The 72,089-nt window shown below is 35.5% G+C and overlaps 1 long non-coding RNA gene and 1 pseudogene across 1 annotated transcript; both read right to left on the reverse strand.

Annotated features, from left to right (window-relative positions):
* Positions 1 to 18,844: 18,844 nt before the first annotated feature.
* On the reverse strand, positions 18,845 to 19,632 carry LOC131170500 (uncharacterized). The gene is made up of 2 exons (XR_009141229.1): positions 19,470 to 19,632; positions 18,845 to 19,280 (listed from the first exon to the last, which is right to left on the reverse strand). It is a non-coding gene; the product is annotated as an uncharacterized LOC131170500 (long non-coding RNA).
* A 599-nt stretch (positions 19,633 to 20,231) lies between these two features.
* On the reverse strand, positions 20,232 to 48,481 carry LOC131177878 (protein ROOT INITIATION DEFECTIVE 3-like; annotated as a pseudogene).
* Positions 48,482 to 72,089: the final 23,608 nt, after the last annotated feature.

The raw sequence follows: 72,089 nt of genomic DNA on the forward strand, positions 1-72,089 counted from the left end.
AACTTAAAAAAAAAGGGTATCACAGAGCAATGAACAAACTGAAAATCAAGAGTTCCAGTGTCCAACACTTTTTCAGAGAAAACACTTGAGAAAACTGGTTTCTAAAGTCTTTCTAGCTTAAAAATAGCAGAGTAGCGAAACTGAATTAATTTTCAGAGCTTTTCCACTATAATTACCACCCTTTTCTTCCTCGTCCTCCTTGAACAGTTTTCATGCAGGTATTTATAGGGACCGGGTGCTCCCCATGAAGGGTCAGGATTTATTTTGAGGGAGATGGAAGGTTTGGATTTTGAAGGACATGATCTGACGCTTGGGAATTAAAGAGAATCAGAATGAACGGCTGAGATCCCTTTCAGAAATTTTTGTCCTTTTTCCCTTTTAATCTGACGGTTCCAAATTTCCTTGTACAGGGCGATCTGAGGGCTGGGAATAAAAGGCGCCGGTCTTGTCATCTTCTTCTTTGATCCAAGGGCTCCGGGCTCATCCTTACAAGTAAGATCAACGGTGGAGATTGGGATGTACAGCATTGTCATGACATACTCTGGCACCTGTCAGTAATGTGGGCGATTTTGAGGCGTGCAGTGAAGATTTCGTCTGCGACGCTTTAACTACCTCAGCTCTGATTATGACAATAGTTAGCGGAAGTTATCTTATTCCCTTTGTTTTCCGACCTCCCCTCCCTTCTCCGATCTTTCTAACACAATCCTTTTCTGATCTCTCATGCCGGGCTCCCCTCTTCCGACTTTTCCTATTCCGGTCTTCTCCTTTATCCGGTCCGATTCAGTCAAAGCATTTATTCCTTCGGTTTCCGAGGCATCTGCTTCGTATTCTGCTCGCAATAAATGCTCAGACTTTCCCTATATATATATATATATACCTTCAACGGGAAACCCCTCCGCATTTGATTTTCTCCTCTTTCCTTCTCACATTTCCTATTTTAACCGCTCCAGCAATAATCCCGGCCATGATAGTTGCTTTTGATCTTTTTCCGATTGTCCTCTTTATTCCTCGACTGAAAATTTATGATCCCGCTGACCGGAGAATCATGATAACCTCATTTGATGACAGTGAGAGAACCGGACTAATTTGCCGACCTGGATCGAGGACCTCAATCGTGTCGATCTCGAATCATTCGACCGATATAGTCGGTGAACTGATTTCGGGTGAAAAGACTGCTAATATTCCCCTTAACATTGGTGACTGGCCCTTGAAGTTCATTTGGCTCCTCACCACATTGGGCATCCCGACTACAACTCGGTTCTGGTCGATGACAGTGGAGATGACTCTCCATCCTCATGAGAGTCATAATCACCCCATCTGAGCTGTGCGTCTATCCGCTGTCTATGGCCGGACAAATCTTTTGATTCAACCACGAGACTAGGCTTTGACATAGGCCTTTATTAGATAGGATGTTCCACCGATCTCTAAAGATCGCCCCTATGATGTAATCAGACCTTTAATGTAATCCGATATCTAGAGATCGCCCCAAATGATGTAATCCGACCTTTAATGTAATCCGATCTCTAGAGATTGCCCAAATGGTGTAATCTGACCTTTTCGAAAATAAAATTTTATTTTGACAACTATCATTTTATTATTATTGCATTGACTATTTTCCAATCTCTGATGTGTTTATCCGATCCGGTTCCTAACTGAATGGCCCTTAATCGATCCACGATTCAAAATATCTATCTCGATTCACCGATATCTAACTAGCCGATCTCTCCTTATTATGGAATTTCTGGAATATTCGTGAGACGTGTCAGAAAAAGCTGGCGAATCCAGCTAACCGATGCGCTGCTTGGGACACCGTGAGCATTAAATGCTCAAACTAGTATAAATAGGGGATGAGTCCGCCAGTTGTTCCCTTATGTCATTTTCAGCCTTTCGCGAGCGATTCCAAAATCCTCTCGTTTTTTTCAAGTTCTTCCGACACTGATCACACTCCGGTAAGGGTTTTGATCTTTCTTTTAGTTTAAATTTCCTCTCTTCTTTGAAAATGAGTAGCGCCTAGGGTCAGAGAGCGGCAAGCCCCCTTTCCGTTCAGGTCTCATGGTCGTCAGATGAGGTAGAGGTAATCGGAACAAGCGAGCGATCTGAACCCCCTAGGACCTCCATTCCAGCCCGCGGTCCAGCAGCATCCTCAAGGCAAACACATTCTTTAGGGAGAGAAAATCTTCCCATGGACGAGCTGCCATCAATCCTTCAAGAAACCGACCTGCAGTCGTTCAGTCAAGAGTATAACATTCAGCCCGATTCGTATGAACTCATTAAGTGTCACGGCAATCTTCGAGCCGATCACTTCTTTGAAGAGAATGATATGATCATGGTATACGAAGAGAAACTAAAAGTCGGGCTGCGGTTCCCTCTTGACGACTTCTTCAAGGAATTTTTGAAATTTCACCAAGTGTGCATAGCCCAAGTTCACCCGAACTCATGGCAGATCTTAGTGGCCTTCAGAGGCCTTTGTCGAGCCAAAGGATTCAGTCCAACGGCGAAGGTATTCGCCGAGCTACATAGGCTAACTCGCCGAAAGGACGATGAGTACTGGTTATTTCAGGCGAAGCCACATTGCGGGCTCTTTACTGATTTGCCCTCCTCCCTGAAGAATTGGAAGAATCGCTTTTTTATTCTGAGGAGCAAAATTCCGAACGGCTTTGAGGGTTTCCCACGCAGCTGGCTGCATTAGGGCCCGTTAATTCCGAAGCGCATCACTCTGAATAGAGAGGAGGGCCTAATGGTGATGAAACTGAAAGATCAGGTGGCCAGACAGAAATTCTCTTGTTTAGATGCAGTGATAGCCGAACTGCATCATTGGACTATGCAGCTGGTCATCGGCCAAGAACTTGGGCTTCAGCTCTCTGACCTCAGCTTCGGTACTTTCTATATTTCTGATCTTTGGGCCTTAGCAATCTCACTGACCTTTTCTCTGTGCAGGTATGGCGAGCGGTGAGGCTTCTAAAGAGAGCCGAAAGCGGAAAAGAGAGGTCTCCCGGAAAGTGCGGGAAATGAAGCGGGCCGAGCTACTTTAGACGCCCAGGCATGATCCTGGGGAAAAGCAAGGAGGCTCGTCTCAGCCCTCGGGATAGCCGATCCCCGACATAGAAGTGGTCCGGTCTCCTCCTCGTCAAGAAGAGCCGCCACCACCACCCCCTCCAGTTACTTCAAGTGAGGAAGGGGGTCCTTCCCAACCACCTGTGAGGACACTTTCCCGCGGCGCCCAGATCCTGATCCACTCGCTGGAGAAGAACTGCACGGTTCGAGAGAACCCGGGTTTTGCTAAGGTCTTGGGGTCCTCCATCTGCCTTCGGGAGGATCGGGATAGGCTAACCCCGAATAGCCTCGACGATATCCTGACGCAAACTATGAGCCTGAGCGTGGAGAGTCTGGTGAACCAACATATTATCCGGGAGAAGGCTCACCGCTTGAGGCAGGATGTCGAGAAGGTGGGTCAGGAAGCTGCTTCCCTCCGATCTCAACTTTCGTCCACCCAAAACTACATATCTGAAATTGAGGGGCGGATGAAATTTTATGAGGATAAGCTGGATGAGCAGGCTCATGTTCTTGAAGAGGTTCGGGCGCTCCGAGCTGCTGAAGTCGCTTACCTCACTGAGGAGCTTAAAGCAAAAAAAGAAGAGGCAGTGACGAGGGAGGCCAGCGCTTATGTGAACGCTCATGGGGATCTCTTGGCCGAGCTCAGGAAGCGATATCCCGAGGAGGACTTCTCTTGGATGGTGGATCTAGCTCCCCAGGACGAAGGTGAGGACAGTGAGGAGGAGGCTGAAGGTGAGAGAGGAAGCGAACAAAATGTAGAATAGGCTGGGGGTGATCCTCCAGCCGAATGACTTGTATATATTTTAGTTTGAAATGAAATGAAATTCCCTTTTTGTTTAATGAATGGATGGGATCGGAAAGTATCTGAATTGCATAAGCACTTGATTGTCTGAACATGTCACAACAACTAAAAGTGATTATTAATCTAAGTGTAAGAGGTCGGAAAACACTATAAGCATGAGATCGGCTGAGAACAAACGCTAAACAGGACTTGATTAAAATTGGAAATTTGACTTGAACACTTAAGATCGGAATCATCATTAAACCGGATCGGAACCTTAACTTTATTATTCCCAAACTTTTAAAAGAGAGATCGGCAATAAGACTGGTGACATAAAGGTCTAGAGTTGGTTCAATTTCATTTGACAAGAGAGATCGGAAATGTAATTGACTGGTCAGGGGACTTGACAATTGGTTTGAGAGATCGGTGAGGCTTTAAATGATATGGGGACTTAATATTGATTCGATTCCTTTTGAGGAGAGATCGGAAATGTGATTGGCTGGCAAAGGGAGACTCAGTGCAGGGGATCGGCTTTAAAGTTTATTAATTTAGGGAATCGGCCAAAATATGGTGTCGACAGGGATTATAAAGGCAATGTAGGATGATTGGTGGCAACTTCCTATAGCTCATCACCGGTTTTGCATTCGGCACATCTTAAGCTATTATAATACCAAGTTCAAGAATCCAGTCATGAAAGACGCATTACGTAAGGCTGGTTAGTACAAAAACTATTATGTATATTTTTAAATTTAAATAGAGTAATAATATGAGGCAATAACTGATAAAAAAATTTTTCATTCTGAATGATTACAGTGCATCAAAACCAAAAGAAGAAATTTTATGAAGCAATGAAAAAAATTCGAGATATGCATCAAGAAATATATGATTGGGTAGTAAAGATAGATTTGCAAAAGTGGACTCGATCTCACGACGGAGATAAAAGGTATAGTTCAATGACGACAAACACTGTTGAGTCGGTGAACGAAATGCTTAAAGGATTCATGCATTACCAATAACTGCAATGGTAGAAAAAATATATTACCAATGCGTGGAGTATTTTGATGCACGACGCATGATGTTTCGGGAAGAAGAACAAATGGGCTTTAAGTTCACGCAATTGTGTAGCAAAATTTTGCAAGAAAATGTACAAAAATCAAATGGACATCATGTCCATGTCTTCAACACCAATTGTGTTGAATTTGAAGTGAGGATTGGTAGGCAAGGTCATAAGCAGGTGGTTAAGCTAAATGATTAAACTTACAGTTGTGGAAAATTCCAAGAGATGAGAATCCCGTGCTCTCATGTCATTGAAGCATGCCAATCCAAAGCAATAGATTATGAGCAATATGTGTCTGATTATTATAAGTGGGAATGAACATTGAAATGTTATGAGTTAATGTTCCATGCTCTTGGAGATGAAGCTTATTGGCCAGAATTAAATGGTGATCCTCTTGTTCCTGACTTAACAAGGAAAAGGAAAAAAGGGAGACCAATGTCCAGTAGAAGGAAGAATGAAATGGATTGGATGCTTAAGGGAAAATTATGGGAGAGATCAATAATCAACTGTTCAATTTGTCATAAACCAAGACATAATAGACAAAGTTGTCCTATGAAGAATGTAGATCGCTAATATTGTTGTTTATATATTTCATGAATTGATGTATTTTTCTAAGTCATTAATGAAATTAAATATTTTCAATTGAATAAATTCTTGTAATATACTAATATAAATTTATTTCAATTTTGTCGCTGATGTAACAAGCAATATGAGTAGGATAAACGTTGGTGGTGAAACATCGAAAAAGAAACGTTTCACGCGATCATGTGTTCATGAAGGTGGTGATGTTGTAGACAAATATACCGATCCCAATGGATGCATATGGTATGGTCATAAAAGACCTTTTGTCAACTTGCCTAGTTACACGTGTATTCAGAGAGGCTATGCAAACCATATATTTATTGGAAAGCATTCAAAGAATATTGTTGATTTTGGTAGAGTTACAATTTCTCCACAAAATGAATGGGAGAGATTATGGGAGATACGTTGTGAGATGGAAGCATATTTTAGATTTCACGATTTATCAATCCCGAAAGTGCATTTAGCTGAATTGAAACGGAATACTGATGAAGAAATATACAAATGAAAGCACAATTACAACTTGAGATAGATAAAATGAATAGTAGTCTTGAACATTTTTACAATCAGTTTAGTCCATATAAAAATGCAGGTGAAAAACAAAGTCAACATGCATCACAATTAATTGTTGATTATGATGAAATTTCTGATTTCAGTGATAGTGATGAAAATGATTTTGTAAAATTTCTTCCATATTGTCTTCCACTATGTTGTTAGTGAATTGATATTATTATAATAAATTCATAACAATGTTATTAGATATTTTCAATTATTACCTATTTTAATTATTACGTGTTGTCACTCACGTGTATTTGACTTGACGATGTGTTGTTAATTTTCTGCTTCATTCATTATTATATTTTTCTTAATTTTTAGTATGTTTAATAGTCCTATTATTTATAAAATTTATTTATTTATTTTGTAGATGGTCATTATGAAATTCACTCCAAGCGTTTTAAGAGGGCAATATGCAATAGAAAATATTAGGTTTAGGCTGCAGAATATTGATGAACTTAAATGGAAGCCTGGAAGATGCATAACAGAGCATGTTGTTGAAATTAATAATTTCTTACAAAAAATCATTAATACTGGCTATCATATACAAGAAACAGAAAAAGTTAATGTCCTAATTGAAACTATTCCCATTCAATATTTCCATTTGCTATCTCAAATTTGGGAACAAAAAGGTGTTGACACCTATAATGAACTAGTTTTAACCTTTTTCTTAGAGGAAGCCATTCCAAATATAGAGAGTATCTTAACATGGATGGAAACTCTACCTATTCCACAGGAGATATATTGTAACACCCTAGGCAAATCCCACATCGACAAAACACGGGAGAGATGCTGGGTTCATAAGATGGAGGTTCCTAACCCCTATTGACGAGTTTTAAAACCGTGAGGGCTTCAGCCCAGAGCGGACAATATCACTAGTGGGCCGGGCCATTACATTTATGGTATCAGAGCGGCTCCGCGTGCAACCTTGAACGATGGTGGGGCAAACCTCAGCGAGGACGCTGAGTCCCATAAGGGGGGTGGATTGTGACACCCTAGCAAATCCCATATCGACAAAACACGGGAGAGATGCTGGGTTCATAAGATGGAGGTTCCTAACCCCTATTGACGCGTTTTAAAACCGTGAGGGCTTCAGCCCAGAGCGGACAATATCACTAGTGGGCCGGGCCCGCTAGTGATATTGTCCACTCTGGGCTGAAGCCCTCACGGTTTTAAAACGCGTCAATAGGGGTTAGGAACCTACATCTTATGAACCCAGCATCTCTCCCGTGAATGTAATGGCCCGGCCCACTAGTGATATTGTCCGCTCTGGGCTGAAGCCCTCACGGTTTTAAAACACGTCAATAGGGGTTAGGAACCTCCATCTTATGAACCCAGGATCTCTCCCGTGTTTTGTCGATGTGGGATTTGCCTAGGGTGTCACAATCCACCCCCCTTATGGGACTCAGCGTCCTCGCTGAGGTTTGCCCCACCATCGTTCAAGGTTGCACGCGGAGCCGCTCTGATACCAAATTGTAACAGCCCGATCCTTCTCCAGTTAGTATTGTCCGCTTTGGCCCATGGGCCTCACGGATTTGTCCCTTGGGAGGTTTCATTCCCAAAAGCGCTACGACTGGTGAGGAAGGCTCCCACATATATGGCCCAAATCTTTTCTTCCGTTTAGATGTGGGACACGAAGTTTCCACCCCAGTGCGTAGCTGGTTGAACAAGCACGTCCCAACCCCATCCCTGGGTCGTGACAAGCCCACCAGCTTCCGCCTGGTGCGTCCTCGCACCACACACCGTACTAGAGGGAGTCCAGTTCTGATACCACAAATGTAATGGCCCGGCCCACTAGTGATATTGTCCGCTCTGGGCTGAAGCCCTCACGGTTTTAAAACGCGTCAATAGGGGTTAGGAACCTCCATCTTATGAACCCAGCATCTCTCCTGTGTTTTGTCGATGTGGGATTTGCCTAGGGTGTCACATATATTGTCATTGAGAAAACATGAAAAGATCAAGTATGTTTATAACTATAGTGTTACTTAAAATGGATTGTAAATTTATTTATATTGTCATATTTATATTATGTTTGAATATGTTATTGCAGTCCATGCGCGAGAAGAATTTGGAAATAATTATTTCCAATTATATGAATATATGAGACAACTGAAAAGTCATCGAAGTTTTAAAATTGCCAAGCACACAATTGAAGGTGAAATACACAGACATTGCATGAAAATTGCCTAGTCATAATATTCATAAGTATGGATTGTATGGATTATTGGATGGATATATGTTTTTTTTTTTTTTAAACTATGTACTAGGTTGTTGATGAAATTTTTTATTTCTAAGATTGAGACGATTATGTGAATTAATGTTTAGTTAAATTAATAACTACGTACTTGATGTTTAAGTTAAATTTTGAGACTTATGTTTATTATATCTATAAACACATTATTCTATAAACAGAGTTTATGTTTGCAAAATTAATGATATCACTAAAATTAATTTTAGATATTATAAGAAATGCATATTTTTTCTAGCAATGTCATATATGAAACGTATTTTATACATTGCAAAGAAATAAAAATAAAAAATGGTCACGTGCCACATCCTGGACGCCTCCTCTGTCCTGTATAACGCAACGCACTAGCCCACCTTCCATGTCTGCGATGTTCTCCTTAATCTTCATGTTCATCAACATCATGTGTCAACATTAGTTAAAGTTCTAATCCAGTTTGCTGTATGCTTTAAGATGGACCTGCCTCATTCTGCATTGAACCAGATTCATAATGCCCAAAGAGTCCCAACCCTGATGCAAAAGTCTCAAGCCCAGAATTATGAGGTGAAAAATACATCTTTGAAGCTTTTGCAGCATCGAATCCATATCATGATGTTGAAGATACATTTGTGTATGGTTTAGAGAAAGGGGCGAACATTGCATCAAATGGTGTCCTCTCATGAGTTGGAATGAACTCGAATGTTGTCCTTTCTTATTGCATCGTATGATGTGAGGACAAAGGCATACACTGTCCAGAATTGCCTGGCATGAATGAACCAGGGGTCCAATTCGTGTATTGACTTTGTAAATATTTAGCTAATGTTGGAATGGATGTTGACGGACCAGTTTCGGGAAATTGGGTAGGAGGTTGTGCCCTAGCATCAAAACTATCAAAGGGATGGTAAAAGATAGGGTGTGGCACCGCTTCAGTTATTGGCATTGTAGACGGATGAGATGGCTCCCTTTGTCTTGCTTGTCCACCCCTACGCCTTCTTTACTATTGCTGCGATTGCACAGTCGGTGGATCTTCTAACAGCTCCCCAAAAACATACGCTGGTGGGGCTGAATCTGGATATGGTGGTCATCGGTTAATAAAACGCTTCTCCTCCGCCAGGGTTCGTAGAATGTTTAGGACTAATCTTTTACTATATGTAATATTCTGTGCGGATGATTCTTCCAATGTAATAAACAATTCTTCCTGGCCATCCTTTCAATGTTGCCCAGTCACCATCACCTTATCGCAGTGAAGTTTGATGCAGGTCATCTAGTTGACAAGGGGGCCGAGGAATCGGCTGTTGCAACCCAAATTGCCATAATACCCTATCAGGTTAGTGCCACTAAACAATGTGAAAGTAGATTAGTGGCACCATCGCCAGCTACACACCCTCCCCTTGCATGCAATACTCAGGCAAACCATTTAGTACATCATGGGTGTATGGTTCCCATATAAATTATAAATATAAACCATAGAAAAAATTGTTGTTAGATGAAAATCATGAAAATAAGATTAACTCTTATAATTAATTTAATAGAAATTTGTTATTATGTATCTTACATCATTATCCGCCATTCTATTAATATTATCTCTTATTTGGATTAATACATGTGTGGTAACCTGTGTCACCTATCGCATATTACTCCACCTGCAAAGTAACCCATTAATTTATTTCTTAATTTATAAATGTTTGAATTTTGTATTACATATAAAAGAAATCAATACTAACATGCGTACCTACTACCAATGGAGCATTATCATGTGGTGCTGGATCTGGTAATGATGGAGTAACCGTCTTAATTCTCTCCCATGCCCAAATCTGTAAGATGAAAAGGGCACCTGATATCTCTTCAGTTTCAGGATCTGCTCCACAGCAAAGCTCCCTATATAGATATGCAAGGCATGCTGAACCCCAATTATATTGCCCAGCCTGTCTCATATCCGCAAGCAATGGTAGGAACATAAAATTAACATGAGTGTTTGATTTGTCATTGAAAAGTGAACCTCCAATTACACGCATTATATATGCTCGTGCGTATATAAGTAAAGTGGCATCATCAGCTCCTTCAGGAATAGCTTCAAATTGACCTATAAGCCATGATATATATAATTCACATCCCTTAAATACATTTGGAGGTAGCCTTATGCCTAGATATTCTTCATAAATAGATAGTCAATCCAATCTAGAATTGTCAGTTACTGCATGACCATTTATAGGCAATCCAGTAATTATGCCGATATTTTTTAGAGTGATAGTACACTCTCCTATCGACAACATGAATGTGTGTGTCTCAAGTCTCCACCTTTCAATTAGAGCTGATATGAGATGCCAATCTAATGCAAAAAATCCCACTCGAGATACTCCAATAAAACCACTTTACATCAAATGAGGAGCAATCAATTGTGGAGGGGCATCCTAGTGAAGAACATTTGCATGTCTTCTGCAAGTTATCACCTCTTCCTACATTGTACCTTACCAGATAGACTCTAACTGATGAAGTCTCTGGTGTGTGAGTATTGAAGGATTAAATGGACTTGGCCGCAGGTAATTTCGACTGTACATTTGTTCTCCTTCCATTCCTATCAAGGGTAATAATCAACTTATTAATCTTTCACTGTACTATATTATTACTCTTCTATTATAAAAATAAATGAACAAACAATCACTCTAATTATTAGTCTTTTAATCTATTAATATCTATTATAACATGTTATATAAAAAACTTAACAAATACAATATTGTATTTACATCTAATATATCAATTTCTGTTTAGATTTTCATATAATAGTAATAATACAAAAATTAATATCAAAATAAATATTATCTAAAAATTTTTCACAATAATCATAAAATGTCATATATGAAAAAAATATCACATGAATAATAACAAAAATTAGCTCAAAATAAAAATTAGCTCAAAATAAAAATTACCTCAAGATTCACAACAGTAATTTTATACAATAGATATTTTTATTATAAAAATATTATTTAATAATAATAATTAAAAAAAATTTACTTTTACACTTATAAAAAATTGTTTCTTTTAGAGTGTGTAGGAATTTTAATCAACAATATTTTTTATAGTATTATAAAAAATTATATTATAGTAATTTTTATTTTAAAATTGGTATTTAACATCAATAATAAAAAAAAATGTAATATGAATAATAAAGAAAATTAGCTCAAAATAAAAATTACTTCAAAATTCACTGCACCTTAATTTCTCTATAAGCAGAGAGAGAGAGAGGGAGAGAGAGATTGAGAGGGAGAAATTAGAGTGTCATAAAAAATTATAGTACAATAATTTGTAATATGACATCAATAATTAAAAAAATACGTCAAAATACACTGAAACTTACTTTCACTATAAACTGAGAGAAAGAAATACTGATAGAAAAATAGAGAGGGAGAGGGAGATTAGAGTGTTACAAAAAATTATATAACAATAATTTTTATTATAAAATTATTATTTAACAACAATAATAAAAAAAATTTACTTTTAGACTTACAAAAAATTATTTTCTTTTACAGTGTCCATGAATTTTAATAAATAGTAGTTTTTTACAGTATTATAAATAATTATATTATACTAATTTTTCTTATAAAGTTAGTATTTAACATGAAAAATAAAAAAAAAAACTTAAAATAAAAAATTACCTCAAAATTCACTGCACTTTTAAGTTCTCTACAGGTCGAGAGAGAGAGAGAGAGAGAGTCATAAAAATTATACTACAACAATTTATAATATAACATCAATAACTAAAATAATACCTCAAAATGCACTGCACTTTACTTTTTTTTATAAACCGAGAGAAAGAGATACTGACAAAGAGAGGGAGAGGGAGATAGAGTATTAAAAAAAAATTATGTTACAGTCATTTTTATTATAAAAATATTATTTAACAACAATAATAAAAAAAATTATACTGTTACACTTATAAAAAATTATTTTCTTTATTAGAGTGTGCAAAAATTTTAATAAATAGTATTTTTATTGGAGTATTATAACAAATCATACTACAGTAATTGTTATTATATCATTATTATTTAACATTAATAATAATAAAAAAATTATCTCAAAATAAAATTACCTCAAAATTCAATGGGCTTTAATTTATCTACAAATAGAGAGAGAGACACACACAGAGATAGAGATATTGTTAGCATATAAAAAATATATCAGATATTGTTAGATGGAGATATTATTATATAATATTTATATAGCATGAATAATAAAAAATTAACTCTAAATATATTTATTTACCTTTTGTTTCCTCTATAATCAAAGAGAAATAAGCAAATAAATGATCACTAAATTTCTTACACAAAGTTGATTTACAGCAAAATTTTAGAGGGAGAGCAGAGTAGGGTTGAAATTTTTTTTCTTTTATAGCTAATGGGTTGTTGGGGGACAATGGGAAGGAGAATTTAAATAGTGGACTCAGGCGCTACTATCATTCACGTCTACTTGCAGGACGAGACCCCTCCATCACGGGTTCTAATGCCACCCCAAACGAGATGTTCACGGGTAGCTGGGCGCTACCTTTGGTAGCGACTGGTTGCCGTGTTTGACAACGTGGCAACTAGACGCTACCATGAGTAGCACCCAGCTGTCCACACTTCTTTTTTTTTTTAGCGTTTTTACTTTTTTCGCAAAATGAGACTCATTTTTCTCAAAACGAGAGAATCTGGACTATTCACTGTACATAGACTCTACTAATGGTAGCACCCAACTGCGTCTGCCATTTTAATTTTAATTTTAATTTTTTTTTTACATTTCAGTCCAAAAGAAGGTTTTTTATTACAAGTTGGTCCTTAGTCACTACTCATGATTGAGTCTGGTTGTCTCTTTCCTCCACGTCATCAAAAATACCCTCTTTTGGTAAATAAATTTTCCCTCACCCTCTTTTGGTAATTTAGTTTTTAAATTACACCCTCTAGGTAATTTCCCCGAAAAATTAATTTAGTTTCTTTTAAATATTTAAATAATATTAATAAGAGATTAAAAATTATAAGGGTAATAATTATTTCTCGTTAACCTCATATTAAACACTCCTTAATGTTTTGACCCTAATAAAAATAATATCTCTTTTATTTATATTGTTTGATGATATAATATTAATACTAGTGTTTTGAGATTGATGGAGTAATTCATGTAGGTCATGTTCGATAACACCTTTTTATTATAGTGTTTAATATTTTGACTCTAGTCAAAATGTTATATCTCTTATCTATATTATTTGGTGTCATAGTATTTATACTGATGTTTAGAGGTTGAAGGAGTGGTTATCCCTCATAACTTTTGGAAGTTGGTAGAGCGTTTTGGCCAAGGTCAATAAAATGATATAACTATTTTTACATTTGACAGCTAATTTAATAGTTATTTTTATAAACATTTTTGTTTTAAATTATTATATAAATAGCTAGCCACTAACAACTAATATCTAACAGTTAACAACTAATAAAACAAGTGAAAACTACTAAAATAATTAATAATTACTAGAATAACTAATATTACTGAAAATAAAAAGCCTAAATATTAAGTGTAGTTAAATTTTATTAAAATAAATTTAAATAATATATAATTTGAAATAAATTTAATTTTAAAAATAATATCTGTATCTAGTTTATATGCATTCTAGTTTTATATATTAAGTATTTGTTATTTGAATATATTTATATAAATAATTAATCTGCTTATTTGTACCTCTAGTTTGACATTAAATTTTAGAAGATAAAATTTCTTTTTTTTAATAGTATTTTTCTAAATGTTTCCAGAAAAATAATTTAAAAGTGTTATTTAATTGTCGTAACACATTAAATTTTATTTTAAAATAAATATTAATAACATCTAATTGATATATTTAAGATATTTTTTTTTATAAATAATATGTCAAACAATAATGTTAAATTGACCAATTTTTCTTGATTGCATTTATAATTGCAAAAAGAATGGTTAGTGATTGCATTTTTTTAAGATAATTGTTCGCGCATTGCATGAAAGGTTTTTTTTTTTTTTTATATATATTATAATTAAAAAATAAATTTAAAACAACAACAATAACATGATAAAATAAAAATAAAATCAAACAACTTGAATTTAAAGCATACATATTTGAGAACCTAAAAATTTAAAATTCAAAAAAATAAAAAAGAAAAACAAGAAATATCAATGTTGTATGATTCGAATTTTTTTTTAAAATAATAATAAATTTGAATTTTTCTTGATAATTAAATTAATCTTAACAGCAAAATCCATCTCCACAAACATGAAGGCAATGACAAAGAATCAAAAAGAAGAAAGATGAGAGAGTCTGTGTGAGGGAATGGATCACTTTCTATATTAATTGCTTGCTTCTTAAATACCTTTATTATTTTTATAACAAATTTAATATCTTTAACCATATATCATTCTTTCATTATATAAAAACATTTAATCTAATGATTATTAAACTTGTTTACATGTAAGACCGAGCTTATATTAGAAACACTTTAAAACTTAAAAAATATTATAACAGTTTTGATTTATGTTATTTAATTTTTCTAATGAGTGCAAAATTGCACTTATTAAAATTCATTAAATATTTTTATTTATTATTAATTTTACAAAAATATTATCAATGTTATATAGAAATGTATAATACTACATCAAAAAGAGTGTAATATCACAAAAAAAAAAATAATTTCTCGTTGCAAAAGTAGTAATAAACAACCGTATTTAATAAACCTTAATTAATATAATATTGCACTCGTTAGAAAAGCTATATATTATTATGAGTTTGGTTTAAAGTTTTGAGTAATTTTGATATATATAGAAAATTTTGTGTGAAATCGTTCATCATACACTCAAGATATATATTTATGATGACAACTACATATAAAATAAGTGAGATCCATCTAAGGTTTCATAATAAACTTTATTTCTTTTTCTTCTAATGTAAGAATTCATCTCTATTAAAAAGGCATGTGCCAAGTAAGAAATAGAAAACCACTTATATGTAATTTTAATTTTAAAATATTCTCATATTATTTTCATAAAAAGTTAGCTTTCTTCAAAAAATATATATATGAAAAATAGGTGTTACATAATTATTAAAGAGATATATAATTATGAGTGTTCGATTCTCATAGATAAAGACAATACATTTAAATAACAAGTGTTTGGTATGAGTGATTTAATATTTTTATCACTTAAATGAGGTCAAATATTCTATTTTCGTGGATGGAGACAATACTCATTGAAAGTGTTTCATCCCTTAATGAACTGACTTATTGCGAACAAAATAAATTTTGATAATTTTTTTTATATAAATGTATGTAAATTTAAAATTTGACAATTATATTTTTTTAAAAAAATAAATATATATTTAAAATGACATTAACCTTTTTCACAATTAATTATTTTATGCATGGACTGGTTAATGATTAATTCATTCTTTACATTTATACATAGCATGTGTTATGCAGCGTTAGTGGAATGCCTATAATACGCACCATGTGAAATGCACCGGCAGTGACCTAATTATAAACATATATAATTATATGCAATGGATTTAGATGATTTATTTCTTATGCGTCAAATTCTAAGTTCCATTCCATGCTTGAAAGTTTCTCTAATAAAATTTTCTTATTTTTCCCAATTCAACCAGCTAGATTGATTCATCATGCACCATTATTATTTTTTAAAAATTAAATTAATCCATAAAAACCACTACAACAAAACATATGTATCAAAAATAAATTTAGCCATGGATTAAAATTCCACCATAAAAAATATTAATTAGCGATAAATTATCAAATTACAATCATTACTGAAAATTTTATTGCTAATGAATTTCAGTGATAAATTGTTAGTTACAAATTCTTAGAGTAATATATGCAATAGAGATGTAAAATTATTCTTAAATCTCTCGCCTGTAAATTTAAATTTTTAAGTTAATATTATATCAGAACCTCTCAAACTAAAATAACGAATCTTGACTATCCTATTATTAGTTAAATAAATATTTTAGTATAACATAAAAATGAGCCTATATTTGTTTAATATAAAATTATTTTTAAATTTTTTTTCTCTATTTATTTTTTAGAAAGAAGTCAAATAAGTTATACCAAATAAAAAGGAATATTTCTTTTTCTTCAAAACTTGTACTGTAATAGTAAAAAAATTCCTACTATATTAATTAACAGTTAGTATTATATTTAGCTTTCTTTAATCTTTTCTTTATAATGGAATTTTCAAATAAAAAAAGATAAAGATTGTATGTGTGGGCCTAGTTGTATGGAGCCTACATCTTAGCACGTAATGATATGATGTAGACGTTGATAAGGAGACATATAGGGCCTACAGAGAGGATTAATGGGTATGGGTATCGAAAACGACAACGTTTATTTTGGTGAGAGATAATAGTGTTTAATTCATTTTGGTTTCCGGTAATTTGACCATCTTGAACATTGATTTGATATATATACATACTTCCATTGATAATTCAGGCCAAGATTTGCAACACTGGCCAGTAGCTAGGGTTTGTCCGATCCATGCACGTAGAATAATGCATGAAAAAATCATGTCATTGCTATAACACTATTTTAATATAGGTTTTGATGATGATTAGAGTGAATTTTACACTTAATCAATCTACATATGCTACATTATATAAAATTATAATTATCTTACCTAAAGTCATAATAAGACTTATTTAAATTTATAATTTATTAATTTTTTATTAATTGAATATTTATACATCCTACTGTGTACAAGAATTTTTCAATTATTAATTGCATCTCTAACGTTCTAGATTTGGGGATTACAATATTCGATGAACATCACCATTATTTCTACACTATAGGTGCCATATAATTAAATATTAATTAAAATCAGATCATTTAGATAATTTAATTATATATTATTTGCCTCCTATGCATGCACGTGCTAACCTTACAGAGCTATATCATCTTCAATTTCCCAAGAAAGATAGCGTTTATCTTTGACTTACACAATATGTATATATATACTTTGGAATATTTATATTAGGATTTAATTATCAATTAAAGGTTGAATGTCTTTATTATTTTATAGCTTAAGGCAAGTGTATATTTGTTATTTGTTTGGTAAAAACAGGTTCACAAAGTGGGAAAATGGAATAGGGTTTGAGTTTGAGTTATCAATTGTCATCTTGAGCGTTTTAGAGAGGTTTGATAATGAGATTTTAATTAAATGATATATGTTAAATTTTTCTGAATATAATATTTAATAAAATTCATTGCTTATCAATTTTTTTAAGAGGACAGTGGTGGTCTTTGCTTTGCAGATGAGGATAGGGAAAGAGTATTTGTTTGGGGTGTAATTTCCTGCTGCTCTTTTTTCTGCAACACCAATACAAAACACAGAAACCCTCTCTCACGCCCTGATTTCAAAGCACTGTCTGTCCAGATTGATGACGAGAACTACCCTGGTGGAATTTCTCTCTCTCTCTCTCTCTCTGCCCATTAAAATAACAAAATAAAATGTGCTTTAATAAAAATCTACAAGACATGAATAAAAAGACATGTTATCTGCAAGAAGAGGTTCGATTGGATAAAAAGAATCCATGGGGGAGAGATCATGATGTTGGGTTGGTGTCTTTGCATTATCACAGTAGCACCACCTTATCTTCTATTCCCTTCTTCCAATTTTATATTTTATTTTATAGTGCTTGAGTATCATAATTTCATAATATAATAATAATAAACCAACATATTTTAAATATTCATTCTTGTTTTCTCCCACTTTCGTCACCTTCCCCTTCTATCGGGAACAGCAGGCTGCAGGGTAGCTCAGAGAAGAAAAGAAGCGTCCATAATAGTTTATTTCATTAAAAATATATTAAAAAATCGCCCCACTTCTTTTTTTTTTTTTTTTTTTTTCACATGATTTTCAACACTTCCAACTTTGGGTCGTTTTCCTGTTGCCAAATTGATCATATCAGACACTGAAGCAAGCCACCTTGTGATTCAGCTTTTGGTGAGTCTCATTCTCAATAGGATGAGCTAGGGCCTAAGGGCACGCCAGTCTTCAAAGGAAAGGGTATAGAAAGAGAGTTACGTCGATGGTGCAGGCTTTAATCTTGCTTTTGCTAGTGGTTTGTGGTTGCGCCATCAAATGAGATGTGATGTCAGTAGAGTTTTTATTTTGCCTTCAACAGTAAATATTGGGCTACGAACTTCTTCGTCTCTGTGTGTATCTCTACTGTAACCAAATGGTTCTCGGCCCACGGACATTTCGCTTTACGCAATCTTCACATATTGCTCATAACTTCTCTCAAAAGTACCATTGTGATCAGATGATTTCAGTGCTTTATTCTTCCTCTATATTCTCCACCGTAGAGAATTTTTTGCTTTTCTTCTATACCCATCAATTTTCACAGGATTGTTGTGAGATCTCAAGTTCGAATTTCTGTTGAAGCTAGTTATATAAAAAATGGCATTAACTGTGTTCTTCATTTGAGTCACGATTATTAAGGCAGGATTCCAAATGCAATTTAACAATAAAAACTGAAAATTAGTTCACACTTGATATAAGGATTCCTGGAACATGTTCAATTTCTAAAGAGTTTTTAGACTTTAGAGGCAACTTTAATTTGCTTCCACTGCATTTCCAACAGACTGTCATCGTGGATCGTTATCCCAGTGGTCTAAAGACAATCCAAAGGCAAGATTTTCTAAGAAAAGGTCATTACTGGTGAAACCAATTGATGCCCTAGACAGAGTGGAACAGAGTTCTAAATCCTAAATCTTGAAGTTAAAAAAGCTAGGCTCAATTCTCTGAACATCATATTAATGATAAATATATATCCAAAATCTTTGAAGCTGCTCGTGAAAGGAGAACCATAGAGCCCTATGTTATATTTTAATTGGTGTTTCCCTCATTATCTCCATCCAATATCTCAGTTACACACAATTCATGCAAGTTGTCATACATTTTCTTCCACTTCTGAAGCATTTGCATAGACTGTATGAAATCAAACTTTACTCTCCACCTCCATTTCAGGCTTGTTGCTGCAAATAAGGAAAAAAGAGATGTCAGGAAAGTAAAGGGTTTCAGGAGCATGGGAAACTACACTAAGCTTCAACACACAGGAAGTTGTGTCCGGTGCTAATGATAGAAATAGTTATGGAAAAAATGGATCCTGTTGTCTAACTTAATTATGCGACTTAAGCACATCCATGGGGCAATTAAAAACTAACCTGAAGTTCTTTGATTTGAACACCAATCATCTGAGAGCTGAGGCATGAAGCATCCAGAGGATTATTGCACGCAGCGTGGAGCCTAAAACTGCATTAATTCCCGTGTTTTTGTCCATTGAATTCACATATTTATCGAGTAGCGGTGGCAATAATGATCCGTGCCTTCTCTAGGAAGCTTGCACATTTGGGATTCAGGTAAAGTGGCCGCCTAACAATTTGGATGTTGTTTACAGGACCTGGAACGAATATAAAATCAAATAACAATAAGGGACTATGTTGTGCCATAATTAACACTTGGATCCCTATAGTTCAAAAAATAGATGAAAACATTCACAATTTTGTTTCTGTCGTGCACTTTCATTTCTCGATCTATTTTTTTTCAACTTTTACAAATAATGAGTAAAAATACTTTAATATTCTTCAGGATAAATTATTATTTTATTTTTAAATTTTATCATCATGAACACATTCATCCCTAAATTTTTATTATTAATAATATTTTTGTTCCTCATTGACATCTATTTTCTAAAATGCAAGGACCTAAGTGTTAATTACAGCAAAATACAAGAAAGAAAAATTAATTACCCTAAATATTGACTGAGTAAAAAGTAACACATGCATACAAAGGCATAGACATGTACCAGATGTGGGATGTTGATCCATTTCCTACTACAACATGTGGTGTTATGAAATTTTCTACCTCTCAGTTTCTAATAGCCTATTAGAAGTAATAGTTCAAAGATGTATCAGATATGGCTGCAATCATGGATTGTCATTTACGAAGGCCTAATGGTAAAAAAAAAAAAAAAAAAAAAGGTCAAATCTTTTGCAATTATATTCAACCGTTTTAATTTTAGCAATTTTGTCTCAATTTGAAAATTTTATTGTAAATTTGTCCAATGATGAAAATGAAAAGTTGAGGGTGCAGTTCTAGAATTCATTATATCGCTTGCTGCCAGATCCATGAGAGCTAGAATTCTTAATATGATAATGAAAATGTGGGCGCAGTTCTAATGAAGCAGTTCTAGAATTCATCATATCAGGGGAAGCTGTGCTTTCCATATTTTCTACAATTGTCATCCTCTTATTATTTTTCACTCGAGTAATGCCAAATTATTCTTGAATATTCGCTTTCTCTCACTGGATGCATGGGGCAGTGAATGCATTGTTATTGATACATTGGTGTAATGATGTAATATAATTGAACTTATCGCAATAATTTTTGTCAAAGCATGCAACATAAAAATCAACCCACAAGAACTACAAACAGATCAACTGAAAATTTTAGACAAGTCTAGCAATATCTAGGAAAACATCTTAACATCATCATAAAACGAAAAAGAAAACACTCTGCTTGTTCAAACTATGAGCAACAGTAACAACATGAAAGAGGCATGGGGCAATTGAAACTCTTATAAAGAAATATATCAATAATCAACCTGACGTACGCCTAACAGAACAACCAAATGCTGCAATGCTGAGAACCAAATGCTACACTGCAAAAATTTCATCAAACAACATTCCACTTGTATAGCTGAGAACCATGTTGAACAATTGCAGCTTGTAACAGCACAAATTATACACTAGGAAGTTCCCTACATTTATGACAAATGCAACCATAAAACAAATCACACACCTATGACTAGATAATGAACCAACAATATGCTAGCAATGACTTTTGCTTGAGGAATTGTCAGCATTAAGTGCAGCAATGATACATATTTTCATCTCCACTGCCGGTTAAAGACATGTTCACCAAGGGTCTAAAAACAATTGCATCAATTATTGAGGGGAAAAAAAACATTTCTCAATAAAATCCCTTTAGATAAGCTCCACCAGAGATACACCAGAATTACTTAATACAAATTTCAGGGCGCAAATAATATTTATAAGCAAATTATGAACAATACATTAATCTAGATGAATGTGTTGCGAGTAATTCTTACCCATACTCGGTGTATACATCCAGCCAATTATCAATTGTCATTTTAGTTAAAATCATAGTGGGTCATATAAAATACATTTATATGGTTTTCTATTAGTTAGGTGTTTGTAAGCCTTGGTGTATGTAAGAAATTTCTCTTATAAAGATGTCAATTCTACAAATTGTACCACATAAAGAGAGTTAGTGGAGAATTATTATTTTTTTTTTTTGTAAAAAAAAGGGAAGAAAAAAGAAAGAAAGAAAAAAGAAATAGACAATAAAGCAAATATATTCCCAAAGGAGATAGATAGAACTATTTGCAAATTAGTTGGGAATTTTAGCGGCCCTAAATCTCACTGCAACTTGATTTTGTTATTCAATATGATAAGTAATAGTTCTTCATCTAGGGGGAAAATGCACCTGCAGTAAGATACGTCATTCAACTGCTCAAATACTTCTATTGCTCCAGATCACTCAAAAAGCAGGGCATATCAACAGCAATATCAACTTAAGCAAAAACAAATTTGAAACTATTATATTTACAATTGACCAAGTTAATATCTATTGTAATTTTATCTATATTTTGCTTCAAACGCATCATTGGCTCAAGTTTATATGATCTCTGATTCCAGGATTGACATCCCATGCAATCGTATTCTAAAAATCTGGTCAATTGATCTAAAATTAGAAGAATTGGATTATAACGCCAATACTCGCAAAGATTTGTACTTTTTGCCATCATTAGGCCAAAAATAATACGTCTACACTAGGAAAACTACCAAGGAATATTTCATGATCACCAGTCTTAATTAGCACAGAATTGTCCAAGCTTTGGAATTAAGGATTCATGTTTTGTGACGTAACTAATATATTTCTAACATGTATTAAGAGCAGACCTACTTGCCAAATTCATACAATTTTCCGAACTCCATTCCTTGAACTCTCTAACATGATACTACATGTCATGACTCGATCCCATGGGTAAGACTGACACAAGAATCTGGGCCAGAATAAAGCTCCCGAGACCCGTAGTAAGCCTTACTGTTCCCAAATACAAAACCGATGCCCAATAACTTAGGCTTAACATGTAAATAAAATTAAATAAAATAAAATATTTTTATTCAGGTCAACTCAACCCGATAACCATAAAAAACTGAAGTCAGAGGAGCCCCGCTCAATCCTGATATCATCACTGACAAATTGTTTAAATATCATATAAATCTTCATTTATTAATCTTAAGAATTTAAATTAACACAATTTCTAACAAAGTCCATACTACTACTAACACATGCGGAGTTCTAGATTTCAAATTTAGAGAAATAATAAAACAATTAAATAACCGACGTTAAACCTGTAAGGAAGAAAGTAGGTTGCTCTGTAAAAGAACTCCTCCTGTAGCACTTAAATTAGGCATCTTGTTCGAGATCTTTACTCATTTTATGACCTCAGTAGTCAACACCTATGCATCCCTTATGATACTCCAAATTTCCAATTTACTTTGAGTCATAACTAACGTACTTAGACTGACCTCTACCCATCTTATATAACTAGTTAGGTAGAGTTCCCTCCAAGGGCCAAGCGTACCATTTATCAACATTGAAAAGTGAACTAAGTCTCTTCTCTTATATAATAAAAGTATTTATATTCCCTGACAACTCAGTCCATGCAACTTTATCATTTCTTGCTCCTCCTCTGGAATGGAAATATCCTGACTTCTTCCTAAAGCTTCTTATTGTATGATTTACTTCCTGACACATTGACACTTAGGTTGAGGATCTACTAATTCTTGAATCTATTACCTCACCATAACTTATTTTAAACATCCCTTGGTGTGTCCCTAACTGGCGTATTGCTTCTTATTCTCATCATTGTAACTAAATCTATTAAGGTTTTCTCCTGTCCTTTGGATCTTATCCACTTCCTTTTTCTGTTTCTGCTATTGTTGATATCCTTTTAACCTACTGTACTTATTCTTTAACCTTTGTCCTCTCTCATTCTTCTACTTTTTCCTTCAAGGATGTCCATCTCAACATCAACTTTATCCTTCTTTTTATTTCGTAGTCCTATCTTAATTACTAGTTCCAATACTCCTAGAATTCTAACCTTACAATTGACTTCTACCAGCACATTCTTTATATTATGTAAAACTTGTAATTGACCATAGAAAATTCTTCTTGTATCTCCTTTCCCAACTTGACCACTGAACATTATTGTTCTCTATTACCCTTTGTAGGAAATTACTCATCATGGTTAGATATGAGCTCTTGAAATTATAAGTTCCACATGAACTAACATGGCTGTGGGAATTGTGTGTTATGCCTTAATTACAGACAAGATATTCCACGCATTCATTCTCCCTAATATAACCGCATATACTGCCCATAGCTTTCCAAACTTCAGCCTCAAATTTACTCATCAGCAATAATTTCATCTATTGAAACTCATCCACAAATAGTACTTCCTCTAGCTCATAGTTTAAAATGGTTGCAATCCTTGGCAGCTAACTCAATTTAACTCCTGTCACTACTCTAATCGTCCGTTCATACTTAATATTAGGTATGCACTTGCCGTCATTCTCATATCAGGAGATTGTATATGAATTGGTGCCTACCAAACTCTCAAATAACTAGGTCTTCCTGACTCAGTCTCTATCCTTATATAATCCTCTAAAACCAAAAGCACGAGCTAAACTTGAAGAGAAAAAAAAATATCCTCCTATAATCAACTACGCCCAATTGTCTATATAATAACGTTTAACCTATGTTTCTTGGTTTTTCTCTTCAAATTTCATCATCTCCTAGCACAATTGTGCTCTACCTATAAGGTATCATCTGCATGAACCCTTTACTATACTATTGTCCTTCCTGACATAAGATTTTATAATTTATTAACTTTACTTATACTCGATCTATGAGTCATACCTATCATTGTTTATATTGTGCCCTTAACTTTTATTGAATCCTGAAAGATTTCTCTCACTAATAGATTCTTCCAGCACTAATTCCACCCTTACCTATGGTTATTAGTTTGATCCTTGAACTTTCTAGTGATTTATAACCACCTATACTTGTCACTTTTCGTTCTACCCCTATTATTATTCTGTCATTATTGCTTCACTACAAAGTGATTCTATTGATCACACTAAAGACGTTTGCTTGACATTCATAATGAACCTCTAACTACCTTATCACTATCTCAAAAGTCTAACCTAATGCTTATGTGATATTATCTATCAATTTTTCCTCTCACCATACCTATTTGATCCATTAGATTGACTTTTATTCAACTTACTACTTACTAACTTCTTTTCTTTATCTGATTAGATAGTTCATAATCCTATTGCACACCTTCTAGCTTTTGCTCATTATTATTGTATTCCTTGCCTAATCTTCTTGATACTGTTAACAAGTTAAAGGAATCTTGCCCCATTGCTATCCATTTCTCTTTAGGAATAGGGAATAGATAGAGTATGATCCAATCATGCAACTCCAAGTTCTATATTCTAGCCCCTAGCACTACCTCAACTATATCATGCTATGGGTATCACATTACTAGATTCCATACCTTCATCACTATTGGTCCCATTTTGAGTTCTCCATCCTTGTCATTCAACTTACGAAGAATAACAATTAGCCTACCCTATATCTTAAATCTATTCCTTTTATTTTGCGCCTTTCAGGTTGTCCTTTCATTTATTTCTTTTATCTGACCCAAAATAGAACTTGACTATTCTATCCCTGGTTCCATTCCTCTTCCTAACATGACAGTTGTATTTGCTAACTATATCTTTCAGAGTCTCTACCGGGTAATCACATATCTGTGCTACTCAGATTTGGTCCTTTGACCACTTTAGCTAGTACTTTCACTGGTATTTAGATTATGTTGCATCTGCAATTAATTATTCAAATTTTCATTCTGCACTTTCTCTATCCACTGGCCTTCTGTCACAACCCAACCTATAGGCCGGACCGGCACTAGGACCTGGGCCAGCCTAAAGCCCCCGAGGCCTGTAATAAGCCTAACTATTCCTCAACCCAACTCTAAGGCTCATTTGGGCCCAATTTTAAGAATTCAACCGGACAGAGTCCGGCCATAAAATGAACCATTTAACGGAGAGTTTTTGACTCTCTCGACCTATAAACACAATATATAATCATCTGGGGAGCTCAGCTCACCCTCCATATAATTCTGATGCCATAAAAATAAATGGGAGCTCGGCTTCATCATCCAATCCAACATACATGCTTTTAAATACGTTTACAGGTCCAACATGACAATTATATTATAGACCTAAATCAAATAAATATTTCTAACACATGCGGAGTCTAAGAATTTTAACCCAATAGAACAAACACATTTAAAACTATCAATAGACCTGCGAAGAAGGAGAGCAGGTTAGGCACAACAAAAATCCTCCTGTAGCCTAAAAAATAGATGAACAGGAGTAAGCGTTCGACTTAGAGAGTAAAATATTAATTTTAACCATAATCTCTATAACTATCTAAAGCTAATACACCCTGTAGAATGAAATGCAATATCATCATAAATTTCATACAAATCACATCAAAAAGGCAATTTGGAGCACTCACACACTCGAGAGTGTTAAACAATACACATATAGGAGCTGATCCCCTATACAGCCCTCTTAATCCAACCTCTGCCAGTGAAGATCTCAAGCCGGACTTTCGCTTAATAAACCAAATACGGGGTCCCAGCAAAGAACTCAAGTCGTGTTTACCCCGAAGAATCGGGTCCCAGCGAAGATCTCAAGCCGTGTTTATCCATCCTGTCCATATCCAACACTACACCACACGCACGCCAACACACGCACACTGCTCTAAATTACCACAAACAATATTCATGGCACTTTAACAGTTGTGAATGCAACATAAAACGTGCCTAGAGTTTAACTAAATAGATATATACATATAAGTGATGCATGGGCATGCTTGAACATATAATAATATCGAAATTACAATTAAAATTAATATTTTACTCACAAAATAATAAATTTAAAAATTTAGGGTGTTACATTCTTCCCCCCTTACAGAAAATTCATTCTTAAATTTTACACAAGGCATAATAAAGTACAGAATTACACATTGAATAGATAAGGGTGCTTGCTACGCATGTCCCGCTCTGACTCCCAGGTGCACTCTTTCACTGACTGGCTCTTCCATAAAACCTTAACCATAGAGATCTGTTTTGATCTTAGCTGCCTTACTTGGTAGTCCACTATGGCTACAGGTTGCTCCTCAAACGTTAGGTTTTCTTTCAGCTCTACTACATCCAGCTGTAGCACATGAGAAGGATTAGGTATGTATTTCCTGAGCATGGAGATGTGAAATACAGGATGAACATGAGAAAGGTAACTCCAGCCGGTAGGTAACTGCTCCAACTCTATCAGTAACCTCAAAAGGTCCAATATACCGAAGTGCCAACTTGCCTTTCTTTCCAAATCTCATGACTCCCTTCATTGGAGAAACCTTCAGGAATACGTAATCGACTACTGTAAACTCCACATCCCTCCGTCTGGGATCTGCATAACTCTACTGCCTACTGAAAGCTGTTTTCAATTGTTCTCTGATTAAAGGAACTATCTCTGAAGTGTACTACACTAGGTCTATATCATGCACCCTTGCTTCTCCCATTTCCGTCCAACACAGAGGAGACCTATACTTTCTGCCATATAGTGCCTCATAGGGTGCCATCCCTATGCTGGAATGATAACTGTTGTTGTAGGCAAACTCCACCAAGGGTAGCTGATCATCCCATTGACCTCCAAAATCCAGAACACACATGTGAAGCATGTCTTCCAGTGTTTGGATTATCCTTTCAGACTGCCCGTCTGTCTGAGGGTGGAAAGCAGTACTAAAGTTCAACTGTATGCCAAGTGCCTCCTGCAACTTTCTCTAAAATTGAGAAGTGAACTAGGGCCCTCTGTCAGATATTATGAAAGCAGGAACCCCATGCAATCTGACTATTTCTCAAATATAGAGTGAAGCGTACTGTGCAACAGAATATGTGGTCTTCAAAGGCAAGAAATGAGCTGATTTAGTCAGACAATCTACAATAACCCATATTGAATCATATCCCCGCGTGGTATGAGGCAACCTCGTCACAAAATTCATAGTAATTATTTTTCACTTCCATTCTGGGATAGGGAGCTCTTATAGCTTCCCTGACGGCCTCTGGTGTTCAAACTTTACCTTCTGATAAGTCAAGCACTTGGACACAAAGTCTGCTATGTCTCTCTTCATACCATTCTACCAATAGCTATCTTTCACATCATGGTGCATTTTGGTGGAGCCTGGGTGGACATTGTACAGTGTACAATTTGCTTCTCACATGATTTCATTTCTAAGATTGTCCACGTCGGGTACACATATCCTGGAACCTTGCATAAGGGCGCCATCATTGGCAAATCCAAACTCACCACCTTCACCCTACTGTACTCTTTCTATGATCTTCATCAATTGCTGGTCTCTGTGCTGGGAAACTCTAACTCTGTCTCGCAGGTTTGGTCTTACTTAAAAATGAGCCAACAATACCCCCTCATCTGAAAGATCTAAGATCAGACCTTGATCCATCAACTCATGTACTTTCTGAATTAACGGTCTCTTCTCCACTGATATGTGTGCCAAGCTGCCAGAAGATTTTCTACTCAAAGCATCTGTTACTACATTAGCCTTCCCAGGGTGGTATTGGATGGTACAGTCATAGTCCTTCAGAAGCTCCATCCATCTCCTCTGTCTCAAATTTAAATCTCTCTGTCAGAAGATGTACTTCAAACTCTTGTGGTCGGTGTATATCTCGCACACTTCACCATACAGGTAATGTCTCCAAATCTTTAGTGCAAAGACTACAGCCGCCATTTCCAAATCATGGGTGGGGTAGTTCTGTTCATGTCTCTTTAACTGTCTTGAAGCATAAGCCACTACTTTTCCATTCTACATCAAAACACACCCTAAGCCAACTCTAGAGGCATCACAGTATGCAGTATATCCTTCACCACTCATTAGTAGTGTCAACACTGGGGCGCTGGTTAGACATTCTTTAAGCTTCTGGAAACTCTCCTCACAATCATCTGTCCAAATGAATGGAACATTTTTCCGAATTAACTTAGTTAGGGGAGCTGCTATCCTGGAAAAATCCTGCACAAAATGCCTATAATAGCTAGCTAGGCCCAAAAAACTTCACATCTCCGTGACTGTTGTAAGCCTAAGCCAATCAGTTACAGCCTCAATTTTCTTGGGATCCACTTGAATGCCTTCACTAGAAACCACGTGTCTCAAGAATGAGATGCTTTCTAGCCAAAATTCACATTTTGAAATTTTGGCAAATAGCTGGTGCTCCCTCAAAATCTGCAACACCATCCTCAAGTGCCAGACGTGTTCTTCCTCGGTCCGAGAGTATACCAAAATGTCATCTATGAATACGATGACAAAATGGTCTAGGAATGGCCTAAACACCCTGTTCATCAAGTCCATAAAGACTGCTGGTGCATTAGTGAGTCCAAAAGACATCACCAAGAACTCATAATGACCATATCTTGTCCCTGAATGCTGTTTTGGACACATCCTCATTCCTGATTCTCAAGTGATGGTAGCCTGATCGTAGGTCTATCTTAGAAAAGAATCTAGCCCCTTGGAGCTAATCAAATAGATTATTGATCCGAGGAAGTGGATACTTGTTCTTCACAGTCACCTTATTCAGCTGTCTATAGTTAATGCACAACCTCAATGACCCATCTTTCTTTCTCACAAATAGAACAGAAGTGCCCCAGGGTGAAGTGCTCGGATGTATGAAACCCTTGTCCAAAAGCTCCTGTAGTTGCTCCTTTAGCTCTTTCAATTCTGCTGGTGTCATCCTGTAAGGCGGCATTGATATGGGGTTTGTACTCGGCACAACATCAATGCATAACTCTATTTCTCTTCCTGGTGCCAACCCTGGAAGCTCCTCAGGGAAGACATCCATGAATTCTCTGACAATAGGAACATTTTCCATGTTGACACCTTCTACAGATGTATCTCTCACCAATGCTAAATACCCTTGACATCCACGCCTCAATATTTTTCTAGCACCAATTGCTGACACCAAATTATATGGAGCTACGCTCTTGTCACCATCAAAGCTAAACTCTTCCACACTAGGTATGTGGAAATACACCTTTTTGTTCATGCAGTCTAAAGTGGCATAATGAGTTGCCAACCAATCCATTCCCAAAATTACATCGAAATCCATTACTGGTAGAGGAACCAAGTTTGCTGGGAGGATTCTTCCATCCACTACTACTAGACTACCCGGAAAAACCATATCTACATTATGTTGTCACTAAGCGGGGTAGCTACGGACAAAGGGTATTCTAAAGTTGTAGGGTTCCTACCCAATCTCATGGCAAACACTAGGGAGACAAATGAGTGCGTAGCACCCAGATCTATCAAAACACGAGCTTCATAGGAACAGACTAGAAGAATACCTACCACAACTACATTGGAAGGCTGAGCATCCTGGTGGTTCAGGGTGAAAACCCGAGCTTGACCCCTACCCTACGTTGCAAAACCCTGATACTGACTTCTACCTCTTGATCTGCCTCTAAATCCACGTCCTCCTTGTCCTTGGCCCTGTTGGCCACTGAACTGACTGCCTACCATGCTGAAAGCACTAGGATAAAACTGACGAGGAACATTTGCAACAGAACCCTGTGACTCCATCTAGGCTCGTTGAACATGGGGCATTCCCTAGCAAAGTGACCCGGCTGGCCACACCTGAAACATACTCTTGAACCCGTCATACATGGTCCTGAATGTCCTCTTTCACACTGTGCGCAGGGTGCCAAGGAGGATCCTGAATGTAACACCCCTATGTTTGATAGGGCGTTTTACTTTTTTGTTGACCAGTGTCTGTCTGGACAGCTAGGATGCCTAGAACTATATTTAAATGTTAGTGAGGAGACATAAAATAATGAAATACAAGAAAGGAAAATACAAAAAAAATAAAGAAAAAATAATAGCAAGGAAATATAACCAAGTTAAACAAGCCGAAAATCGTAGCGATGGGTGACCGCACCGGAAAGTTGCGGTGTAGACCATTGACTAGCCCTAGACCGCGGGGAACCCTGAAAAATATTTTTAAGACTTAAATAAACATCTATTGAAGTACAAATGAAATTAGACATGTCAAAGAAAAATTAAGTAATTAGTACAAAGAAAAATGAGAAATCGAGAAACTGACAAAAATCGGTATTACCAAAAAATCGGGAATACAACCCAAATAGGGGCATTATGGTCATTTGACACTTAGAGTTGACTTTTGACCTCAATGTCCATTAAAAATAAGTGGTATTATACTTTGAAAATATCATAAAAAATAAGAAATGAGTCCATAATATAAATAGTGGAAGAATTGTGGCATAAGTGCAAATTAGGAACTTTAATTAATTAATTCATTAAACTATCTTAGTGCTCCACTAACTAAGTATTAGGGGACCTATATAAAGCCATTAGGACAGAAAATAAACTCATCTTCAACCTCCTCTCAAACCAGCTGTACCACTCTACCATTGAAACTCCATAGCCAAAGCTTGAACAAACCTCCATGCACCTTAGTTCAAGCCATGTTTCTTCAAACTCTCTTCACTAAAGTTGGTCTACACACCATGGGCAACATATAGATAGCAAAAAAGAGAGGGAATTCCATGGATTTGTGAAGCTCAAGTTGAGGTTAGTGCTTAATCTTTCCAATTTCCTTCACTAATCCTTGTGTTGAGCTTTGGGTAAGTTGAATTGCTAAGAAAAATTGAGGAAATGATTGAGTATTGGTAAACCTTAGTTTTGGTAGCCATGAAAATGCATAGTTAGTGACTTATTCTATATTTAATGGATGGAAATTAAGGTTGATTAACTCAAATTGAAGTTGTAGTAGGTTAATGTTCAAGTATGTGCATGTTAGTGCTTGAATTAAGGGTTTGAAATGGGACCTTGATGCTTTGGCAAACTGCCATGTTTGGCAGCCCATAATATCATGAATTTATGTGTGTGAATATGAAGTTTATTAATGAAATGTGATAGTGTTAAATTGTGGGCAGCATGTGTAATTGATATTGAGGTATGAGTATATGGAAGTGTATGTGTAATATTGATATTGAGATATGTTGAATTTTGGTGGAAGTGAATGTTGAACTTGAATGGTGTATTTTGTGCATTGAGCACTTGAGTGTTCTACCCAAAATGTTTGCTAGAATTGTGTACAATATATATAGAAGTGCCATTGATTGAATATTGAAGTATTGGAAGGAGAAGGATTGTCAAAATTGGAAGTGTGATGTTTAAATGCAGGTTGTGTATGTTGGTAGCACCTAAATTTGGTCATAAGTGCAAAACTGTGAACCCAATTGGTATGAGGCCAATGAGGGGTGAAACTAGACACCAAATAGGCCAACTTTCATGTAGAAATATTGCCAAAATTCTGCCTAGAAATTGACCTTAAAAATGAACACATCCGGAATGGCAACCTTGCAAACCCAGATTTTTGACCATATGAACAGTAGTCATAAGGATGACCATAACTCACTCAAAACAGGTCCAATTGACCTGAAATTTTTACCATGGATAGCTTAGACATAGAGCTACAATTATTATGAAGGCACCAAAGCCCAGAAATGGCCAAAACCAAGTCAAATAGCTTACACAAGTTTGGGTACCAAAACTGCCAGAACTAAATGTGACCTAAAATTGACCAAATTTTGCACTAAATATGCAATCTGTCCAACTTTAGTAACTTGACTATATCTTGGTCTATACAACTCAGAATGACCTGAAATTTTGCCCCGAGTGCAATAAGACATAGAGCTACAATTTTTCTTCTTTGACCAGAAGCTAAAAACCAAGAGAAATAAGACTTTAAGCTAGACCAATTTAGCACACAAAAATTGAGAACTTGATATTTACATACAATGATGCTTGAAATAATTTGGCAATGAATGCCAACTTGTAAAAATGGTAAATTACACTATATTGGTAGCATATTGAAATGTAAAATATGACATATTGGTGACATTAAAATTTATTCACCTAGTGTGTATTAATGGTCAACATTATAGGTTGACTAATGAAATGAATTGAAGGAATAGTACCAAGAAAAATTTAGATATTGAATTTTATTGTTAGAAACAATTTAACTGAGTACTGAAACACTTTAAATTATGTGTTTCAGTTGAAAAGGATATTGAGAAGCATAAGGAACATTGAGTCAAGGCCTAAGGGCGACTCAAATCAGGTCTGTGCATAATATTTTTATATTCACTGCTTTTACCAGAAAATTTATTTGGAGAAATGAGTTATGAATAATTTTTTATTGTTTTGGCTTTGGGAATTTTATTTGGAAATTATTGTGTTGCCTACTTTGCAAATGGCAATTTTGAGTTAAAATGTGATTTGTGGTTTGTATGAAATATTTAAATATTGTGATTTGGAATTGTTTTGATTCACACTTAGCATGACAATATTACTATGTTCTTCCTCCATTTATGGGGTGAGTATGACTATATTCTTCCCTCTTTGACTTGCCAGTCTGAGGTGAGTATGGATGAGTTCTCATTAGCTAGCTAGCCACCTCTCTCATTGATTTCGATTAGTGGGGTGAGTATGCCTTATCGTGGTATACAACACGGCATATTCGAAAAAGTTTGTATAATGACCTAAGTTGTGTTATTGATTGGCAACACTATGTTATTCAATTGTTTGATCAAATTTGTGTTATGTGAGCTTTGAAAAATTATGAATTGTTTGAATTGTAAATTGTCAATAAAAGTTTTATATACCACATTTTAAATTGTTATTGTACACCACTGAGTAAATTTTACTCAGTGATAGCTTTTTCATTGCTGTCGCAGGTAGACAGACAGACAGACAGAGTAACAGAGTAGGCTGCTTGTGCTACATTTTGGGATTCTGCCAGGTATATTGAGTATACCATATTTTTAAAATTTTGTTGTAATGTATGTGCACTGCATGTATATATTGTACTTGGTCTTGAGCAGTTGTAAAATAAAGTTGTAAATTATTTTGGCCTATCAAAATGTTGTATTACAATTCTCTTATTTTAGCTTTTAAAATACTCATTTGTTTTGCCCTTTATCTTTGAAATTGCTGAAAATGATATTGAACTGAGTTTGAATTCTGTTAAGGAAATTGAATTGTGTTGAGCCATATTGGAGTTTGGAATTGAACAAATATATTGGAAGTGCTTTTTATAGGTTTTTGAAGAACTGTTTTGCTCCAAATACAGACGGCACTTTGCCGAAATTTATACAAAAATTATTGATACTTCAGACCTAATATGTGATTTAACTTCGATTAAAAAGTTTTAACACCTGTCAAAAGTGCTTACCACTATAAAAAGAAATAAGAAAAGTTTTAAAATCTCTTATAGTATATTTAATGGATTACTGGTAGGCGAAGTATGGTAATTCACTAGGTGTACTACGGGATCATGTTACATCTTACGGAAGGGTAAGGTGTGACATCGAACTGCACTGTAATTGTCAGATCCCGAATCGTGACCATCATTGGATCTGCACTCGGTGCAATCCTCGAGATTTGTGTCTAAAACTACTCTTCTTATTTCTACTTCTTCCTCTGTAATGACTTTGGCCTCCGCTATCTATAGTACCCATGTGGGGAACACCTAAAGAACCCTCTGCTCTATTTTTCTTTGCCCTTCCACTGTCATCTCTAGTATAGCTAATCTTAATCTGTCGGGATTGATCAACTACCACATCAAATGGCTGATCAGACATCATGGCCAGGTTTGCATACCTCCTGTCCAGCCCCTTTAGGAACCTTTTCACCTTCATACTTTCTGTAGCCACTGCTATAGGGGCATATCTGCTCAGTTCCAGAAATTCTGTAGCATATTCATCTACAGACCTGCCATTCTACCTTAAGGCCTTAAAGGCCCATTGCTTTTGATCTCTGAAACTTTTTGGCACAAACCTGTTGATAAACAGTTTCATAAACTGGGTCCATGACAAACCTTCCATCCGAGGTAATATGTAGTCATTCATTCATTGTCTAGGCATATGCCACATGACATGCTACACACACTCTATAAGTCTCCTATCAGTCAACTGCAACTCCATCCCTGCTTATTTGCAGGAATCCAAAAACCGATAGGCATCGTCTAACACATTATAAGTATTCGGCACCAACTTTTTGAAATTAATTATTTGTTTTTAAGGTTCCCCTCTTGGTGTGGTGGACTATTGCTATTGGGGAGGGTGGACCATATACTGTGCCATCAGATCGATGGTTCTCTGTAATTCAGCTAGAGTAGCTGCCATTGGGTCCATGGGACCCGGGGCCACAAAAGACTGTTCTTGAATTGGTGGTGGCTGCTCCTCTACTTGAGCAGCTCTAGGCCTCCTACCCTACCTCCTCGGGGTAGGTGCCTCATCCTGTGCCGACACCTGGTCAGGCACATCTGGTTCTGGTGCAGTGGCAGCTCTTCTGCTTCTACGCATTTTCCTAAAATTCAGCAGCATTAGCCCACAAAAATTCAAAACGGCATGTTACATAGCTCTACAGACTTATATTTACACATAATTATGTAGAGCAGAAACTAGAAGCAAATATAACAATGCAAGACGAATGTGGACCCTATTTTCTGCATGTGACTCCTAGTAGAATCTTCCCAACACTTTAGACAAATATTCCCTATGAATCTGGAGCCTAAGCTCTGATACCACATTTGTCATAACTAAACCTATGGGCCAGACTGGCACTAGGACCTGGGCCCGCCTAAAGCCCCCGAGGCCCGTAGTAAGCCTAACTATTACTCAACCCAATTTTAAGGCCCATTTGGGCCCAATTTTAAGAATTCAACTGGATAGAGTCTGGCTATAAAATAGACCATTTAAAGGGGAGTTTTTGACTCGCCCGACCTAGAAACACAATATATAATCATCTAGGGAGCTCAGCTCACCCTCCATATAATTCTGATGCCATAAAAATAAATGGAAGCTCGGCTCCCTCATCCAGTCCAACATACATGCTTTTAAATAAGTTTACAGGTCCAACATGACAATTATATTACAAACCTAAATCAAATAAATATTTCTAACACATGCGGAGTCTAAGAATTTTAACCCAATAGAACAAACACATTTAAAACTATCAATAGACATGCAAAGAAGAAGAGTAGGTTAGGCACAACAAAAATCCTCCTGTAGCTTGAAAAATAAATGAACAGAAGTGAGCACTCGACTCAGAGAGTAAATTATCAATTTAAACCATAATCTCTATAACTATCTAAAACTAATGCACCCTGTAGAGTGAAATACAACATCGTCATAAATTTCATACAAATAACATCAAAAAGGCAATTTAGAGCACTCACACCTAAGAGTGTCAAACAATACATATATGGGAGCTGATCCCCTATATAGCCCTCTTAATCCAACCTCTGCTAGCGAAGATCTCAAGCCGGACTTTCGCTTAATAAACCAAATATGGGGTCCCAGCGAAGAACTCAAGTCGTGTCTACCCCGAAGGATCGGGTCCCAGCGAAGATCTCAAGCCGTGTCTACCCATCCTATCCATATCCAACACTATACCACACGCACGCCAACGCACGCACACTGCTCCAAATTACCACAAAAAACATCCATGTCACTTTAACAATTGTGAATGCAACATAAAACATGCCTAGAGTTTAACTATATAGATATATACATATAAGTGATGCATGGACATGCTTGAACATATAATAATATTGAAATTACAATTAAAATTAATATTTTACTCACAAAATAATAAATTTAAAAATTTAGGGTGTTACATTCTGTGATTTATCTTCGCTAATTTATTACTCTTAACACTACTATAATTAGATTATACTATTGTTTTGAATAATATGAAGTTAAGAATGAACTTAGGAAATTGCAGTCATACATTTATTGTGTGATCTCTATTCTTATCCCTTAGCGTCCATAATACCCTTACTACCTCGAGAACTAATTCTGTAGCAATTTTATTTTATTTTATTTTATTTTATTTTTATTATTATTATTATTTATTATTATTATTATTATTATTATTATTATTATTATTATTATTATTATTATTATTATTATTATTATTATTATTTTTATTTTTATCTATCTATCCTGACTCCACTAATATCATGAACATACTTTGACTGGCTATTCACTAATGACTGCCCGCAACGATATCCTCACTCCCATTTAGGGCAGTTATACTGCCAAAAAAAAATTCACCTTTAGGTCCTCGTGCCTTGTACTACACAGGCACACTACTTGGACCCATACTGATAGAAACGTAGTATTTCTTGGAGTACGTATTTCCATGACAGACCTCAACACGTCTACTAAATCTATTTCACATCACCATGTACTTTATAAAACTGAAGTGCTAAACTGAAGCACTCTTATACTACAGTAGGAATAAAGCTGAATTTAGAAGCAAGGAATTACAGAAGAAGACGAAACAGAATCCTATACTCCGTATGTGACAACTCTAGGTATAAACTTTCTCATGAACCTAAAGCCTAAGCTCTGATACCACATTTATCACGACCCAACCTATGGGCCGGACCGGCACTAGGACCTGAGCCAGCCTAAAGCCCCTGAGGCCTGTAGTGAGCCTAGCAAATTCTTAACCAAATATTAAGGCCCATTTTAAGCTCAATTTCAAGAATCCAACTGGACAGAGTCCGACCATAACATGGACTATATAACAAGGAGTTTTTGACTCACTCGACCTGTAATAACAATATATAACAATTTGGGAAGCTCAGCTCACCTTCCACATACTCATCATATCATAAAATTAAATGGGAGCTCAGCTTCCTCATCCAATCCAATCACACGCACACATACATGCATTTAATATTCTTACAATTTCAACATAATATTATATTACAGTCACAAATTGATTAAAATACTCCTAACACATGCGGAGTCTAAAATTTAGCTAAATTATACGAAATACATTAGATATTACTAATTGACCTGCGAAGAAGAGGAGCAGGTTAGTCACAACAAATAATCCTTCTGTAGCCTAGAAAAATAAGTTAAACAGGAGTGAGCATTCGACTCAGAGAGTAAAATACTAATTTTAACTGTAATTCCTATAGCTACCTAAAGCTAATGCACCCTAAAGAGTGGAATGCAACACCATCAAAATTTTCATACACATCATATAATAACAGCAAAGAGGCAATTTGGAGCACTCACATACCCAATAATGTTTAAATAGCACATATATGGGAGTTAATCCCCTATACAGCTCTCTTAATCCAATCTCTGCCAGTGAGTGTCTCTCAAGCCGAACTTTCACTTGATAAACCAAATACAGGGGCCAGCGAGATCATCTAGAGCCGTGCCTACCCTGACTTATCCAAAAAGGATCGAGTCCCAGCGGGTGTCTCTCAAGCTGCATCTACCCGTCCTAACCATATCTAATACCATACACTACATGCACGTCAACTCACGCACACTGCTCTAAATTACCATAAACAACATTCATGGCACTTCATCAATTGAGAATGAAATATAAAATATGCCTAGTGTTTAACTACATAGATACGTATTTATAAGTGATGCATGGGCATGCCTGAATATATAATAATATTGAAATTATAATTAAAATTAATACTTTACTCATAGACTTGAACTGAGATCACTTCGGCGGCTGAGTGGAGGAGGAAGGCTGTCTCGGCTCAACTGACAATTTCATTGCAATTATTTAATACCATTGACTCAATACAAGTGTCACGACCTAACCTATGGGCTGTACTGGTACTAGGACCTAGGCCAGCATAAAGCCCCCGAGGCCCGTAGTAAGCCTTACTGTTCTCAAATCTATAACCAGGCCCATAATTTAGGCCCAACATGCATATAAAAATAATTTAAATTAAATTATTATAATTTTATTTCGGGCTAACTTAACCCAATAATTATCAGAAACTCAAATTAGGGGAGCCCAACTCAACCCGGTTACATCATTTATAAATTGTTTAAGTATCATACAAATCTTTATTTATTAACCTCAAGAATTTAAATTAACACAATTCTTAATAGGGTCCATACTACTGCTAACATATGCGGAGTTCTAGATTTCAAATTTAGAAAAAAATAATTAAAAAAAATTAAATAACCGACGTTAAACCTACAAGGAAGAAAGCAGGTTGCTCTGTAAAAGAACTCCTCCTGTAGCCTAGAAAAATAGGTGAACAGGAGTGAGCGTTCGACTCAGAGAGTAAAATACAAATTTTAAATACAATTTCTATAGCTATCTAAAGCTAATGCACCATGTGGAATGAAATGTTAAATCATCATAATTTTCATACAATTCACATCATAACAGCAAAAAGGTAATTTGGAGCACTCACACACTTAGTAATGTTCAGATAGTTCATATATGGGAGCTGATCCCCTATACAACCCTCTTAATCCAACCTCTGCCAGCGAGTGTCTCTCAAGCTGGACTTTTGATTAATAAACCAAATGCAGGGTCCCAGCGAGTGTCTCTCAAGCCATGTCTACCCCAACTTATCCATAAAGGACCAGGTCCCAGTGAGTGTCTCTTAAGCTGTGTCTACCCGTCCTGTCCATATCCAATACCATACCACATGCACGCCAATGCACGCACACTACTCCAAATTACCACAAATAACATCCATGGCACTTCATCAATTATGAATGCAATATAAAATGTGCCTAGTGTTTAACTATATAGATACATATTTATAAGTGATGCATGGGCATGCTTGAACATATAATAATATCGAAATTATAATTAAAATTAATATTTTACTCATAGTACATCGAGGACTATTATCGATCACCTAAATAATTATATTATAAATTTATTAGTACTAAGTCAAAATAAAACTCTAAAGAGACAACAAACAACCTAATTCATGCCGGGAATCCGGCAGAGTTTCCCCTATACCTGGGACTTACCCAACCTGTCAAAAATGATTCAAATAGCACTTCTAAACTCAACCCATATCTCATTATCATTATATGGCTCCTCCTGGGCCCTCCAAACTAAGCAATACTCAAAATCTTAAAAATTACGTTTTAGTCCCTATAATTGACATTTTATAAAATTCTACTCAAACAAGCTCTAAAAATTCTAAAATTTCGCTCCACGATCCTTAATAAAGTTCTAAAGCTATCGCAAAAGTAATTGTAATTTTCTAATTACCCATGAATATTTTATTCAAGAATATTACTCAATTCCATAAGTTTCCAACAGTTAGCATATTCTTAATTCAACCAAATTCAATATTCACATATTTAAACCTCTATCCTCAAGCTTCAACCAACCATATAAAATTTAAATATGATAATTTCAAATAATCTTATATGCCCATATGCTAAAAATCTAACTAAAATCTATCTATATTTTTCAAAAATATTCTATAATCACTCAAAAATTCAACAAACACTATAGAATATCTCCAAATAATTTTACTTTCATCATATATATTTTTCTTAGAATTTTTCTTCAATTTTTCCTGTTTAAGAAATACTGCATTTATGCTCCACAGACAGAGAAATAATGAAAATAATCTTACCCGAAACTTATATGTGTCTCAAAAATTTTAAAAATTTATTAGGAAGCCTCTGGAAGTTGAATCATCTCCAAAGCTTACCGCAGCCACCGCCAGAACCACCATTGACGGTGGCCAATTGCCGGCGATATCTGCCAGATCTGATCATACCATCATATTCGTCTTCTCTCCCTCAGTCCATAAGTGGTCTCGGATCATCAATCCAACGGTCGGATCGTCCTAGATCTGACCCAAAAGCTTGAAAAATCCGAAACTTCTCTCCTCTATATCTCACTCATCTGACCTCCATTTGCTGCAAAATTGGTATCAAAAGAAAGCTCTCGGAACAAGCTTTCCAATGCCACCTGAATCGCCTAGATCGGACATCGGATGAAGCTGAAATCGTGTCGGAAAGTTGCTGTCCACTGTGCACGCATTGATGGGGGAAAACTCCTCCATTTGCACTCACGCCGCCACCGGCGGCCTTGCTGCCTCCTGTGGTGGGGACGCCTCGGCCGGCCATAGTGGCAGGAGGCTCGCCGGTCAGAAGGAAAAGGGAGGGGGAGGGAGAGTGACGGGAGAGAGTTTAAAGAGGGGGGGTTGCTGGGTGTTTTTTTTTTTGAATTTCTGGGAATGAACCTGGACAGACATGCTGTCCAGGTTCATTCTTGAAAAAATTTTAAATGTTTAATTTTATTATTAATTAATTAATTAATTTTTTTATTTTTGGGTTGTTACAACAAGTTTAAAAAGGACCAAAGACATCCTAAGTCGTGCCAAAAATCCGACAACGTCTCTCCTATACGTAGGACCTACTCAATCTGAAAAAGGGTTCAAAATACACTTCTATATCCACAAGTCACACAACCACAATTCAATCACATCACATGATCCCTCCTAGACCCATCCAAACAGTCAACTAACAATATTTGAAAAATTACCATTTAGTCCCTATAACTACCCTATTGCAAAAACTACCCAATTGAGGTCTAAAAATTCTAAAATTTTACTTCGTTATCCTTAGCAATATTATTAAGCTAATACAAAAGGAATTATAATTTTCTAACTTATTACGAATATTTTATAGATTTTTAATCATAATCAAGCACTAAATAATTAAGAAAAAGTAAGGTTCAGGTTTACCTATGCCAATTCCGACATTGGGGACGTGTCCGAAACATCTGAAAATGGTGGGATAGCTTATAATTTTGATCCCATTCTGAAACTTTTTCGGTAGCCTGCCTGTCTGGCCCGAAATTACAAACTCGAGCAACTGTTGAATTTTCGAGAATTGAAGGTACTTACGCGAAGTCCACAACATGTGGATTAGTACATAATTTTCACGGAATTTATTAAGCTTATTTAGTGGTCGTAAAAATATTGCGAAATTCAGTGGGATCCACCAAAAAACGGTGTTAGAAAAATTCAAAATGGGTATTGCCTCGAAGCTCTCATCGAGGAGAGCACTCTGATACTCTCAGATTTTTTGTGGAGTTCACGGTTTACAAGAAATCTAGCCCAAAAGTCGAAATGGGCTAAAAATTCTGAAACTTGATTCGCACAAACCAAGAAATGATACCACGCAAAATTGGTATCTACACGGTGCCCATGAAGAAAGGAGCGTTTTGATGCCAAGAATATCAAATACGATGATCGGAGAAGAAAGTTATGGCAAAGAAAAGAAAAGGAAAAGAAGAGAGAGAGAGAGAGAGAGAGAGAGAGAGAGAGAGAGAGAGAGAGAGAGAGAGTGAGGGGATGCATAAGGTTAAAGCTGTCCTTTTTTATTGTTATTATTATTTTCATTATTATTATTATTATTAAATTAAACTTTCAAAATATTTAATATTATACTTGATATTCATTTTATTTTTTTTTATTTTAATTATCCTCATTTATTTTAAAATAAATTCAAAAGAACACCATAATATTAATAACATAATATTTTCTTTTTATTTTATTTATAATTTAAAAATTTAGGTTGTTGCACTATGTTTCCGGTAGTGTGAAGTAAATGAATTACCACCCAAGTTATGAAGTCAAAACTATATACTACACGAATTATACATCTAAAAATCATTAAACAAAGGAAACCAAACCTTACAAGTTCAATCCTCATAAACTGAAATTATAATTGCACTGCCTCCCCCATAACCTGTGACTATGTCAGTTACACGATAGTGTGCTCCCGAAAGCTGTGCTCATAACGATGGCTTGCCTGCTCTGTTTTATAACCATCAAATATCCTGATTCATGGTAGATGGGCAATTATACTCAATAATCATGACAATTAACCAACATGGCTATGGGAAAGGGAACAAATACAAGAGAAAGAAAGTTAAATACCAGAAAAGTGACCAGACTCCAACAGATCCATCTTCCCATATCTACCCTATTTTACCAAGCACGTTAATACCCTACAATGAGCACACCATTTCTTAAGCAATCTACCAGTTGCAACGTAAGTCCCATAAATAAAACACGCAATATCATTACAAACTAAACAGTACCACCAACTACTGTAGGCCGAAACTTAAAACCCATATTCAGACAGAGAGAAAGAGAGAGAGATAACTCCACGTCTCCACCAACAATATAGACACCTTCGTTGTTAGCAACAAGCGGCTTTATAGGCTCTTCCAGTAAGCTCATGACCACTTCTTGAGGCTGTCAATTAAAGGAAATCAATTTTTTATATGTGGACTATAGTACCTTAGACCTGGAGCAGTAGAGGATGGAGCCGGGCGATGCTTGGGGATTGCGGAACTGGGAAGAACCGATGAACCGGTGGCCTATGTTGGTAAGGCCCTGCGGGGTAGAGGCGCAGGATTTTATAGCGGGGCGTTCGGCGGCTGTTTGGAGGTCTCAGCAACAGATGCCACCGTCGACAAAGGAAGATGCAATTACTACTTTCCTCTTCCATGGTGGAGAAGGTGGTGGTGCTTTGAGCCGTGAGGTGTAGAGTATGTGCGGTTCGGATGAATTCTGCCATTCAGGAAAAAAAAAATATATATATATATATATATATATATATTAATTTAAAATATTAAAATTATAAATAAAAACTATATAAAATTTATCTTTATTTAAAATTGTACTATATTAATTATAATAATTTATTTCCAAATAAATTTAATTAGAATTTTACTGATTTTCAACTAAACAAGCGTTTTCTTATTTGTAAATATGGGAATCAAACTAATATGATTTTTTTTATTTAAGTGATACAGGAATTATTATTTTAAAAATATTATATATTTTTACTTAAATTTATTTTTAATATTTATTATAAAATATATTAAACTACTAAATTACATTTTATAGTATATCAGTTAAATTTGCCTTAAATCTTAATCTTCTATTGTTATCAATTTAATAATGGGTCAGGTTTGAAAACATTAATGATAACAGAGAAGTGTTGCCATATTAGTTCTATTAAGGCCCATTTTGGCCCAATACGTTTGAGTGGCTAATGAATCTTCACTGAAATTTGAATCCATTGATGTCCCACTCGTATTTTTTATGGTAATATATTCAATTTAGTTTTTAAAGAAAATTCAATTTAAAAGTTTAAATTTAAATTTAATTTAATTTAAAAATTAAAATTTATGAATTAAATTTTTTAATTTTTTGATTTAAATAAAAAATAAAAAATTTAGTTTAATTTTGAGACTAAATTTTTTATTTTAAATCTAAAAATTAATAAGCTTAATTTTTAATTTTTTAGATTAAATTAAACTTAAATTATAATTTTTAAATTAAATTAAATAAAAAATTAAAATAAATTAAATTAAACTTCACCGATAAATATGAGAGTATAATGAACTTTAATCCATTTTTTCTCCTCTATTTAATTAAGTTGATTCTTTACTCGAATAATAATAATAATAATAATAATAATAATAATGGAAATTGCTGAAGCAAAAGGCAAATACGTTATAAAGTTTTTATGTTCTTCATAAAATATACAATAAGATTTAAATGGACAAAAAATATATGTGATTTAATGAGATCAATAAATATATTTATGTAGAATTATCTATATAAAATCACCGATATATTATAAAATTTTTCTAAACATAGAAGTTAAAGATTTAATCTTAAATAAAAGATGAATTGTGGAATTCAATGAATATAAGTTTATGTTATGTGATACATAAAATTTTATACATTAATATTAATTAATATATTGAATTTTTTTTAATGTTAATATATTAAATTAATATTAATATATTATTTTATATATTAAAAATATATCTTTTAATGTTTAATTAATCTGTCTAATTGATATCATAATTAATTTTTCCTAATTTTCATTGAATAGTCATTTTTTTTAAATTAATTATTTATATTGCCCAAAACCAAAGGTTTTAATTATAGTTTTCTTAGATTATTTTGTATATTTTACCCTATAGATGCATGATGGATATATGGTATATTTGACATTATGGTTCTAGGATAAGATCTGTTTTTTCAGAAATAAATCATTTTAAATATCATTAAAAAAATAATTTAAAAAATTATTTTATTATTTTAGAATGTCAAATTAAAATTTTAAATTATTTTTTAATACTTTAATTAATATATATATATTTAAATAATTTTAATAATAATGAGAAATAAATTCACAATGAAAGAAAAATAACTAGCATCATCATATAGTTGAAATATTAACCTACTTTTAAAAGCTATCAAATGACGCATGTTGGAATCCCTCTTGCATTAATGAAGATTGGAATCGAAATCTCACCATCCTAAAAAAGATTTAGTATTATTAAGTTAAAATTTTGATAATTTTTTTTTAATGAGATTATTCATCCACTTTAAATTCATGGAATTGATTGGTTTATCAATTAACTGGTTGATTCATGCATATCGAATTGATTATGGTTTAAAAGGACATATATCATCTTATAAAATGGAGTGGAGAGATTATAACACATGCCTATATAGATGATGCTGTTGTGAGACTCTAATGACAGGTTAGAATGCCAAATCAGCCTGTAAATAGAGAAAACCCTAAGATCATTGGCTTTTTGGCTAGTCACTCTAATGCTCAAGCTAGATATTTGATAATGAGAATGGAAAATTGAATAGTAGAAAGTTTTAGTAGAAAATTTGATAGAGTAAACGTATTTGATTAATACTAGATTCTCATATTTATAAACTAAAGATCAAAGTCGTTGTAACTATCTGCAAGAATATCAGATATTCAGTTGATATTCTGAAATTTTCACCTATGAATCCACCTTTATCATTGACTGGTATTGTTGATGCTCGATTTGTCAGCTGAGCATCTGTACAAATCTTTCGTTTGTATTTGTTTAGCCTCGTCAGTCTAAGCATTCTTTTGCTCGGTCTGGGCTATCTGAGTCTTACCTTGCTTAATCCGGATAATGTGAATCAAACCTTGCTTAATCCGGATAGTGCGAATCAAACTTTTTTCGTGTGATTGATTCAGACTACGTGATAGTCGGTGTAGCTTTTGGTCATAACTTCTCTTGGAGCGCTAACACTTGAATTACCATATCAAATCCTTTGATTGAATGCTAACCATTTAACATGGTTTTAAGCGAATAATATCAATATACTAGAAAACAAAAGTCACTGCTTCTTAATTATGCCATTTGGATGGATTACATAAAAATTGAAAATAATTATGATTTTTTTTTAAGATGGTACTTTAATTTGTTCACACATTAATTTCATCTCTCGGCAACTCAAAATATTCATTTGCAAATATTAAATTATTTTTATTTAAAATTTATTTATCATAAATTTAAAATACAAAATTTATACATTTATATCTTAATATATAATAAATCAAATATATACAAAATTTCCTGCCAATATTACCACTAACTTTACACTAGTAATTTATACCATGAAATATATGTGTTGCCATTCGTAAAGGCAAAATCAGCCTCGAGAATATGTGTAAAAAGAATGCATCTTCCACTTCGACTATTATTTATTTATTTATTTTTACATTTTGCTTAATTAAGAGCTGTATGTGCATGGGCTGCCTGCAGTCAAACAAATTTTAAAGAGGGTCCAGTATATTAGTTATCAAAATCTGGAAAATATAACTTCTTTATAGGGCTGGCTAGCTAGGTGGGGTGGCCTCCGCGTCGTGATCAGAAACACACTCTCTCTCTCTCTCTCTCTCTCTATATATATATATATGTACATATATATATTGCAGCCTTACACTTCCTATATAGCATTGTTTATTATATATTATCACTAAGTAAATTAATGTGCTTGTAAATTGTCAATAAACTGCTCTACATAAAGAAGTATCAAGAAATGTCGACAATTAAAGTTGCATTCAAAAGACTAAACGAAGCACACAGGTCTTTTTATGAATACCCATTTCTCTCTTTTCCTTTTCCTTTTCCTTATTCTTTCTCCTTTTAATTTTTCTTAGATAAGAAAATGAAAAAGTATATATATATAAATACGAAAACAACTTCCTTTAAATCATCTTTATCTTTTAATTTTTCTTAGATAAGAAAATGAAAAAGTATATATATATAAATACGAAAACAACTTCCTTTAAATCATCTTTATCGAATGATCATATTCTTTTTTTTAATTTAATTTTATTTTTATTGACTTGGCTACGATTAAAACTTGATTTAATCCGTATCCACTTTAGAAATGCCCTATCACCAACTTTTTACTATCTCCCCTCCGCCTTTATATAAGGTAAAGTATACATTGTCCTCTCAAAGTTCACAAAGCCTCAAGTCATTTCTTCTATTTTCAATTTAAAATAAGAACGTAAATTTGATTATGTCAAAATATTAGTACATTACAGCCAATTCACCGTTAATCAGCTGAAGATCCAAGTAATCAACGGCCTAATCCAAAAATTTAATGCCAGCATTGCCCATTGATTTGGCAAGTAATATGATGGACTTTTTCCCTCCAATTAAGTGCGATTACGCATCATATTTTATAAGGATTATGTGATCTAATCTTCTAGATACAAAATCTACTAGGGTGAAAATATATAATAAAACCTTTAAGAACATAAATGCAGTATATATATTGGTTTTCATAATACAAATAAGTCAAACATGTTAGTCATATTACTAGTGATTTCTTTTTTCCATATCATTATTTTCACTGTCCTATCGGGAACATCAATTTAACTACAATTGGACTTCTCTTTGCATAGCATTTCATACAAAACATAGATGGATGTCGAAGACATTGAATAGCTTACTCAAACATCCCATAACATGTCATGCATAAACTCATTTACATGTCTTTTGTTGTGAAAATTACACCCACACAAATTAAAAAAATATAAAAATTAAGTCTACTCCACAAATAAATTTATTATAAAGAAAAAATAATTATACAATAACTAATTATCTTTCTCACTCTTATAAGTCACTCAAATAAAACTCACGGAATTCTGCTTACCTCTTCACTTTGTAATTTCTCTATAATATAATACCCAACTAACTAACTATACATATAGATAACTAAAACCTAGTCCTTTTGGGACTCTAATTATTAAATTTTATAATTTAAATTTTATTAAATTTCTTATTTTATCTAATCTCCTAATTCTAATTTAACTTGGACTCTAACAATTTTCACCTCTAAGTCAAATGAAATTAGTCTTTAACACTTCTATAAAAGTTAATTTTCTCTTGGGTACTTCATTGCACTCTTGATTGTTGATATTGTCTCTTATCTCAACATATATTCTTCCAATCAATATGCTTCCTTCCAATTTGTAGAGATTATTTGCACTAATCTTCTTATCCTTTATGATCACGAGAGCACCTCGATTAATTTTCATAACTCCATCATGAATTGAAGACCCATGACCCAAAGAATCTAGCTTACCCAAGGAAATTTTAGGAACGTACCTCACTTCATCGAACAATTTCACACGATCACCATGTAGCTTGATTTTTACTCTTCCAACACCTTCGACCTCCATTTTGTTCCCATTGGCTAGCTTCACTTTTTTCTCCTTTTCTTTTTTCAATCGTATCAAATCACTCTTTTTTGAGCAAATATGGAATAGGCAAGCAGAATCCATTAACCACTCATCTTGTAGTTGATCTTTTGCTTTTTCTTATCATTATCCACATTCAAACATTCACTATAAATACCATTATCAATTATAATTGCAACAGTTTCTTCTTTTTTATTGCAGCAGTTTTTTCTTTTTCTTTTTCTTTTTTCTTTTTCACGACTCTTCTTGAATTGTTAAACTCTGTAAGATCTTACTTTTATTTTCATACAATGATATTGAATGTGGTCCTTCTTATGACAGTAGTAGCATTTTTTATCTTCAAGGTATACTCGTGATCTTGAGCTTGATCTATTATTTCTTCTACAATTATTTTTACTTGAATTACTTCTATCATGATTAGAACTAGTAACAAAAGCTCCACCTTCATTGCTACTACTTGTCTTCTTAAATTTTTCATCATCCAAGATAATTGCAGTAACTTTCTCCACCTTCAAAGTTTCCATCCCAATTGTTAAAGTTGTCACCAAACTTTTATAAGATTATAGAAGAGAGGTTAGAAGTAAGAGGGCTTTATCTTCATCATTTGCCTTCACACCAGCATTAGCCAATTGGGTAATTAATTTATTAAAAATATTAAGGTGATCCCTCACATTAGTATCTTCATCCATTTTGAGTTGGTACAACTCCTTCAAGTACAAACAATTTGTGAATGACTTTGAAATATACAAGCTCTCAATTTCTTCCACAAAACAACTAACGAAGTCTCCTCGAAAACATTGTGTTTCACATCAGGGGCTAACGTCAATCTAATCGTACTCACCGCCCTTTATTAAAACTCCTTCCAATCATTATTATCTTTCGTGGTTGCCATTGCTTCTCGTTCAAATATTTGATTAATCTTTATTGCACAAAGGCATCCTTCACTATGACACCCCTCATCCGTCTACAGTGTAGCTGAGCAAGACATGTCACACAGAGTGTAAAAGTACCTTATCTTGTCTTATTCCATTTTCCAAATCAATTTATTATTTCTTATTATATTTATTAAAAGTCACTAAGTGAAATTGTTGCCATTTATTGAAATTTTATTTAATTTGGAGTTTTTGCAAATTTTATAGAAAATCCGACAAAGTGCCGGCTGTAATTTGGAAAAATAGTTCTTCAGAACCTGTTAAAAACACTTCCAATAATTTTTCTCAACTCACACAACTCCAAATATCAACCCAAATCTCATTCTCAAAAATTTCAACACAATCCCATAATATTAATCATATCATAGTTCCTCAAATCCACAATCTTATTCCTTCAGTTTCATATAATACACATGTTTAATTTATGAAGAAGTACTCAAATTTTTATTAATAAACACAATTTATAGATAATTACATCAAAACATAATTACATGAGTTTATAATGTACATGGCAAAATAAAAGTCTAATTACAAAAATTTACAAAATACAAAATATAAGATACAAAATGTAGCCTAGTGTCATACCAATGCACTGCAGATGTGAGGTAACACTGGACTCTAGCAGATCTGTTGCAAGGTATTTTGCGGTCACCTGGACGAAGCTCTTCACCGAAGTGGGAAAAGTGAGGAGTTGCCACTCTAATTTTGAGAGAAATTAAAGAAAATCATTTTGTGAAAATAAATTAAAAGGAAACCACTTCAAAAGAGAACAGAGATTCTAGGTTCGGGGTCCATATATGGGCGGGGAAGGTGTTAGGCACCCCACCTCATCCCTCAACGAAGGTAAACAGATTTAATGTTATGCTCTTCATAAATTAGAAAGATAATTAGAGGGTTGGGATAGTGATGATGTTAATCCTTTGTTTGTAATAAAGGAGTATTTGACATTTCACTTATTTTGGGTTGCCCAAGAACACGAGTTCGTGAGATGGCCCTTTAGTGAATAGGTGTCGAGTAAAGTTATCTTGTGTATTAGAGTTGTGTTATTTTAATTTGGATTTTGTTAAGAGAGCTCGGATAAAAAGTTTCTACCGATATCTAGACATGTGTTTTTTTAGAGTTTTAAGCGAGAGATTTCGGATAAGAACTCTCCTCCGAACTCCGCGTACATTATTAAGATTTTAGCGAAAATCGGGTAAGAACTCTCTATCGATCTCTTAAAATATTTGGTTTAAAGTTTAAAGGGTCTCGGATAAGAACTCTCCTCCGATCTCCGTGTTTTATTTAAATTTTGAATGAGAATTAGGAAAGAACTCTCCCCCAATCTTTTAAAGTATTCGGTTTAAAGTTTTAAACAAAGGATCTCGGATAAGAACTCTCCTCCGATCTCCATGTTTTATTTAAATGAGAATCAGGTAAGAAATCTCCCCTGATCTCTTAAAATATTCGGTTTAAAGTTTTAAACAAAGGATCTCGGATAAGAACTCTCCTCCAATCTCCATGTTTTATTTAAATGAGAATCAGGTAAGAACTCTCTACCGATCTCTTAAAGTATTCAATTTAAAGTTTTAAATAAAGGATCTCGGATAAGAACCCTCCTCCGATCTCCATGTTTTATTTAAATGAGATTCAGGTAAGAACTCTCCCCCGATCTCTTAAGGTGTTTGTTATGATCACATACCGTAAGGACTTTAAACTAAGGATTCTGGCACCTGAGGGTGCCAGAAACCTGCATAATGCTTTTCTTAACTCACTGATGCCTTATAACTAGAGGTGGATACAAGACCGAACTTTTCACTGATCTCCTATGCGATCGCCTTGTCAGAACTCTTTGGCTGGCGATATCCGATCTCTTTTGGTTACTAGTCTGGGATCCGATCTTATCTCGATTCCCGCTCTATTATGCTATCTCCTGGGATCGTTTAGTAGCCCGACCTCATAACTTTTTCCTCTGATATACTATTCAATCTTTTGTTGTTTTTATTTGTTCGAAAACTTTCACGTTAAGATACTTCTACCAATATTTTTTTAAGTTACCTACAATTTGCCCACAACTAGAACACCTATTTACAAAGGAAATGAAAACTAAGAAGAGATGAATAAAGTTTACGAATAAATAGAAGAAGCTCAAAAAATAACTATCGGCCTAAATAATCTATGTTGGGATTTTTAGTGCAGCTGAACTTAATGGAGAGTTCGAGCATAAAAGCAGAGAAAATAAAACACGAGCATTCAGTAAACTGACAGTCTAGACACTTACCTGTGGGAGGTTGAGGCTATTGAACTAACTCTGGGACCATGAATATTGTAGAGTTGAAAGCTGATGGTCCAGGGACTAATGCTTACTTTGAAATAACGAGAACCAGGTCAGCGTGCAGTTGAGCCGAAGAGACGGTAACCGGGTCAGAATGAGATCAAGCTTGGAGAATAATATGCTGGTACTACGGTGATGAAGATGAAACTGAACAAAAAAATGGTATCATGGAGTAATGAACAGACTGAAAATAAAGAATTTCAAGGTCCAAAACTCCTTCAATGGAGATACTTAAGAAAACTAGTTTCTGAAGTTTCTCGATTTTATGCAAACTTAGAACAGCAAAGTAGCAAGACTGAATTAAATTTTAGAGCCTTTCCACTATAATCACCACCACCCTTTTTTGCCCGTCCCTTCTACAGTATTGCATGCAGGTATTTATATGGAACGGGTGCTTCTAATGAAGGGTCAGGATCTCTCCTAGGGAGACGAAAGGTCTGGATTCAAAGGACATAATCCGATGTCTGAGAATTAAAGAGAATTAAAATGGATAGCTGGGATCCTATTCAGAATATGCGTCCTTTCTCTTCTTAATCCAACGACTCAGGATCTTGCCTTACAAGATGGATCCGAGGGCTGGCAATAAAAAGCGTCAAACCTGTCGTCTGCTTTTGATCCTAGGGCTCCGGGTTCGTCCTTACAAGTATGATCAACGGTGGAGATTAAGATGTACAGGACTGCCATAACTGTTTTGGTGTCTGTCAGTAATGTGGGCGATTCTGCAAATGAGGCGTGCGGTGAAGATATGATCATGCCTGCAACTCTTTAACTAACTCAGCTCTTATTATGAAGAGAGTTATTGGAAGTCATTTTATCCTCTTAGTGCTTTCCGATCTCTATTCCTTCCGATCTTTATTCCTTCCGATCTCTCTATTATGACCCTTTTTCGATCTCTCTCACATCGGGTCCCTCATTGCTTCCCGATCTCTCCCATTCTAGAACTTTCCTCTTCATCCGACCTGCCTTGGTCAAAGTAATTAATTCTTCGGTTACCGATGCATCCGCTTCAGTTTCTGTATGCAATAAATACTCAGGCCCTATATATATGTACTTGCGAGAAAGCCCCTTCACACTTCACTTCTCTTCTCCTTCAATCTCTCTATTTCTCTGATTTTAGCTTCTCCGGTAATGATTCCGACTATGGTGATTGCTTTTGATCTTTTTTCGACTATTTTCTTTGCACCTCGCCTGAAAATTTACGATCCCGGTGATCGGAGAAACATGAGAACAATCTATGATGACAGTGAAGGAATCGAACTAATTTATCGATCAAGATCGAAAACGACGATCGTGCCGATTTCGAATCAGTCCACCAGTATAATTGGTGGGCCGATCTCGTTCAAGAGTACTGCTAATTTCAATCTTAATGTCAGTGACCGCCTCTTGAAGTTCATTTGGCTCCTCACCACATCGGGCGTCTCGACTGCAGCTCAGTTCTGGTCAATGACATCGACGATGACTCCACTCACCATCATGAGAGTCATAGTCACCCTATCTGAGCTGCACATCTATCCAATGTCTATGGATGGCTTTCTGATCAAATACATCTTTTGATTCAGCCACAAGACTAGGCTTTGACATAGGTCCTTACTAGGTAGGATGTAGTGCTGATCTTTAGAGATTGCCTAAATGATGTAATCTGACCTTTAAAGGTTCTCTTAATGATGTAATTCGATCTCTTGAGATCGCCCAAATGATGTAATCTGACCTTTTGGAAATGAAATGAAATTTTATTTGAAGGTTATTATTTAATTATTGCATCAGTTATTTTTTCGATCTTTGATGTGCATATCCGATCTGATCTCTAACTAAATCGTCATTAACTGATATGTGGCTCTGAAAATTTGCCCAATCTGATAACCCTAGCTAACCGATCTCATTTTATTCGATTTTATTATTGTGTTTCTAGAACCTTCCCGCGGCGTGTCAGGAAAGTGGGCCGATTCAGCTAACCGATGCGCTGCTTGGGACTTCGTGAGCATTAAATGCTCAGACGGGTATAAATAGGGGGAGGGTCAATCAGTTGCTCCCTTATGTCACTTTCAGCACTTTGCTAACAATTTCAATATTCTCTCATTTCTTCAAGTATTTCCGGCACCGATCACATTCCGGTAAGGGTTTTGATCATTTTCTTAGTTAAACTTCTTTTGTTTCCTTGAAAATGGGCGGCGTCGAGGGTCAGAGAGCTGCGAGCCCGCCTTCTATCCATGTTTCATGGACCTCGAAAGAGGGCAACGTAATTAGATCGGGTGGTCAAACCAGCACGACCCTCGTTCCAGTAACTAGTCCGGCTGCCAGACCGAGGCGAGGGGCATCTTTGAGGAGAGAAAACTTACCAATTGATGAGTTACCTTCAGTCTTGAGAGAAACCGATCTCCAATCTATAAGCTAGGAGTACAATATGCGGATTGACTCCTTTGAACTGATCAAATGCCACGGCGATCATCGGGCCGATCACTTCTTCGATGAGAGCGATCTCATCATGGTGTATGAAGAGCAGCTAAAGGCCGGGCTCCGTTTCCCTTTGGATGAATTTTACAAGGCTGTCCTAAAATTCCACCACATCTCGGTAGCTCAAGTGCATCTGAACTCCTGGCGGACTCTAATAGCTTTCTGGGGCCTCTGTCGAGCTAAGGGACTGAAACCCACGGCTAAAGTCTTTGCCGAACTACATAGGCTCGCCCGAAGGAAGGATGATGAGTTCTGGTTCTTTCAGGCTAAGCCTAACTATTCTCTTTTTACCGATCTCCCTTCTTTATTGAAGAATTGGAAAAACTGGTTCTTCATTTTGAGGAGCAAAATTCGGAATGGCTTTGAGGGTATCCCACAGAATTGGCAACACTTGGTAGCTCCGATCCCAAAAAAGATCACCTTAAATAAGGACGAAGACGCCATGGTGAAAGAGTTAAAGTCTCAGGCGTCCACTCAAAAATTCTCTTGCTTAAACGCGGTGATGGCCGAACTGAAGTATTGGATGATGCGACTGATCACTGACGAAGAATATGAGCTTCAACTCTCTGACCTCAGCCCTGGTACTACCCATATCTCTGGTCTCTGAATCTTAGCAAACTCACTGACTTCTTCTTTGTGCAGGTATGGCGGGCGGCAATGCTTCCAAGGAGAGCTGCAAATGAAAGAGGGAGGTCTCCAGAAAAGTAAGGGCGATGAAGGGGGCTACCATTGTTGATGCTTAGACCCCTCGTTGTGAATCAGTAGAGGTGCTGAGCTCTCCTTCTCGATCTTAGGAGCAACCAATCCCTGAGGTAGAGGTTATCGCTCCTGCTCCTCAGCAAATCGAGCTTCCACCTCCCCCTCCTCCTCCGATCTCTTCCAATGTAGAAGGGGAGTCTTTCGGTCCTACGGTCAGGACACTTTCTCGGGGCGCTCAACTTCTGATCCAATCTTTAGAAAGGAACTGCTCTGCAAGGGGGAATCCCGACCTAGCTAAAGTCATGGGAGCTTCCATCTACTTCCAAGAAGATCAGAACCGGTTGGCAGAGGAAAGCATGGATGATATCTTAGCTCAGACAATGAGCTTGGGCTTAGAGGCCATTGCAAATCAGCACGTACTCAGAGAGAAAGCCCACGCCTTAAAGAAGGAGATCCTTAAGGCGGTCTAAGATGCCTCAGCTGCACAAGCTCAGCTCTCCTCTGCTAATGACTACATCGCCAGAATGGAAGAGCGGATGTAGCATTGTGAGGAGAGGATAGCGGAGGTGGAATGAGAACTTGAAGATTCCTGAGCTGGTCGGTTTGTCGATCTCGCTCGTTATGCTGAAGTCCTTCGGGCGAAGGAAGAAGAGCTCCGAGCCAAGGATGAGGAACTTTAGGCCAAGGAAGAAGAGAGCACTACGAAGGAGGCTGGGGCTTATGTGAATGCCCATAATGACCTTCTGGCCGAGCTGAGGAAGCGGTATCCTGAAGAGGACTTCTCCTGGATGAACGAGCTCGCCCCAGAGGCCGAAGATGAGAGCGATGAGGATCCAGAGAGAGAGAGAGAGAATGAGAGAAATGATGATGTACTTAGAGAACAGGCTGGGGGAGACCCTCCAGCCGAATGACTTGTAAATTTTTATTTTGAAATAAAGTGAAGTTCTCTCTTTTTGTTCAATTTCTTGATTAGATCGGAAAGCGTTCCAATTGTATGAGTACTTGATTGTTTGAACGTATTAGAACATCAAACTTAAAAGCAACTATTAACCTAAGTATAAGAGGTCGAAAAAACATTGTAAGCATGAGATCGGACTAAGCCATGACCAAACACCGCGTAGAACTTTAGAACATTAGAATTGGAAAGACTTGATTTGAATTCTTAAGATCAGAATCATCATTAAATCGGATAGAAACCTTAACTTTATTTTAAGGAATATCTAGGGCATAAAAGTGAGGAACCCGATTCTAGCATTAGCTAAATGACTTTCCACAATATTTGTAAAGAGAGATCAGGAGGCAAGACTAGAGGGTACGGAAACTTGAAATTGGTTCGAATCCCTCTGATAAGAGATCGAAAAACAATTAACTAAGTGTGGGATCAGTTTATTTCATGATCGAGCAATCGATGTGTTTGAAAAAGTCATTTGTGATCGAAGGACGTCGATTGGGAGTCAATTTTAAAGTCCCTTGACCTCGGTGATTGGCCAAAATATGGTGTCGACAAGATCAGACGCTCACCCAGTCTGGGGTCTGCTGGGTTCTCGCTCCGTGTCTCCAGTACCTACACGTTGCAAACAGGGACGCGCTAAGCAATACAACTTAGTGGTGCCAATATAAAATAAAATAGCTAAAATAAAATGGATATGTAGAATGTATGCTGATATTTTATGCAGACTGAGTTTCTAGTAATTATTTGTAGTATTATTAATCTAGTACTTTTTATGTTAATTATTTGATTAAAATTTGTTAAGATTTATTTTGATTGTTCAAGTAACCTATACTAGTAGACCGGACTAGATAAACTGACACTAGGTACCAAGTACCTTGGGCTATCACACCATCGGTCACAAAGTGTCTCTCGATGTGCAATAGAACAGCTAATAAGCTGTACTAATCATCGGGCACAAGGCCAAATATCTCAATAGTGTCAGAATGGCTTAAAGCCATGATATCACAGAATGGCCACAAAAGCCATAAATCACAGAATGACATAATGCCATATGCAGTACTGCTATCAGAATTCTATTGGCATGCCAACCTATCTAAACCAATCACACTAGGCATACTAGGGCATGTTATAAAATTTTATTACGTAATTCTTTGCATTTGATGTACATTGGTTACTATTCACTTTGCTAGTCAACCAAAATGTTGATTTTTTCATACAAAATAGGTAAGTTGGTTTTAAATACACCAACATACCACATTTTGCATTTTTCAAATGTTGGCATTTGTTGCCAATTCCATTTTAAAACTCATTTAACATTATTTCAAATTTTCAGATTTCATAACTTATGTTTACTATTCTATTGGTCATTGTTACAGTAAAAATTTAACCAAACTCTCTTCATCAATGTTGTTCCTTATTGTAACTTCTTTAATTTCCTTTTTGAATCACTCTATTTGGAGTTTTCTAGCTCAAGTTATGCTAATTTCTTTAGGACTGGCCGAATTGGTATCTACTCAGAATTTCTGGGCAGAATTGGTTCTGGTAGTTTTGGTACCCTAACTTTGGCTAGCATCTCAGATGGGTTATGATTAAAATTTGAACTTGTGTTATTCATGAAAGTTGTTATAAATTGTCTAAGCTTTCCATTGACATAAAAATTAGGTCAATTGGACATTTCTACACTGAGTTATGACTATTTGAACAAATATTATTCATTTGGTCATTTTCCAGGGACAGCTTGTGTGTTACCCGGATTTAGGCAATTTTTAGATCAACTTAGGTTGGTTTTCTGGGCATAGTTTCTTCACAAAAAATGTCGCATTATATGTCTATTTTCACTTCAAATTGGCCTTGCACCAATTGGAGCCACAAAAATTCAATTAAGGCTCTCCAAACACACTGGACTCTAGTGGTCTAGAATTGATCACAATGGACAGCCTACACATTTCAATATCCAAAGCCACAATTTGTCACATTTTATGGTCAAACCTTACCAAATGGTCACTAATTGACCATTAAAATGTTCATCAACTATCACAAGAGAAAAACCCTAATTTTGCTCAAAACTCCAATTCCTAATTTCCAATTTTTTTACACTAAACTCACAATTTAATGTTCCAAGCATGAAATTTATATTAATGGCAGCTAGTATGCTAATTTAATTCAAAGAAAATCATTAAAACCTTAACAATTCCATGGCTGTCGAAATCATAGGGTAAGCATACAAGTGGTTTTCATTTCAATTTCATGCAATTTCCAACTTAAATCAAGTCCTTAAACATGAATTAAGAGAGAGAGTGGGAGATTGGTCACTAACCTCTTGAAGCAAAGTTCCTATGGTTCCAATTCTTTACTTTCTTCTTAATTCTTGGTAGCCAAGCTCTTCATCATGGTAAGAGGGAAAATTTTGATGAAAGAAATCATGGATTTTAGTGGTGAGAAATTAAGAATTTTGAAGGTGTGAAGAAGAAATGGTTATGGAGGGAGGAGAGAGAGTAATCGGCCAAAGCTTAAAGATGAAGGAGAAATAATTTTTCTTTGATTTAATTTCCTCTTTTTATCTTTTATGTTGAAGCTTATCTAAATATAATTGGTGGATAAAATTTTAATGACATAATAATAATGTCATAATTAGGTTTTCTTTCATTTTTTCATTTTCTTCGTTTTTTTTTCCTTTCTTCTTTATTTACTCATTTTTAATAAATTTCTCATCAATATTAATTCATATTTTATATCATATAATTTATTTACTTAATTGAACAAGTTAGTCAAAAATCATCTCTGAAGGCGAAATGACTAAAATGCTATTCGTTTTGCTTAATGTGCTAAAAGTGTCTGTACTGATTGAATAAATTTTTCTTGGCTTTTCTTAGCAATTTATTATCATCGAACCCTCAATAACTCCTCCTTGGAGTCCCAAAAATTATTTCACAGAATTCCCATAGGGTTTAGGGTTGCTAACTGTCTTTACAGTAGCTTTTCGTTAGGGTCACCCATCGCTGGGGCACCAACTCATTTAATTTCATTGTATTTCATTGCTAAAATTTTTCCTTAATTTTTTTTACCATTATTTAAATTATTTATGACTCCTCACTCTAGTTTAAATATAATTCCAGACATTCTGACTGTCTGGATAGGCATTGGTCACCGAACAGTAGAATGTACGAACTAGCTAAAGTGAGGGTGTTACAATTCTTCCCCTCTAATTAAAATTTCATCCTCGAAATTTACCTGATGTAAATGGTCAAGGAATCTGCTACTTCCTTGCTTTTCCACTTCCTTGTGTTGCCTGATTAATGGCTGGGTCTGGTTCCTCCTGGGCTTCCATGGCATATACCCGTGGTGCCACTCTAGCTTCAGGCCTTTCGACTGTCTCAGAAGTAGCCTTCTGTGAAATGTCAGCCGTATCTGCTCTACCCGATCTTTTACTCCTTTGAACTGTAGGGGCAGATCTATCAACTTGTGCTGGAACTGTTGAACCACTCCTCTAAGAGCAATCTCTTATGAAATGATACGTAGCCCCACACTTAAAACACTCTCCAGTTAACAGTCAACACTCCCCTCTATGTCTCCTACCACAGTGCATACATTCAGGCATTGGGGCTGATCCCCTTGTTACTATACCTGGGGAGCTAGCTACAAATATCCCAAACTGTCCTCTCTAGCCCTGTGTCTGGTCTTGTGAACCTTTAAACTTCTTACTATCAGTCGGTGTACTTGACTGTCCCGATCCAATTTCCCTCTTACGCTGCCTATCTTTCCTACTCTATTCACTTACTCTGACCCTCTCAACCTTTAGTGCAGCTTTAACCAATTTTGCAAAGTCTGTAATCCCCAAAGCTGTTATCATAATTTTGATATTATCATTTAGCCCCTCTTCAAACCTTCTGCACCTCTCAGCTTTTATGGGGACTATCTCCCTTCTAAATCTACTCAGTCTAACAAATTCTATCTCATTTTTTGCTACTGTTAGCTGTCTCTGCCTCAAACTAATGAACTCTCTTCTTCTGTCTTCTAGATATACATTTCTAATGTATTTTTTTCCTGAACTCCATATGGAAGAACTCCCAAGTAATTCTATCTGGCTGTACCTCTTGGGTTACTATGTCCTACCATTGATAGGCATCGTCTTGGAGCAGGGACACAACACTCTTTAGGTTCTACTCTGGGGTGCAGTGAAGTTGCGTCAGTACCCTTATGGTTCGGTCTAACCAATTCTCAGCTACTACTGGGTCATCTTCTTTTTTACCCATGAAATCCATAGCTCCAAACTTCCTAATCTTTTCCAGGTGAGATTTCTGCTGTGGAGGTGGTGGCGGTGGCATAGCTCTTGCCATCTGTCTGAAAAACTAGGCCATTTACTGAAACATAGCCTGTGGAGGCTATGCAAGTGCCTCATGTACTGGTGGAACAGGTCCCCCCTACCTCCAGCTTCAGTCACAGGCGAAGCATGACTCTCCACCTCTTCATCGAATGCTCTCTGTGATGTTGGGTCCATATCCTAATCAAAATAACCAAAAACAACAAATCTGCATCAGTGTCACCTCAACACTTACAAATGCAATGCAATGGTATGCACTCTATTTAGACTCAGAAATCCCTAAACTGTACTCTAATACCACTAAATGTGACACCCCTCATCCGTCTACAGTGTAGCCGAGCAAGGCATGCCACACAGAGTGTCAAAGCACCTTATCTTGTCTTATTCCATTTTCCAAATCAATTTATTATTTCTTATTATATTTATTAAAAGTCACTAAGTGAAATTTTTGCCATTTTGTCATTTATTGAAATTTTATTTAATTCAGAGTTTTTGCAAATTTTATAGAAAATCCGGCAGAGTGCTGGCTGTAATTTGGAAAAAACAGTTCTTCAGAACCTGTTAAAAACACTTTCAATAATTTTTCTCAACCCACACAACTCCAAATATCAACCCAAATATCATTCTCAAAAATTTCAACACAATCCCATAATATTAATCATATCACAGTTCCTCAAATCCACAATCTCATTCCTTCAGTTTCATATAATACACATGTTTAATTTATGAAGAAGTAGTCAAATTTTTATTAATGAACACAATTTATAAATAATTACATCAAAACATAATTACATGAGTTTATAATGTACATGGCAAAATAAAAGTCTAATTACAAAAATTTACAAAATACAAAATACAAAATGTAGCCTAGTGTCTTACCAATGCACTACAGATGTGAGGTAACACTGGACTCTAACAGATCAGACTCTCACCCAGTCTGGGGTCTGTTGGGTTCTCACTCCGTGTCTCAAGTACCTAGGCATTGCAAATAGTAACGCTCTAAGCAATAAAGCTTAGTGGTGCCAACATAAAATAAAATAGCTAAAATAAAATGGATATGCAGAATGTATGCTGATATTTTATGCAAACTGAGTTTCTGGTAATTATTTGTAGTATTATTAATCTGGTACTTTTCATGTTAATTATTTGATTAAAATTTGTTAAGATTTATTTTGATTGCCCAAGTAACCTATACTAGTAGACCGGACTAGATAAATAGGTAAACTGGCACTAGGTACCAAGTACTTCGAGCCATCACACCATTGGTCATAAAGTGTCTCCCGGTGTGCAACAAAATAGCTAATAAGCTATAATAATCATCGGGCACAAGGCCAAATATCTCAATAGTGTCAGAATGACTTAAAGCCATGATATCACAGAATGGCCACAAAAGTCATAAATCACAGAATGGTATAACGCCATATGCAGTACTGCTATCAGAACCCTATTGGCATGCTAACCTATCCAAACCAATCACACTAGGCATACTAGAGCATGTTACAAAATTTTATTATGTAATTCTTTACATTTGATATATATTGGTTACCATTCACCTTGCTAGTCAACCAAAATATTGACTTTTTCATACATAATAGGTATGTGGATTTTAAATACACCAACATACTACATTTTGCATTTTACAAATGTTGGCATTTGTTGCCAATTCCATTTTAAAACTCATTTAACATTATTTCAAATTTTCAGATTTCATAACTTATGTTTACTGTTCCATTGGTCATTGTTACAGTAAAAATTTAACTAAAATCTCTTAATCAAAGTTGTTCCTTATTGTATCTTCTTTAATTTCCTTTTTGAATCACTTCATTTAGAGTTTTCTAGCTCAAGTTATGCAAATTTCTTTAGGACTGGCAGGATTGGTATCAACCTAGAATTTCTGGGCAGAATTGGTTCTGGCAATTTTGGTACCCTGACTTTGGCTAGCATTTTAGATGGGTTATGATGAAACTTTGGACTTGTGTTATTCATGAAAGTTGTTATAAATTGTCTAAGCTTTCTATTGACATAAAAATTAGGTCAATTGGACATTTCTACACTGAGTTATGACCATTTGAACAAATACTGTTCATTTGATCATTTTCCAGGGACAGCTTGTGTGTTACCCGGATTTAGGCAATTTTTAGGTCAACTTAGGTTAGTTTTCTGGGCATAGTTTCTCCACCAAAAATTTTGCATTATATGTCTATTTTCACATCCAATTGGTCTTGTACTAATTAGAGCTACACAAATTCAGTTAAGGCTCTCCAAACACACTAGACTCTAGTGGTCTAGAATTGATCACAAAGGGCAGCCTACACATTTCAATATCCAAAGCCACAATTTGTCTCATTTTATGGTCAAACCTTACCAAATGGTCACTAATTGACCATTAAAATATTCATCAACTATTACATGAGCAAAACCCTAATTTTGCTCAAAACTCCAATTCCTAATTTTCAATTTTTTTACACTAAATTCACAATTTAATGTTCCAAGCATGAAATTTATATTAATGGTAGCTGGTATGATAATTTAATTCAAAGAAAATCATTAAAACCTTAACAAGTCCATGGCTGCCAAAATCATAGGGTAAGCATACAAGTGGTTTTCATTTCAATTTCATGCAATTTCCAACTTAAATCAAGTCCTTAAACATGAATTAAGAGAGAGAGAGGGAGATTGGTCACTAATCTCTTGAAGCAAAGTTCCTATGGTTCCAATTCTTTACTTTCTTCTTAATTCTTGGTAGCCAAGCTCTTCATCAAGGTAAGAGGGCAAATTTTGATGAAAGAAATCATGGATTTAGTGGTGAGAAATCAAGAAATTTGAAGGTGTGAAGAAGAAATGGTTATGGAGGGAGGAGAGAGAGTAATTGGCCAAAGCTTGAAGATGAAGGAGAAATAATTTTTCTTTGATTTAATTTCCTCTTTTTATCTTTTATGTTGAAACTTATCTAAATATGATTGGTGGATAAAATTTTAATGACATAATAATGATGTCATAATTAGGTTTTCTTTCATTTTTTTGTTTTCTTCTTTTTTTTTTTCCTCTTTCTTTACTCATTTTTAATAAATTTCTCATCAATATTAATTTATATTTTATGTCATATAATTTATTTAATTAATTGAACAAGTTGGTCAAAAATCGTCTCTGAAAGCGAAATGACCAAAATGCCCTTCGTTTTGCTTAATGTGCTAAAAGTGTCTGTACCGATTGAATAAATTTTCCTTGGCTTTTCTTAGCAATTTATTGTCATTGAACCCTTAATAACTCCTCTCTAGAGTCCCAAAAATTATTTCATAGAATTCCCCTAGGGTTTAGGGTTGCTAACTGTCTTCACAGTAGCTTCCCATTAGGGTCACGCATCACTGGGGCACCGGCTCATTTAATTTCATTGTATTTCATTACTAAAATTTTTTCTTTATTTTTCTTACTATTATTTAAATTATTTATGACTCATCACTCTAGTTTAAATATAGTTCCAGACATTCTGGCTCTCCGGACAGATATTGATCACCGGAACAATAGAATGTACGAACTAGCTAAAGTGAGGGCGTTACATTCACGGTGCTTTGCCACAAACTAAAATTATTTTTCTTATCAAACGGCTCCACCTCAAATTTTATATTTTCCATCTTTGATATCTTAAACCACAGTTTTAATACCACTTGTTGTGAAAATTACATCCACACAAATTAAAGAACACATGATTTAACGTGGTTTGGAGTAAACTTAATCCACCAACAAATTCACTGTGAAGAAAAAATAATTATGCAATCACTAATTATTTTTCACCCTTACAAGTCTCTCAAACAAAATTCATGGAATTTTGTGCACCTCTTCACTTCGTGAGGTCTTTACAATATAATGATCAACCAACTAATCACATATATAGATAACTAAAACCTAGTCCTTTAGGGACTCTAATTATTAAATTTTATAATTTAAATTCTACTAAACTTCCTATTTTAATATCTTAATTCTAATTTAACTTGGACTTTAACACTTTTCCCATTAAGAACCAATGAGTCATCTATGCATGAACTAGTGCATAACACAAGTAAATATGCAGCACCTTCATGATTTATGCAATAATTACTATTATATAAATATACAATTATAACAATAAATTAAATGCAATTCATGATGCATGATCATGCATAAAATAAAATAATTTAAATATTTACTTAAAAATAGCTTATCGTGCATAAAATAAGATAATTTAAATATTTATTTAAAAATAGTTTTGGAGTAGATTCTATTCACAAACTAGTTGACCTCACTTTTATTGGTCCGATTAGGACTAATGAAACGATAAGTTCATCTCGCCTATACAAAGACACTAACCCCTTATTGAACAATGACTATTACATGATTGTAATTACAAAAGCATATTAATTATCTTTGTGATGCCCCTTACCCGTCTACCGTATAGCCGAGCAAGAAGTGCCACATTCGGTGCCGGAGCACCCTATCTTGTTTTATCATATATATTGTAAACTTTTGATGTCATTTAAAACATGTATTCAATGTGTAAAAAATTTTTTTTTTTTTTATTTCTGTGGAGACCCGGACATAGCCTCCCCTGTTTTATTAGCATCTGTCGGGTTCCACTATCACCTGTTAACATATTCATAGTCATCTCACATATTTTCATATCATATTCTCTTTTATCATATCATTCACAACTATTTATGAGATCTCAAAATGAAGTGTCATCTATTACATTCATATAGAAATTCATAGATAATAAATTACAAGTTTTCATTTCAATCTCAAAGTTTAATTACAAGTCCAAAATAAAATACATCATAAACTAGTAATTACATCATGACTAAACATAATGAACCAAAATACTAGTCTATATATGGGCCCTACCAAAATACAAAAGACTGGTGAGGTGACTCTGGACAATGGCAGATCTGATCAAAGCTGCAGCCGATTGCACTCATCAGTCTTCGCTGCCGCTTGGGACTGATCTCCAGTACCTACGCGATGGAAAACCAACGCGCTAAGCATAACGCTTAGTGGTGCATAATTTATAATAACAATAATTTAATAAGTTGAAACAATATATGCAACTCATAATTTCTGGGTCTTTTACATTTTTATTACTCTTTGGAAATAATTAACATTATTGGGATCTTTTATGATTACTTATTGTATTTTAAGTCTTAATTAATTTTTTTTTTATCAGTGCCCAAGAAAACCTATAAAAAATTACAAAAGCTGGATGTACGGGTGTATACTGGTTAGACAGCTATATGTCTATCCAGTATACGTCTGTCAGGCACGAGGCCAACTGTCGGGCATGAGACTCGTTGTCAGGCTTGTAAAGCCAGAAATAAAGTAGGCATATAGCCTGTAGAACAATCATACCAGACATATATTGTCAGTTCATGATTTTCTCGGTAGGCAGTACTGCTATCTGTAGTCCCTAATTGGTATACCAATTTATCCAACTAAATAAATAAGTCTAGGTATACTATGGGCAATTAAATATTTTTAATTAATTTAAAACTATTCACTATTACTATTTTCTAATAGTGTTCATTGGTACCATAAATTTCATATTAATAGGACATTAGTCCTAATTTACATATTCATATCATTTTTAATATTAAATTTTCCTTATGAGTATTTTAATTATCTTATATAGCATTTTTCCCATGAACCTTTCTTTAGGTTCATGTTGATGTGTTATATTTATCTAGGAATTTGACTAGGTTGGGATGTTTATTTAGTCACAATTCCTTCATAACAATTGCTCCTCTATGTTTAAACTTGAATTTCAGTTTTTTAATCACTGAGTTTGGGGTTATAGAACTCAAGTTATGGTCAAAATACCAAAGGAATAGTATTTTGAGACATTTTCTAGGTTGACAGTTTTAGTGACCCAACTTGTGCTAACAATTTGAATTGGTTAAAGGCAAAACTGGGTTAAGTGGTCCTCATGAAAAGTGTAGCCCTATGTCTAAACTTTCCATGGGTAAAATTTTAGGTCATTTAGACCAGTATAGAGAGAGTTATGACCAAATGAACACGTACTGTTCATTTGGTCATTTTTTGGGTTTGCAGTTTCAGTGACCCAACTTGTGCTAACAATTTGAATTTGTTAAAGGCAAAACTGGGTTAAGTGGTCTTCATGAAAAGTGTAGCCCTATGTCTAAAATTTCCATGGGTAAAATTTTAGGTCATTTGGACCAGTATAGAGAGAGTTATGACCAAATGAACATGTACTATTCATTTGGTCATTTTCTGGGTTGGCAGTTTCAGTGACCCAACTTGTGTTAATAATTTGAATTTGTTAAAGGCAAAACTGGGTTAAGTGGTCTTCATGAAAAGTGTAGCCCTATGTCTAAACTTTCCATGGGTAAACTTTTAGGTCATTTGGACCAGTATAGAGAGAGTTATGACCAAATGAACACGTACTGTTCATTTGGTCATTTTCTGGGTTGGCAGTTTCAGTGACCCAAATTGTGCTAACAATTTGAATTTGTTAAAGGCAAAACTGGGTTAAGTGGTCTTCATGAAAAGTGTAGCCCTATGTCTAAACTTTCCATGGGTAAAATTTTAGGTCATTTGGACCAGTATAGAGAGAGTTATGAAACTGTTCATTTGGTCATTTTCTGGGTTGGGTGCAGGGAAATCCGAATTTGGGCAGTATTTAGCTCAAGTTTTGGACAGAATTTGGGCATGGTTTCTTCATGGAAAATGGGCTATTTTTGGTCTAGTTTCACCTCCAATTGGCCTCATACCAATTGGGGTCACACAATTTTATTTATGGCCTAAAATGTACACTGCCCTCAATAAACACAACCTGCAGAAAATTAACACTTCCAAAACTCAATCTCCTCCAACTTCCTTACTTCAATTTGCATGCAATACACTTCTATAAACAACAATCTCATCCCAATAGGTCAATTTCAACATTTTACACAAAGTCCTCAACATTTACACAAATCCTAGTTTTCAAAGTTTCAAATTTACACAAACACTACACAATCAAACACCCAAACATTTCAACTAATTACACATTCTCATGGAATCATTTTTCATCACTTAAAAGCAATAAACTTCAAGTTTCATGGCTGCCAAAAATTCAAGGGTTCTTTCCTCTAGATTTTCTTTTTGTTTTATTGGTATTTATGCTTAGCTAAACATGCTTTTCATGTTTAATAAAGAGAAGAAGAGGGATTAGTGCACTAACCTCTTGTGACCCACTTCAAACTTTAATCTTTCTTCTTCTTATGGGTATCTAAAGCTTCCTTATGGTGTGGGCTAAATTTTTTGTGAAGGGGTCTATGGGTTTTGGGGAGGAGAAAGCTTGGAAAATCAAGCTTTAAGAAGAACAAAAATGGAGGGAGAGAGCTCCCATGGTGGACGGTTTCCAAGAGAGGGAGAGGGAGAGAGAGAGAAGAGGGAAGAAGAATATGGAAGCTTGGGGTTGGTGGGGTTTGTCTTCTTGTGTCTATTTATATACATTTTTTTTTTGAATTTTCCTAAGCCTTTTCTTTTCTTTTCTTTTCTTTTCCTTTCTTTTCTTTTCTTTTCTTTTCTTTTCTCTTCTCATTTTCCTAATCTATTTCATAAATTTTAATTAAGGTTAATTATTTTATTCTCTAATTTTTTTTTATTTTGACATTTAGGTCAAAATTCACTTTTAGGGGTGAAAATGACCAAAATGCCCTTAGTAGTGCATATTGGGTTATTTTTATTATTTTTGTATCAATTTATAAATTCTCTAAACTTTAATTTTTTTTCTCTCTACATTTTTCCTATATTTTCTTAATATTTATTTCTTCAATTTATGCCTCCTCACTATAGTCTAGGTGTAGTTCCAGACATTTTGACTATTCGAACAGACATTAGTTGTCGGAACAGTAAAATGTATAGACCACCTACGGTGAGAGCGTTACAATCTTATATCTTTATCAAAAATTTGACAAAGTCTCCTCTTTGTTTAGACCTATCTCGCACAAGCAAAACACGAAAGATGGCCTCAGGCTCATAACAATATCACAAATGCCCATTAGAGGCTTATAAGCATCCTTATTCTATGTCCAGTTTCTCCAATTTCTAACTTAGGTACTTAGCTCCTCTGTAGTCTAAATAAATATGTTTAGAGTCCCATATATTCTATATATATTCTTGGCAGTCATACTATTATCCTTAAGTTCTTACAATTTATTTTACGTAATTTCAAGTATGGAATATTTAATTTAATTTAATTTAATTGGTGCTCTAGTTCTAGGTTAAAAGCATTGGGTTTGAGTTCGGACTTACGTCGATTCTGATAACTAGAATGTGTCCATAGCATATGAGAATGTTAGGATCGACTGTGATATTGACTACCTTTCTGAACAGCTTGTTGGGTGTTCCGATCTGGTTGAAAACTCGGTCCTGCTACCAAAAGGCTACCATGGATTTGATGGATCTACACAAAGCCCAAAACACATTTGTCACTATGGCATGTTTAGTTTTCAAAAATGACAATCCAAAGGGACCAAAATCCACTCATCAATCTCAATCGTCTGATGAACATCTTTTGTCACGACCCAACCTATGGGCCGGACCGGCACTAGGACCTGGGCCAGCCTAAAGCCCCCGAGGCCCGTAGTAAGCCTTAACTATTCATTAACCCAACTCTAAGGCCCATTTGGGCCCAATATCAAGAAAACAAACGGACAGAGTCCGGCCATAAAATGGACTTTCCAACGGGGAGTTTTCGACTCACCCGACCTGTAAACACAATAAACAATCCATTGGGGAGCTCAGCTCACTCTCCACATACTCATCAACATAATAATAAATGGGAGCTCAGCTCCCTCATCCAATCCATCAAACAGACTTAAAATATTAAGTTTACAGGTCCAACATGAATTATAATATTACAGACCAATTTCAAATAATTACTGCTAACACATGCGGAAATTCTAGGAGTAATTAAAATTACACAATATTGATAAACAACCTGCGAGGTAAAAAGGCAAGTTAACCTGAACAAAATATCCTCCTGTGGCTGTAAAAATTTTTGAACAGAGTGAGCGTCGACTCAGAGTAAAATATCAATCTTAACTATAATCTCTATAACTCTCTGAAACTAATGCAACCTGTAGAGTGAAATGCAACATACACAATATTTTCACATCATAACATCAAAAAGGTAATTTGGAGCACTCACACACCCTGTAGTATCAATCATAACATATGGGAGCCGATCCCCATCTGACTCTCTTAAATCCAACCCGGTGCCGAATTACTCAAGCTCGGACTTCCACTTAATAACCAAATCGAGGGTCCCAATTACTCAAGCCGTGACTACCCCTCAAGGAACGTCCCATGAATTACTCAAGCCGTGACTACCCCGCCCTATCCATAGTCCACACCACATCACACGCACGCCAACGCACGACACCGCTCCAAATTACCACAACAACATCCATGGTACATCAACAGCTATGAATGCAACATAAATCGTGCCTAGAGTTTAACTACATAAATATATGCATATAAGTGATGCATGGGCATCTTGAACATATAATAATATCGAAATTATAATTAAAATTAATATTTTACTCACAGACTTGACGACAAATTATCGTGGCGGGCGGAGGAAGAAGGTCATCCGGCTCACCCGACAATCATATTACATTTATTTAATACAATCGACTCAATACAAACAAAGAAAAAGACCAATTACGCCCTAAGTCGTGCGAAAATCCAGTGAGTCTCCCTATACCTAGGACCTACCCAACTGCAAAAGGGCTAAAAATGCACTTCTATACTCACAATCCATACATCAACAGTTCAATCATATCACACAGCCCTCCCAGGCCCATCAAATCAATCATCCATCACAATACGCAAAATTTCAATTTAGTCCTTATTATTGATCATTTTTGCAAAAGCGCCCAAACAAGCTCTAAAAATTATAAAACTTTGCCCCGCGGTCCTTAGCAATATTACTAAGCTATTGCAAAAAGAATCGTAATTTTCTAAGCTATCACGAATATTTTATGGATTTTTAATCCTATTTAAGCACTAGAAAATTACGTAAAAACAAGGTTCGGGTTTACCTTTGCCGATTCCGACTTCGGGGACGCGCCGACGTCGACAATGGGGCTAGCCAAAACCTCGCCCAATTCGAGACTTTTCCGTCACGTCCGCTTTGGCTCGAAATTTGCGACTTGGCCAATCGTCGAATTTCCGCGAATCGAGGATACCTACACGAAGCCCATAACACGGGGTTAGCACATAAATTTTTCGAATTTTCTAAGCTCATTTAATGCTCGAAATTACACCGCGGTTCGTGGGACCCACCAAAAACGGTGTCGGAAAAATTCAAATTTATGTCATTGCGAAGCTCTCGACGAATGGAGCGTCTTGGTGGCCTCGGTTTCCTCGTGATTCACGGTTGAGAAATCTAGCCCAAAAGTCGAAATGGGCTAAAATCTTCCCGAGCAAAAATCGGACAAACCGCTCGATGGATTTGGCGTTCTTGGTGTCTATGGAAAGCTCACGAGTAGATGATTTTAGACACAAGACCGGTCCAATCGGTGGCGGATCGGCGGATTTGGCCGAGAAATCGGAGCGACAGCGCAGGGAGGAGGAGAGAGAAAAGAAAGAGAAAAGAGAGGGACGACGCGCGGAGAAGAAAAAGGAAAGGAGCCGGTTCGATTCGACCGGTCCGATCCGATCCGGTTCGATTCGGCCGTTCGATTCGAATACAAAATTTTGAATTTTTACTCTGCCTCGGGACCGAAAACGAGGTCCAAAAATTCCTAAAAAATTCAGTAAAACTCATATAAATACGTAGTCTGCAAATATATTTTTAGTTTTGCCACGTGGTCTTTAAATTAATTGTGAAAATCATCAAAGTTTATATTTTGAAAATCGAACCCGATTTTTAAAATCCAAAAATCTCAAAAATTCCTAAAATTTAAATAAAATTAAAATATCAAAAATACTCATAAATAATAAAATTTGGGGTGTTACATTCTTCCTCTTACGTAAAAATTCGCTCGAATTTTTACACAAGGCGAATAAAACACATGATTATGCATTGAACAAGTAAGGGTACTTGCTACGCATGTCCCGCTCGACTCCAGTGCACTCTTCCACCGATCGACTCCTCCACAAAACCTTAACCATAGGGATCTGCTTGGATCTCACTGTCTCACTTGGTAGTCCACTATGGCTACAGTCGCTCCTCAAATGTCAAGTTCTCTTTAGCTCTATCACATCCTTTGCAGTACATGAGAAGGATCAGAATGTATTTCTGAGCATGGAGATGTGAAACACGGATGAACGTGAGAAAGGTTGGGTGGTAGCTCCAACCGTAGGCAATCGCTCCAGCTCTATCGGTAACCTCAAAAGGTCCGATATACCGAGGTGCCAACTTGCCCTTCTTTCCAAATCTCATGACTCCTTCATTGGAGAAACCTTCAGAATACATAGTCGCCATCGCAAACTCCACATCCCTCCGTCTGGGTCCGCATAACTCTTACGCCATCGAAAGCCGTCCTCGCCGTTCCTCGATTAAAGGAACTACCTCGAAGTGTACCGCACTAGGTCTACATCATGCACTTTCGCTTCCCCATTTCTGTCCAACACAGAGAGACCTACACTTTCTTCCATATAATGCTTCATAGGGTGCCAACCCTATCTTGGAGTGATAATCGTTGTTGTAGGCAAACTCCACGAGCTAGTGCTCATCCCATCGACATCCAAAATCCAAGACACTCATGCGAAGCATGTCTTCGATGTTTGGATCGTCCTTTCAATTTGTCCGTCTGTCGAGGGTGGAAGGTCATCTTGAAGTTCAGCGTGTGCCAAGTGCCTCCTGCAACTTTCTCCAAAACCGAGAAGTGAGCGGGGCCCTCTGCCGGATATTATGGGCAGGAACTCCATGCAATCGACTATTTCTCGAATGTAGAGTCGGGCATCTTGTGCCCTGAGTATGTAGTCTTCTGGTAAGAAGTGAGCTGATTTGGTCAAGCGGTCTACAATTACCCATATCGAGTCATATCCTCGCGTGTACGAGGCAACCTATCCACAAAATCCATAGTAATCATTTCCCACTTCCATTCGGGATAGGGAGCTCTTGCAGCTTCACGACGGTCTCGTGTTCAAACTTCACCTTCGACAAGTCAAGCACTTGGACACAAAGTCTGCTATGTCTCTCTTCATGCCATTCCACCAGTAGCTATCTTTCACATCATGGTACATCTTGGTGGAACCTGGGTGGATACTGTACAGTGTATAGTGTGCCTCTTGCATGATTTCATTCCTGAGGTTGTCCACATCGGGCACACATATCCTAGAACCTTGCACTAGGGCGCCATCATTGGCAAATCCAAACTCACCACCTTCACCTTCTTTGTACTCTTTCTATGATCTTCATCAATTGTTGGTCTCTGTCTTTGGGAAACTCTAACTCTGTCCCTCAAGTCCGCCTCACCGA

The sequence above is a fragment of the Hevea brasiliensis genome, chromosome 2, assembly GCF_030052815.1.
Source record: "Hevea brasiliensis isolate MT/VB/25A 57/8 chromosome 2, ASM3005281v1, whole genome shotgun sequence".
Lineage (NCBI taxonomy): Eukaryota > Viridiplantae > Streptophyta > Magnoliopsida > Malpighiales > Euphorbiaceae > Hevea > Hevea brasiliensis.